This window comes from Papaver somniferum, chromosome 7 (genome assembly GCF_003573695.1).
Source record: "Papaver somniferum cultivar HN1 chromosome 7, ASM357369v1, whole genome shotgun sequence".
In the NCBI taxonomy this organism is placed as follows: Eukaryota; Viridiplantae; Streptophyta; class Magnoliopsida; order Ranunculales; family Papaveraceae; genus Papaver; species Papaver somniferum.
In genome coordinates, this window is record NC_039364.1 from 204324802 (window position 1) to 204396890 (window position 72089).

At 37.3% G+C, this 72089-nt stretch overlaps 2 protein-coding genes across 5 annotated transcripts; both read left to right on the forward strand.

The window, feature by feature from the left end:
- The first annotated feature begins 30790 nt into the window (after nt 1-30790).
- Nucleotides 30791-34351, forward strand: LOC113299414 (chloroplast sensor kinase, chloroplastic-like). The gene is made up of 9 exons (XM_026548436.1): nt 30791-31280; nt 31470-31637; nt 31738-32055; nt 32154-32219; nt 32309-32377; nt 32474-32566; nt 33057-33283; nt 33408-33681; nt 33805-34351. Exons 1-9 carry the CDS (start codon nt 30840-30842, stop codon nt 34054-34056), a joined length of 1908 nt encoding a protein of 635 aa, XP_026404221.1. The 5' UTR covers nt 30791-30839; the 3' UTR covers nt 34057-34351.
- Nucleotides 34352-34553: 202 nt separating this feature from the next.
- LOC113299415 lies at nt 34554-38969 on the forward strand. 4 transcript variants are annotated; one of them, XR_003334877.1, is made up of 17 exons: nt 34554-34932; nt 35015-35132; nt 35351-35476; nt 35590-35698; nt 35825-35935; nt 36039-36143; nt 36299-36382; nt 36459-36574; nt 36672-36773; nt 36862-36975; nt 37070-37126; nt 37236-37302; nt 37402-37455; nt 37533-37607; nt 37716-37751; nt 37903-38270; nt 38421-38969. XR_003334877.1 is itself a non-coding variant. In XM_026548437.1 (16 exons), the coding sequence occupies exons 3-16, from the start codon at nt 35448-35450 to the stop codon at nt 38023-38025; spliced, it is 1182 nt and encodes a 393-aa protein (XP_026404222.1). In that variant the 5' UTR covers nt 34554-34932; nt 35015-35132; nt 35351-35447; the 3' UTR covers nt 38026-38346. The 4 variants fall into 4 exon arrangements, 3 of the variants coding, with proteins under 3 accessions (XP_026404222.1, XP_026404223.1, XP_026404224.1); XM_026548437.1 differs by lacking the exon at nt 38421-38969 and having other exon boundaries at nt 37903-38346; XM_026548438.1 differs by lacking the exon at nt 38421-38969 and having other exon boundaries at nt 35015-35095; nt 37903-38346.
- Nucleotides 38970-72089: the final 33120 nt, after the last annotated feature.

The following is a 72089-nucleotide window of genomic DNA, read 5'->3' on the forward strand; positions in this document are numbered from 1 at the left end:
CACAAAAAATCACTAATTTTATTTCAGAGGGCATCGCAACTTGCATGCCTCCGATTGAGTACTTTCATGCGCATCTTAATCCGGACACTTCGGGAAATTCATGCTACTCAGCTGCGAGCGAACATTAATCGTCATGTCATGTCATGTCAATATCAAGAGTTCAGCTGGGGAACATAGCATAAAATAAATACTCAGCAAGCCATGCATTAGTGAATAATGCATGTGGGAGTTCGAATAAAATTTACAGAATATCTGGGATTTTTGCAACCAATACTATTCTGAATAAATTTCATATATAAGTATACTGAAATGCTCAATGCATATGCAAGTAAAGAGGCATGGGCACTCATCACTTTTAAATGGCTTTATTTCTTTGCAGAACGAAGGCACATTAAATACAGGGTTTTACAATTTTATCCCTGAACTAAAAACTACCATCAACATTAAGTCTCATGCTTAGTACGTAACAGTGGCATTGTTGCGGGGTAAGCACTAGATGGTGACATTCGAAAATTAAATTGAAAAGACGAAGCAGGCAGATATTACCAGGAAAATTCTAATTTTCCTTCAGCAACGGGACTGCGCGGCCAGTGGCATTCGTATTAGCGTGTTGCTAGCTCGGCTATGGGGTATGAGTGCGGTTGGCCCAACCATCTATTCCCGTTCATGGAGCAAGAAGGAATCCTTCTTCCGTTCGAACTCTGGAAACTCCGTTCGTATAAAAAGGATATCGACCCTCTTTTTTTTTTGTTCGTCCGGCTCCGTGCTTTCGACTGCACCAACCGGCTCCTCTTAGTCACTGTTAGCAGCTCCATCACGAGCGTGCCAATCGTCAGCGGCAAGGTAAGTACATATTGTTCTTTCTTCTTCTTTTTGCAAGTATGAACTTTAGTTGTACGTATAACTTCCACAGTTTTGAAATTTCATCCAATCCTGAGTGAACTCCTGGAGATATTTTCGCTGCTAAGCCAGGAGGCATTGATGTTTCCAAATAAATGCCAGATATAGATGATGACTTCTTCGAAGTGTACTATACGACTGTTAGGACTCATCTTAATTATGTGATGATTCTTCTTTCTGGACCAGAGGGTGAGCTGTACCATCGATCTTCTCCAGAATGTGTAATAAGGTCATGTCTCCAGAAAAATGAGTATCTAGCCTCTCTAGTGGATTTAAAAATTTGCCAAACTCCATTGGGATTGATGGATGAGATATATGTTCGGCAATGATCATGTCAGGACTAATCTTGGAGAGTGTACCTGTGTTGTTGATCCTTACGATTGCAAGAGGCCTTGACTTTAAGTTGTTTGGTGTTTGTAGTGCTGAGTCGCAATTAAAATGTTCTTTAAACTCCTGAGCATTGACTGGAACGAGATTGTATTTATTCTGACTCTTTAGCTCATAGGTTTATTCTTGCGCTTCTGATTGCGATGATGATATGCTTGGAATGCTTGTATGGGAAAAATCTCCGGAGTCGTTGGGTGAAGTAGACGAGCTGAGAAGCGTTCCGTTGCCGATGTGCTGCTATCAAGTGTTCAAGGACTTCGTTCAAAGCGACACCCTTTGAACCATCTTCTGAATCTTGGATTGTTGTATGGAGTAGGATGCGATGAGCAGTCCCCAATTACACTTTTGTTTGGTTACTAGAGCTGTATTTTTGAGTCGACTTGGGAATACAATGCGATCTTGTAAGGAGTTGTAGATGCGTACTAGATCTAATGGCGTGGCCGAATATGTGAAGATATCTCTGCGGCGTACTTTTGGAGGGCAAGAAATCCTCATCAAATTTGTGGCGCTCTGGTCTTCTATTTTCTATGAGCTGGAGATATTTTCGACGGTGAGGGGATCTTATGCAAGTCTCCAATCCCCCAAGTATGATTCACGTGACTCTTCGTATGCAGTTGTGCTTCATGCAATTGCCAATGCGAATTTTCTTGTTTGTTGAAGAGCCTCTGAACGTTCACAGGAACTGTAGTTTTGTTTTAGCGGGTCCCTTGATAGTAATTCTGCAGCTGAGGTGCATCGTATTTGGCTTTGCTCAAGGGTGATACGGCCATAAGTATCTCTGGATATTCTTTTGGGGTCTTTGATGCACGTGTACGGCTTCATATTGAGAAATTCCTGCGGCTCGTAAAGCTTTGACAGTGATGATGTTGATATCAGAAATAACCTGGTTGAGGAACGTGAAGGCATCCCTTGCTGGCAGTCCCCATGTGTAATTATCCTGAGCCTATTTTCTCCTGAAAGATGTACTTCCATTGCATTTGTTGGTAAGGCGGTTGACGAATTGACGAAAGCGGCAATCTTTTGGATCCGTCATTTGTTGATCAATGGGCGGGAGTCGCACTTGATAGACATGTATTGTATCCTAACTTCTGGAAGCCCATGCAACCCTTCCATTTGAAATCTAGAAACACCGAATCTGACTTTGTCGACGATGTGGTTGTTGATGTGCAGCTTCGTGCAGGCCTTGGGTAGGCGGTGTTGAGCTCTGAGTAGGTAATGTGGCAGACATGATGCGGTTGGTCTGTGTGGCTTGCTGAGGCGCGACTTTCCTCTTTGATTCTTCATTGATAACAACGCTTATGAATGGCTGAACCAAATACTGCTTGTTGGTCAGGCGCCTTCCAGAAAAGGAGGTGATGATATCCTTACGCTACATCTTTGAAGAGTGGTGAACTTGTCACGGTTATGACTTCTTGGTTGACCGTTTCTTCTGAGTTGAAGAGGTCCTTGACAGTGAAGGGATTCCGTGTTGAGCCTCAGTACCCAAGTGTGGTTTACGTGGTTCTATCTTGTATGGTCGGTGGGTTGACCATGATAAAGATATCACCATCTTGCCTCCGTACTGGTGACTCTATTACTTCCTCCATTAGAACTAAAATATGCAGAAGTTCGGATTACCTATGTCCGCAGTGGTTGTTGCTATGGTGAAGCTCTGGCTAGTATCAACAAACAAGCAACCACGGTTCTTGGCAGCAGCTGTGATTAGAAGAGACTGCATTTTCGTGGAAACAAAACAGGTTGGCCGGAGCTTGGCTGTCTGCGGTCACGATCCTTGACAGGGAGGAGTGGTGGCTACAGACACGGTCCCGGAAGGGAGAGGCATGGTGACTACGAGCACGGACCTGGCATGGAGAGGCGTGGTAGTGATAAGTGCATATTTCACATATATTTGGTGTCAATTCCATGCTACTATTTGTTGGTTTCCTGCAAATTATTGTATATTACGCTTGTTTTCTCTTATTTGTGTTTTGCTAGGTAAATCATCCAAAAGAACTGAATTTGCACTTAATTGTGCAAGGAAAGAAGCTAGCTACAAGTGGAGAAAGGTCAAAGACCAAGTGGGACTCGTTCAAGTGCAAGATTTCTACTTTTCATTTTGTAGAGGACGAGAAGACGAAGGCAATGGCCAAAGAACGGAATCATTCTGAGTCTGTATGAAGAAGTTATGAGCAAAATAAGAACTTGGAAGGCTAAAAGAGCAAAATGGTCATCCTAAAGGGAAGTGCTATTGGCACCCCATTCGAACGTTAAGGGGCATCCAATATGATAAGGGGCTACCATTTTCAAAGGACCTTCTAAAGGGAGTCAGAACTTTTACTTGGGGAAGCCGTAATTCAAAGCATACTAAAGGCACCCGGCCTATTTACTCAGGGCACCTTTTCATCTTCTTCTTTAGACGAACTGAAAGCTTCAGTTCGTGTTGCAGCGGCTGTTCTTGATGCTGATGATCATGATGATCATGATAGTTATCAATGGAGAAAGATCATGATGATGGTGACTGTCATTGGGTTACTGAAGGTGGTACAAAGCATGGGTACTAGCTTGATTTCGATGAATCAGTCATACTCGAGTTTGGCAGTGGATTATTGGTTGTTGCTATTGAACCCGAGCTTGGAGATGATGATGCAGTTCAAGGTGAAGAAAGAATGGGTGTCAAATAGGCTTCAGTCGATGACGGCAGTGAACACGAAGAGGGAATGATGATGCTGGAGGATTGGAATCAAGTAATAACAGGAGAATGAATGCCGAGTTGGTTGCTGCTATTCATGATCGCAGTGATGAAGTTATCATCGGTGATTGATCGGAGATGGTCTGTTTCGATGAACTATGATGGAGAAGACTAGCTCGACAGAGAAGATGATGATGAACAGAGGAGTGGTCGCTCGAGCTGTTGACTGCCGTACTGATTAGATAGAGAGAACGGGGAAGGGTACGGTTCTGCAGTTTAGTTTTGGTTGCTGTCGGGACCCGACAAACACGTGCAGCAAAAGGGAAAGAGGAAGAGGTCGTGTGGTGGGGCCGTTTCGCAGTAGCTTTGACGCGTGGAGAAAAGGTCATGATTCGATGTGTTGCGGATCATCAAAGCTTCACAGGTAGACGGTGCAGATGACAACATATGGGTCTTGCTACGAACCAAGCCAATCGGAAGCTGCGGTTGTGTTTCACTAAAGTACCTCTTACACACTGAATCTGGATTTGGATAACCTCAACCGACTTTCCATCTCTATCTTCTACGATTTTTGTGGATCGGGTAGGGTATTTGAAAGTTATAAATAACGGCCAAAAACTTGATAGAAAATCACTTCTTCTTTTATTACTTTTTTTTGTAGCTAGAAGACAAAAATATTGAGAAATAAAGTTTTTGGTCTGAATTTTCGTGTGAGCTTTTATTTTTAATTTCAATTTTTTTCTTTCTTCTTTATTTAATTTTTATTACTTTTTAGTTATGAGTAGCTAAACTTCTTATTGATTAGGTATGATTTCAAAGTCATGATAATGAAGTCTTAACTTCTAAAATCAAATTTATTTGAAAATTTTATTTATTTGTTAATTATCTTTATTATTTTTAATGTTTAAGAATATTGAGGGGTTATTTAAAGTGATCAATTAAAATAACCAATCAATATTTCTTCTACTAGTTTAGGGTTGTGTGATACGTGTAATTGTCACATCAACTCCTTACACAAGTAGTAAATCGCAAGAGCTGATAGAGGAATTCTGTTAAGCAATTGTGTATAAAGATAACACTAGTAAGCGGGCCAAGCCTATGCGTCTGATGTTAGGATCAACCTGATTCACAGAGTGTAAAACATTCGATTAATCTACACCTTGAGAGCTTATTTTTGGTGGGTTAGTTGAACAGAAACTGGTAATCGAGCGCTTCCGTATCTAGTGACAACAGGAATCCGGGGGATAGCAGAGCTTATTGCTATTTTACGGTTGGTAACAATATAAATTCAACAATAGATAAACTTGTATTCGATTAAGTTTCAGTTCAGTGACGGCGAAGGATTCCCTGGTCATCTTTCTTGTTTACAACAAAGCTTTATTATTTTCTTTAATTAGTTACTTTGATTAAAAATTTTAAAACCCCCTTTCGGTTACTTTTTAACAACTAAAAACTCCCTGCTCTTCGTGGGAACGAACTCTTTGCCATTATATTACCAGTTAATTGCGTGGAAAGAAGTTAATTAATTTGTTGTGTAAAAGAGGCGCATCAGGTAGCTACGGGCACAAACTTGGCAGGGAGAGGTGTCGTGATGGTGATCATGGGCTTTGGTAACCACGACCATGAATCTTGGATGAGCGGGAGAGGTATAAGTAGTGGTAGCTACGTCCACGAGCTTTAGGAGAGCATAGGTGGTGATGCTAGCCATGACCACGAACATTAAAATGCTTTGATCGGACGTTATGGTCCAACGGATGAGTTTCTTCCTTTCATATAACTCACATACGTGAGTTTATTTCTCCTTACATTCTTTCCCCTCTTTTATTTTCGGTGAAGCAGCTGCCCCCTGATTCCCTGCGTGCGGAAGCTGGCCTATTGTTGCTTGCTTGATCGTAAGTGCGACCTTGGTGTATTGACTTACTGAAAATTTCAAATTTGTGTCTTCTTGCCAAAAAGGACGCAAAATCTTCACTCGATGCCAGAATGAAGTGGTGGAACTCTCATTCTTTAGCTAAGAAGAAGATCTAACTTCTTAAAAAAAAAAATCTTGATTCAGAGTTCGTTTGGTGGGTGAAAATGTCCTGACACCGAGAATTCAAACTTTCTCATGAAGAATTCTGTAGATTTTCAGCTGTTAAGTAGTCGAGAGTTTCGGCTGCCATTTATAACTCATTCATCGGATTAACGTACCTTTTAGTATGTTATAGAATACTTCCATACTAATCGTTTGGTATATGGATCACTCTCAGATTCTTCACCAATTAGCGACAGTTTCAATTCCTCCAGAGGGCAGTGTAAAAACGTTTCTGACGGAGTTTTTACAAAACGACCCGTAACCTTTCTAAACTACATGACATGTCCTAAAACACCTTTTAATAATTTTTTAGGTTGCTAATGGACATGTTTTATGAATTTTATGGTTTGTACTTGAATCTCTATGTTTGAACCATTTTTGCTATTTTATGATTTTTCAGCGGGGGTACGACCAAAATAGAGAAAGATATGAGGGAGTCTTGGAGATTACCGTGGGTGACGTTGCTGATGAGGCGTCTCTCTTGGTGAGTTACCTCTTGATGTGTTAGCACCAGTAGTAGACTTGGAAGTCGAGGTCTTCAATTCTGGATCTCTTGACGCGGTCATCGAGATGCCTATTATTTTGCTGGAACATCCTGTCCATGTCTTGAGGGTGATCGGCTCGGTAATGAAGAGATATTTATGGTAGGGAGCGTCACCATATGGAACCAATCAAAAGTGTTGTTCGACGCGTTGTTGTTGTACCCGTTGTAGGCTCTTCTAGTAGGCGATTTGGAGAACTCTTCGAGTCATAACATCTGGTGATACTCGTATTCCTCCTAAGTATTCCAAAGATTGGAGATATATTATTCAGCATTACCCGTTTCCCTAGGCAAAGGAAATATGGGAGACGTGGGTCCTTTTGGTGCAGCAACTTCTCGGATCTCCTCTATGTGAGGTTATCTCGGCTGCAGATTCTTTCCTGACATGATGAAGCGGGCATCATTATCTTCTTGAGGATGCTCTCTTGACGTGTCGGCTCCAGTAGATCTGAAGATGTCCCTGGCTTAATCTTGCTTGGGTTGGCATAATAGGCGAACCCCTTTATGATGATTTAAAAATGTGTCACGCCTCCTTTGTTATTGCAAATGTACGAATTCTCGGAATTACTCCATGGTCTGGATCTAAACGTTTTGCTGATGAAGTGATAGCGGATACTCCTGACCATAAAATGGTAGCAGTGGCGGAATAGAGATAGACCTTTGCTTTCGTGATCTCTGCAGGTGCCTTTCTAGGACTCCACTGGTGTTGAGATTTGTTGTCGACTATCTCCATACTGGAACAACGGCTATGCGAATCTTCCCTTTATCTCTCTGGGTGTGGACCCTGGCGACATTAATATCAGTGATAACTTTGAGGTGTTTCCGACTTGTTCCATATAACACTTACGGTGTTGCAGAAAAGGCGGTTGGTCCAAACGAATATCGAGAGAAGTCATTGTGCCCTTCTAAGTAGTAGTCACGTATTCTTGTGTCTCCACGAGGCTTTTTGGTCCTTTCATCTGGGATGTTTACTGGTGCTCGACTATCCAAGGAATTCCCAGTAGCATTGCTTAAAAAAACATTTTTGTGAAGCTTCTTAACGAACGGAACACCAGAATTGAAATTGGTTGTTGAACCTAAATTGAATTTATTGATTGAATTAGATCTAAGATCCACCCTTTTGAAATTGAGAAAACTGGAATGAAAATTGAGAAGTGATTTTGCAACCGAGATATTAATCTCCCACTGTGGTCGCCAATTTGTAGTAGGGAAAAAATGATTCTGCTGAAAATGGTAAATCGGGTGTGCCACCGAGAAACGAATCTAAACCCTAAAAAAATGTACTGCATAAGAGTACTTTAGATTCGAGAGATCAATCTATACAATTCTGGTCTAAACCAAGAAATGGCCGTTCCAGTCTTGCTTCGGTCACAAGATGAAGGAGAAGGGTTGATCTTAGGGAAGGAAGCGAAGAAGGTGTTAGAGATCAGAATGATGAAGTGTCAGTTTTATGTGTTGTATCAGAATGTGGAACTTGCTTGCGGAATGTAATCTATAAGTTCTTGGTGTTTTCTGCATACTTGTGTTAATAACACTGTTATTTGTTGAAATAGATTGAAAATTATTTATACAAGTCATAGTCGAACACACACTGATCTCATAGGAAGTGGAAGTAGTTGAGTGATGGAGAAGTGGAGATCGTGTATAATGGTAAAAACCACGTCCCTACCATGAGGGGAAGACTGGTTGGTTTTATTTCCACTACTTCTCTACTGCCACTAACTGTCCGCCTTTGCTGACATTTTCTCAAAATGAGGTGTTGCACGCCGCACGCTGTAAACCGCCAGACCAATACCCTGATGAACATCCCCCAGTTTGTGACATGTTTGATGTCTCGAGTATTTTGTAGAAAATATGTAGCAAGTTGCTGAGCGGGTCTTGCTTGCAAAACCTAATTATTTTGACCAATCACGCGCAAGCTAGGCAGCGGGCTGTCATATGTTACAAGTCAAGTTGTGAGACTTGCCGGAAGAAATAACATGTAATGGTCTTAGGTTAAATAATTAAGTTATTTGTGAAATCGATATTTATAAAATGTCGTTTGTAATCGATGCAAGCATCGCTTTTAAGCAAGCAGCTCAAAATAATCGATGCATATGAAGCATCGTTATATAGAGTCTTTCTTGGTTAGTCATGAAACTTAATGTCTTAAAAGGAGCATGACCGGCCATCTTTAGGAAGTTTCCAGGAGCTATCCATGTACATTAAAGATGAGGTGGTTTGTCCCTATAGGAGAATGATGGCTGGTAGCCATTTTGACATCTTATTGGTTGGCTTAAATTAAATCTAAACTGGTCGGATGGCTGAGATGATTTGCAGCAGTTATTGGTTGCCAATAATTTATTTAAGACTCCTATGAATAGCGTGGCCAACTAACTTTGGGCAGCCGTCAGGAGCCGTATGGGTAGGCTGAGGATTGGCCGATCGGTTCTCATGGAAGAGGGGATGCCGGTGATCACGACGGCATCTCATTGGTTCCTCGAAATCATATCTAGGCTGGTCTATTCGGATGGCGAAGTTAGATGGCCAAGATCGCTTTGCGGCATTTATGCGCTGCCGTTGGTCGAACTCGAGGCTTTTAAAGTCGTGCGGCCGGCTTTCATTGGACGATCGGTTTGCGGCATTGCTGGCAAGTTTGAAGCAATGGGATTGGTCGGGGTTGTAACTGAGCCGCCGGTGAACATATCCGTACCTTTCCGGTCACTTAAAATAAAATCTAGGTCGATCAATTCGGCTAGTGAAGTTGGACGACCACGATTGATTTAAAACTGGCATGTGCGGTCTTAATTCGATTGAAACCTTTTTAATCCGCGCGGCTGGCCTATTTTGGCTAGCGGTTATGGTTGTTGCTGGTAGGCTATGAGAATTCCAATTGGTTGGAACAAAAGTGAGCCCGCCGATGAATACCATGGAGCTTGTTTGGTAGCGCTGGAAGAATGTCAAGCTCGTTAAATCGGCCGACCAAATCGTGCGGCCTTGATCGTTTTAAGACTGACATGGACAATCTAGATTCGATTTCCTAAGAAATTAAGTGTGTCGACCGGCTAACTTCCACCTTTAATTAAAAGTGTATGATGCGCATTTAGAGCGATTTGATTGGTCGGTAGGAAAGAGGGGGCCGCAGGCAGCAATATGGGCATGGTCGGTCGATGGTACGGCGACGCAAGCTAGGGCGAACCAGCCGGCGAAGTGGCGCAGCCGCGCCCCTTTTGCTGCTATCTTTATTTTCCGCAATTCTTTTTTATTTCTTGTTTTTCAACTTTTCGTAGGATTTTTCTCCTACTAGTCCATGGTGGATCAATTTCCTAGTTTGTCTAGGTTTAGTCTCGTCCAATAGGGATCGAGATATTGCGCAGGCCGCAAAAACCTAATTTTTGTAAATTGGTAAAATTACGTTAAAAAATTAAATTTTGCGAGCTGACACAAAATTAATCAAATTTGGTGAATTTTGTGCGTTGACACAAAATCACTAATTTTATTTCAGAGGGCATCGCAACTTGCGTGCCTCCGATTGAGTACTTCCATACGCATCTTAATCCTGAAACTTCGAGAAATTCATGCTCCTCGGCTGCGAGCGAACATTAATTGTTGTCATGTCATGTCAATATCAAGAGTTCAGCTGGGGAACATAGCATAGAATAAATACTCAGCAAGCCATGCATTAGTGAATAATGCATGTGGGAGTTCGAATAAAGTTTATAGAATATCTGGGATTTTTGCAACCAGCACTATTCTGAATAGATTTCATACATAAGTATACTAAATTGCTCAATACATATATAAATAAAGAGGCATAGGCACTCATCAATTTTAAATGACTCTATTTCTTTGCAGAACGACGACACATTAAATACAGAGTTTTATAATTTTAGCCCTGAACTAAAAACCACCATCAACATTAAGTCCCCTGCTTAATACGTAACAGTGACATTGTTGCGGGGTAAGCACTAGATAGTGACATTCGAAAATTAAATTGAAAAGACGAAGCATGTAGATATTACCAGAAAAATTCTAATTGGCCTTCAGCAGCGGGACCGCGCGGACAGTGGCCTTCGTATTAGCGTGTTGCTAGCTCGGCTATGGGGTATGAGTGCGGTTGGCTCATCCATCTATTCCCGTTAATGGATCAAGAAGGAATCCTTCTTCCGTTCGAACTATGGAAACTCCGTTCGTATAAAAGGGGTATCGACCCTTTTTTTTTGTTCGTCCGGCTCCGTGCTTTCGTCTGCAGCAACCGGCTCCTCTTCGTCACTGTCAGCATCTCCATCACGAGCATGCCAATCGTCAGCGGCAAGGTAAGTACATCTTGTTCTTTCTTCTTCTTTTTGAAAGTATGAACTTTAGTTGTACATATAACTTCTACGTCTTTGAAATTTCATCCAATCCTGAGTGAACTCCTGGAGATATTTCCTCTGCTAAGCCAGGAGCCATTGATGATTCCAAAGACATGCCAAATATAGATGATGAATTCTTCGAAGTGTCCTATACGACTGTTAGAACTTATCCTAATCACGTGAGGATTCTTCTTTCTGGTCCAAAGGGTGTAGAAGTTGTACCATCGATCTTCTCCAGAATGTGTAATAAGGTCATGTCTCCAGAAAAATGAGTATCTAGCGTCTCTAGTGGATTTCAAAATTTGCCAAACTCCATTGGGATGGATGGATGAGATATATGTTCGGCAATGATCATGTCAGGACTAATCTTGGAGAGTGTAGTTGTGTTGTTGATCCTTACGATTGCAAGAGGCCTTGACTTTAAGTTGTTTGGTGTTTGTACTTCTGAGTCGCAATTAAAATGTTCTTTAAACTCCTGAGCATTGACTGGAACGAAATTGTATTTGTTCTGACTTTTTAGCTCATAGGCTTATTCTTGCCCTTCTGATTGCGAAGATGATATGTTTGGAATGCTTGTATGGGAAAAATCTTCCGGAGCCGTTGGGTGAAGTAGACGAGCTGAGAGGCGTTCTGTTTTTCACGTGCTGCTATCAAGTGTTCAAGGACTTCGTTCCAAGCGACACCCTTTGAACCATCTTCTGAATCTTGGATTGTTGTATGGAATGGGATGCGATGAGCAGTCTCCAATTACACTTTTGTTTGGTTACTAGAGCTGTATTTTTGAGTCGGCTTAGGAATACAATGTGGTCTTGTAAGGAGTTGTAGATGCGTACTAGATCTGATGGCGTGGCCGAATATGTGAAGATATCTCTGCAACGTACTATTGGAGGGCAAAAAATCCTCATTAAATTTGTGGCGCTCTGGTCGTCTATCTTCTATGGGATGGAGATATTTTCGAAGGTGAGGGGATCTTATGCAAGCCTCCAATCCCCCAAGTATGATTCACGTGATTCTTCGTATGCAGTTTTGCTTCATGCAACAGTTAATGCGAATTTTCTTGTTTGTTGAAGAGTCTCGGATCGTTCACAGGAACTGTAGTTCTGTTTTACTATTGATCATCAGGCGGGTCCCTTGATAGTAATTCTACAGCTGAGGTGTGTCGTATTTGGCTTTTCTCAAGGGTGATACAGCCATAAGTATCTCTGGATCTTCTTTTGGGGTCTTTGATGCACGTGTACGGCTTCATGTTGAGAAATTCCTGCGTCTCGTAAAGCTTTGACAGTGATGATGTTGATATCATAAATAACCTGGTTGAGGGACGTGAAGGCATCCCTTGCTGGCAGTCCCCATGTGTAATTATCATGAGCCTATTTTCTCTTGAAAGATATACTTCCATTTCATTTGCTGGCAAGGCGGTTGACGAATTAACGAAAACGGCAATCTTTTGGATCCGTCATTTGTTGATCAATAGGCGGGAGTCGCACTTGATAGACCTGTATTGTATCCAAACTTCTGGCATCCCATGTACCCCTTCCATATGAAATCTGAAAACAACGAATCTGAATTTGTCGGCGATGTGGTTATTGATGCGCAGCTTCGTGCAGGCCTTGGGTAGGCGGTGCTGAGTTCTGAGTAGGTGATGTGGCATACATGATGCGGTTGGTCTATGTGGATTATTGAGGCGCAACTTTCCTCTTTGATTCTTCATTAATAACGACGCTTATGAACGGCTGAACCAAATACTGCTTGTTGGTCAGGCGCCTTCCAGACAGGGAGGTGATGATATCCTTACGCTACATATCTGAAGAGTGGTGAACTTGTCACATTATGACTTCTTGGTTGACCGTTTATTCTGAGTTGAAGAGGTCCTTGACAGTGAAGGGATTCCATGTTGAGCCTCAGTACCCAAGTGTGGTTTACGTGGTTCTATCTTGTATGGTCGGTGGGTTGACCATGATAAAGATATCACCATCTTTCCTTCGTACTGGTGACTCTATTACTTCCTCCATGAAAAACTAAAATATGCAGAAGTTCGGATTACCTCTGTCCATAGTGGTTGTTGTTATGGTGAAACTCTGGCTGGTATAAAAAAACGAGCAACAACGGTTCTTGGCAGCAGTTGTGATCAGAAGAGATTGCATTTTCGTGGAAACAAAATAGGTTGGCTAGAGCTTGGCTGTCTGCGGTCACGATCCTTGACAGGGAGGAGTGGTGGCTACGGACACGGACCCGGAAGGGAGAGGCATGGTAACTACGAGCACGAGCCTGGAAGGGAGAGGCGTGGTAGATTTGGGCACGAACTTGGAAGGGAAAGGCGTGGTGATGGTGGTCATGGGATTTGGTAACCACGACCATGAATCTTGGATGAGCGGGAGAGGTATAAGTAGTGGTAGCTACGTCCACGAGCTTTAGGAGAGCATAGATGGTGATGCTAGCCACGACCAAGAACATTAAAAGGCTTTGATCGTCCGTTATGGCCGAAAGGATGAGTTTTTTCCTTTCATATAACTCACATACGTAAGTTTATTTCTTCTTCCGTTCTTTCCCCTCTTTTATTTTCGGTGAAGCAGCTCCCCCTGATTCCCTACGTGCAGAAGCTGGCTTATTGTTGCTTGCTTGATCGCAAGTACGACCTTGGTGTATTGACTTACTAAAAATTTCAGATTTGTGTCTTCTTTCCAAAACGGCCGCAAAATCTTCACCCAATGTCGGAATGAAGTGGTTGACCTCTCATTCTTTAGCTAAGAGGAAGATCTAACTTCTTAGAAAACAATTTCTTGATTCGGAGTTCGTTTGGTGGGTGAAAAGGTTCTGACACAGAGAATTTGGAATTTCCCATGAAGAATTCTGTAGGTTTTCAGCTGTCACGTAGTCGAGAGTTTCGGCTTCCATTTATAGCTCATTCATCGGATAACGTCCCTTTTAGTATGTTGTAGAAGACTTCCATATGGATCGTTTGGGTATATGGATCACTCCCGGATTCTTCACCAATTAGCGACAGTTTCAGTTCCTCCATAGGGCAGTGTAAAAACGTTTCTGACGGAGTTTTTACAAAACGACCCGTAACCTTTCTAAACTACATGACATGTCCTAAAACAGTTTTTAATAATTGTTTAGGTTGCTAATGGACATGTTTTATGAATTTTATGATTTGTATTTGAATCTCCATTCTTGAACCATTTTTGTTATTTTATGATTTTTCAGCGGGGGTACGACCAAAATGGAGAAAGACATGAGGGAGTCTTGGATATTACCGTGGGTGACATTGCTGATGAGGTGTCTCTCTTGGTGAGTTACCTATTGATGTGTTAGCACCATCAATATACTTGGAAGTCGAGGGATTCAATTCTGGATCTCTTGATGTGGTCATCGAGATGCCTATTATTTTGCTGGAACATCCTTTCCAAGTCTTGAGGGTGATCGGCTCGGGAATGAAGAGATATTTATGGTAGGGAGCGTCACCATATGGAACCGATCGGAAGTGTTGTTCGGCGCGCTGTTGTACACGGTGTAGGATCTTCTGGTAGGCGATTTGGAAAACTCTTGAGTCATAACATCTGATGATACTCGTATTCCTCCTAAGTATTCCAAAGATGGGAGATATGTTCTTCAGCATTACCTGTTTCCCTAGGCAAAGGAAATTTGGGAGACGTAGGTCCTTTTGGTGCAGCAACTTCTCGGATCACCTCTGCGTGAGGTTGTCTTGGATGCAGATTCTTTCCTGGCATGATGAAGCGAGAATCGTTATCTTCTTGAGGTTGCTCTCTTGACGTGCCGGCTCCAGTAGATCTGAAGATGTCCCGGGATTAATCTTTCTTGGGTTGGCATAATAGGCGAACCCATTTATGATGATTTAGAGATGTGTCAAGCCTCCTTTGTTATTGCAGATGTACAAATTCTCGGAATTATGCCATGGTTTGGATCTACACGTTTTGATGATGAAGTGATAGCGGATACTCCTGACCATATAATGGTAGCAGTGGTGGAATAGAGATATACTTTTGCTTTCATGATCTCTGCAGGTGCCTTTCTAGGACTCCACTTGTGTTGAGATTTGTTGTCGACTATCTCCATACTGGAACAACGACTATGCGAATCTTCCCTTTATCTCTCTGGGTGTGGACCCTGGAGACATTAATATCAGTGATAACTTTGAGTCGTTTCCGACTTGTTCCATATAACACTTACGGTGTTGCAGAAAAGGCGATTGGTCCAAACGAATATCGAGAGAAGTCATTGTGCCCTTCTAAGTAGTAGTCACGTATTCTTGTGTCTCCACGAGGCTTTTTGGTCCTTTCATCTGGGATATTTACTGGTGCTCGATTATCCAAGGCATTCCCAGTAGCATTGCTTGAAAAAACATTTTTGTGAAGCTTCTTAGCGAACGGAACACCAGAATTGAAATTGGTTGTTGAATCTAAATTGAGTTTAATGATTGAATTAGATCTAAGATCCACCCTTTTGAAATTGAGAAAACTGAAATGAAAATTGAGAAATTATTTTGCAACCGAGAGATTAATCTCCCACTATGGTCGGCATTTTGTAGTAGGGTAAAAACTAATTCTGCTGAAAATGGTAAATTGAGTGTGCCGCCGAGAAACGAATCTAAACCCTAAATAAATGTACTGCACATGAGTACTTTAAATTCGAGAGATCAATCTGTACAATTCTGGTCTAAACCAAGAAATGGTCGTTCCAGTCTTGCTTCGGTCACAAGATGAAGGAGAAGGGTTGATCTTAGGGAAGAAAGCGAAGAAGGTGCTGAGATCAGAATGATGAACTATGAAGGTGTGGTTGTTTTATGTCTTGTATCAGAATGTGGAACTTGCTTGCGGAATGTAAGCTATGAGTTCTTGGTGTTTTCTGCATACTTGTGTTAATAACACTGTTGTTTGTTGAAATAGATTGAAAATCTATTTATACAACTCATAGTCGAACACACACTGATCTCATAGGAAGTGGAAGTAGTTGAGTGATGGAGAAGTTGAAATCGTGTAGAATGGTAAAAACCACGTCCCTACCATGAGGGGAAGACTGGTTGGTTTTACTCCCACTACTTCTCTATTGCCACTAACTATCCGCCTTTCCTGAAACTTTCTCGTAATGGGCGTGTTGTAGGCTGCACGCTGTAAACCGCCAGACCAATACCCTGATGAACATCCCCCATTTTGTGACATGTTTGATGTCTCGAGTATTTTGTAGAAAATATGTAGCAAGTTGCTGCGTGGGTCTTGCTTGCAAGACCTAATTATTTTGACCAATCACACGCAAGCTGGGCGGCGGGCGGTCATATGTTACAAGTCAAGTTGTGAGACTTGCCGCAAGAAATAACATGTAATGTTCTTAGGTTAAATAATTAAGTTAATGACGAAAATCTTATGTAACCTAAGAGCATTACATGCTATTTCTTAATTATTTAACCTAAGAGTATATATTCAATCATTAAATGTCGTTGTTGACATTTGAATAACAAATGCTTTTACTCCCCCTAAAGGCAAGCTAGGTAAATATTCAATCCGAACATCTTTGTTATTCCCCTTTTGTAGTAAGAGTTACTACACAACAATATGATATGTTTCTCCCCCTTAGTCAATGCATTGCTCTTTCGTTAGACATAACGTTTTAAGCACAATTGTCCTTTCCTAGTGATTAAAAATCACTTGTTTACTCCATATATTTCTCCCCATTTTTGTCACTAAATGACAAAGGTTCGAGCAAATAAAGGACAAACCGAAAGGATCTTACGAATCTAAAAGACTTGTACTACCTATAAGAGTAAAGCACGAAGGTTTCACATACCATTTTAAAACCGAAACGACAAAAGTAATTTAGTTTCAATATTTTATCTAGGAAACAATTTCCCGAAACAATTTTCCCTATAGTCCAACAAATCGACTAAGAAACTTAATTCTATTGTTGAGCCGATTGCGTATGTATAATCGCTTATCTCGATAAGACCAAAATAAAGATCAGAATTAACTTTATTTTTCTCAACAACAACATCATCTTCGTCACAATACTAGCATCACAACACCACCAACCACCACCGCCACCAACATCGCCACAAACTACCACCGCCACAACAACACCTCAACCTCCTCAGCTACCGCCGCAATACCACTAGCACCACTTGCGCCGCCACCACCACCATAGTTATCACACCACATACTCTGTTATTATTAATAATACAATTTAGAAAAAAAATAGGCCTTTAACCTGTTTTGATTTTAGAGATAAAATTTTTAGTAAGATTGAAGGTTGTCTTTCTGCTCCACTACTAGCGCAAGCATCACCTCCACGGCCACCACAACATGCATTATCAAAAACGATTACACGAAATTAATTGAAAATAATCACATAATTAAAATTTTCTTTACTGAATCAATCAAGTTACATAAGTATACAAACAAGGGTTCAATCAAAAATTTAGATCCACATAAATCAAAGGAAAAAGGCCAAAAAAGAAAAGACTTAAAAATGATATTTTTGACGATCATATCAAACTCAAATGAATAGAGATAGTACTTTATTAAAATTAATCTCTGTGTTTATATGAAGTGATGGCTTAGAATTAAAGAATCCTTTGTTAATTGTTGTGAAATTTTACTGATACTTTTATTTTAAATAACCTAAATACATAGTTATCTTCAATCCTTGGAATAGGCAAATTGATTTTTGACCTATTAAAATATTCCCTCCGTCCCATATTAATTGAGTTAATTGGTTTTAGATTTTGTCCCACAAATAGATGAGCTATTTCACTAATCAAGGATATATTTCTAAAACTAACCTTTTAATTGATTATTGTTTCTATAAGAAATATATATAATTTGATAGTCATGTTTACATTCGTTACGTAGGTGTTCATATTAGTTGAGCTAATTGGTTTTAGATTTTGTCCCACAAATATATGAGCTATTTCACTAATCAAGGATATATTTCTAAAACTACCCTTTTAATTGATTATTGTTTCTATAAGAAATATATATAATTTGATAGTCATGTTTACATTCGTTACGTAGGTGTTTTAAAATGCTTTTCAACGATATAAAGTTTATGAAAAACCGTGGTATAATTTAAGAGATAAATCATTTCGAAGTTTTACAAGTTATTACGTATAAGGGCATACTTGTAAAAAATACTTAAACATACTCCCCTTCTTTCCTTGCCTTAATAATTGTGCAAACTACAAATGGCTCAACTAATTTAGAATGGAGGGAGTATTAAACAAATAAAATATAGATATGGAGATGTAGAAGAGAAAGAGAAGAACATGTCTCGGATCGTACTGTCCCGCGCTGCCGCGCAAGAAAGCTACATAAGCTAGCAGTGGATAATCGTTCGATTCTTATTTTACTTTTTAAATTAAAAAGTTTATTTCTCCAAGCCAAGTGTCCAAAAGCAAGTAAGATAAAAATAAAAATAAATTCACGATTATTTCTCAAACAAACTTTGTTCATCTTCATAAATATATATATAGTTCTTCGTTACTGATAGACACATTTATATGTCTAATATATCTCATTTGTATATATTATTAGTGCTCGATTTTGTATTTATTATGGTGTTTTATGCTTTTATAGGTGTTTTTGGATAAATAAGGCTTTGCGGCAAAATTGGCTAAAAATGTGGCCCTTGGATGGCCGTTGATAGTGTACCGGAAATACCCCGGAGGAACCCTAAAAAAGTGCAGAAAACATCCCAGAAGAATTGCTAAAGGCACCCCTAATTTGGATAAGGGGCACCCCATTCAGGGCATGTAATAAAGGGACACCGGAACTGGATAGGGGGAGGTCATCTTCAAAATTCAAAACAGAAATTGGCGGGAAGAATTGGCTGCAGCGACAACAATTTTGGAGTTGAATTCTTAGTGAGTTCTGAGGAGATTAAACGGGTGTATTTGGTACCTACGGACTCTAGAAGACATAACAGGCCTAATGCAATCGTCTAGACCCATCCGATTGGGCTGGATAAGTCGGAATAATTGATCAAAGTCCCAACAGGATACGGCTTCTCTGTTTAGGGTTTGGGATTGGTCAGAGAGATTTATGGGATATTCTTGCGTCGATATATACCAATTCAGTTCATTCCAAGTCAGAGAATAGTTTGGATACGAGAGAATAGCCAACAGAACCACGTGAATCAACAAGAAAGTGATTTTTCTCCAAACTGCTCGAGAAGAATAATGAGATTATTCTCGGATTTGATCGAGTTTCTAGGGAGTTGGATAGCTATAAATAGATGTGTTTTCATCATAGAAGGGTTAGAAAACCTTAGGAGAGAGTTTAGAGTCCAGGAGAGCCGAGGAGAAGCGATTACAGAGAAGACAGTGATGCTGCTCCTGCTGCCATTGAAGAGCTTCAAGAACACGAAGAACAGACTCACATAGTCAGTCGTTCTTCAGCAGTCTTAAATAACAACACCAGCGTCATTCTTTTACAGCAGTAAAGGTTTATCGTTTACACCAGTCTTCAATAGCACTTACCCCTTTGTAACAGTGACGCTGTAACACTTCTACAGCGTTGCTAATACCTGTTTCATCTTATATACATCAATAAAAACACCTATTTTAGCCATGAATTTATCCTGTGAGTATGTTTTTGGGATGAGGAGCTAAACCTATTAGCCGAGGCAACGGAGGAAGCCATTGTCCCAGATTAATTGGTATAATTCTATTTTTATTATTTATTTGCAATATTTTTTGTATGATTATTTGCATGGAATTGAAATAGATAAATTGATTTTTATTGAGTAGTTGTGAATTATTTTGATGAAGCATGTTGGGTTTTTTAAAACTTTTGATGTTTCATACTCTGTGATTACAATTATTACTTCAAAAATTTATTATAGGCAAATATTAGAATCACTTGAAAAGGACAAAATTGCATGAATATTGAATAGAATTTATCATTTAATGGGACAATGGTGGAATCCAGAGTCTTGGTGTTTTTCTCTATAACTTTGAACAACTTTATTTAATTGTCTAGTTTAATTTAAATCTAAAAATTGTTTTCTTCACAAGTTTGAAAAGAACCTTTTTACCACTACAACTACAATCACATTTTGAAAAACCATCAAATTTTTGGCGCCGTCGACGCGGATTTGTTTTTAGGTAGCATTTTTAGATTTTTTTTTTTATTATTTTCATTTGTTCCTCTTTACGTATATTTTTGTCTTTGATTTACAGGTTCGAAGTGGAACACTAAGGACTTGGAAAAAAAAAAAGCTTAAAGCGAAAAGAGAAGAAAAGAAGACAAATTAATTTTTAGGATTTAATTTAATTTTTAATTTTTAGATATTTTTATTATTTTTATAGAATTGTATTAGGAAATATTTGTAATTTTCTTTTTCTTTTGCACTTTGAACTTTGGACTGGACATTTGGACTTTAATTTTTAAACCCTACGGAAGGGTACCCTTAAATACAAACTGTGTGCAGGGAAGGACGACGATTACAATATCTTCTCGGCCCCTCGGGTTCGCACATGACATAGGAGTCGTGGCCGAGTCGACTTCAGCGGTTCATCCCCCGTCTGGTACGGGAGGTAAGTCCAATCGAAACACTCGCGAATCCCCTGCAAGCGAGTTATTGTACTCCTTAAGGTGCTAATTGTTTGAGGACGAACCGGACTGTCTTTATTTTCCTAGTAAATGGCAAGGCCTGGCCTAAACAAGATAAGGGTTCGTATTTCATCACCGCTCCCATCGTGCCCGCTTTAGGAGAACAAAACCTAACGCGAACCCAAGCTTTAAAATCTGATTAGAAAGAGACCTATAGGGTATCGAGCTTGTTAGGAAAAATTTTCGAAGGATATTGGTTATTCTTTTAGCATACTTCGAAGTTCATGACGGTTTCTGTGAGTTGAATGCGTGACTGCGCCGCCTTGTACTGCGGTGAGGCCTTGGGTATCAAAGCTCCACTAAGCTTCCCTCGCCTTGATTCAACTTACTTTGACTCGGATTGATTCCAGAGGGGTTTGCATAAATTGTAACGAATTCCCTTTCGAGATATAGAAGCTAGTCTAGAAACAATCTAAGTGAGCCATCATGCTTGTTGTTTGCTAGAAATCTCTAGGTTTGCTGTGGTAAAGTCGAGTCAGCCTGCTGTGTGATTGCTAGAACCTTCATGTTAGGATTTTTATTTCTTTTTGATTTTTTTAGTGTATGCCCGATTTTGTTAATAGGGCTTGGAAAAGAGATACTCTAGGTCGATTGATTAGCGAAAAACCTAGTAGTTCTTCTGATATAAGCAGGGAGCTCGAAGATTCTTCTTTTGAGAGCCCTGTTTTTGGAAACTTCAGTTTTGAGAATTTATCTCTGAGTGACAAAAGTACCCCTAGTACTCCAGTTGTGCCAACGATGGCAACTTTGAAAGATTACATGTTCCCAACTAGGACCAACCGAGCTTCGTGCATTAAATTGCCAGCCACTACGGCTAATTTTGAGATAAAACCTAGTATTCTTCAGATAATCCCTATATTATTAGGAAAATATGATGAGAACCCTTATTTCCATATTAGGGACTTTGAGGAAATTTGTGGGACAATTAGAATAATAGACCTTACTGATGAAGTCTTGAAACTTAAGATGTTTCTCTTTTCCTTGAGAGATAAAGCCAAGACCTGGCTGAACAACCTACCATCTGAATCCATAGAAACATGGCAGGAACTTATCGCTGCCTTCTATTTGAAGTTCTACCCTAAGCATAAAACTGCAACTGTTAGGCAGAAAATTAGTACTAGTGTGCAACAAGAGGGAGAGTCTCTTTATAGATTTTTTAGAGAGATTCAATGATCTCCTATCTCAGTGTCCTCATCATGGATTTGATAAGATGAAACTAGTACAAATTATTTATGATGGTTTAGACTATTCGACCAAAGCCATGGTTGAGTCTATGTGCGCTGGTGAGCTCACTAGTAAAAATGCTGATGATGTTTTTACCTTCTTAGAAGTTATCGCTGAAAAATCCCAACAGTGGGAATCTTGTGTTGAACCCCCTAAAAGACTCCTGGTCAATAAAAGTAGCACCAATATGGTAGATACGAGTTTTGCATCTGATGCTAAGTTTGTTGCTTTGTCTAGAAGGTTAGAGGCTTTGGAAATGGGTCAGTCTAAAAATAGGTCCCTTGTTGAACCTAATAGAGCCTCTCAAGTTTCTAGTTGTGGAATAGAGCCCGATAATTCATTTTGGGAAGGTCAGGTTAGTGAAGAGAAATCTCATGCTGTCTATAACAATGCTAGGATTGAGAACCGTCAGAAGATTGACCCATACTCAGAGACCTACAATCCTGGTTGGAGAAACCATCCTAATTTTTCTTGGTCTAAGGGTCAGAATCAAGGACAGTCTAGTAATTCTCAGCCTCCCCCAGGATTTGGTTTTAAGAACTTTTCGGCTCAAACTCAGTTTCAGAACACTTCCGAGAAAAAGATCTCTGCCTTAGAGGAAAATCTCATAATGCTATCAAAGAACCACATGAGCTTTCAACAAGAAACTAGGCAAGAATTGAAGGATAATTCTCAAAGTCTTGCCGAATTAAAACTTCAAGTAGGACCCTGTTTACCCTTGATTGACCATCGAGGCAGTTGTATGTTGTATATTAGTTTTTGATTTTCTTCACCCAGGTACTATCTTTCCAACTTATCCTCGTGTTATTTTACTTTTGGTACTGCTCTTTAATTATAAACATTGAGGACAATGTTAGATTTAAGTTTGGGGGTGGGGAAGAAACTTTTTGTTAGCTTTTAGTTGCAATAAATAAATTCCAGAGCCTAGAAATTTATGCGTATTCAGGATGGCACTAACTAATCTAAGTGGATGGAAGCATCTTGGTTGTAGGAGTTGAGGAACCAATCTGAATAGATGGAAACATCTAAAGAGTCTATTCATAAAAGCACAGATCTCAGGTGTTAGAAATAACATGATAGTTTCACCATATCTCGTTGAGTCCTTTTCACTTCTATTATTATTTTATTTTGTTTTTAAACTATGTACTCTAAGTGATTAGGTGGGGCTCACGATTCAAGTTGTTACCAATGCTAGGGTGAATTAGAGTGATTGAGATATAAAAAAAAAAAATTCGAGACCAGACCATTTGACCAAAAGGAATAAATTCAATAAAGTCGACCAATGGTACCCTTGTATATGCCAGTTGTGTTGACCTAGAGTTAGGTTATCGACCACGGGTTCCCTTGTATATGTCAGTGTGTTGATATTAGTCAAACTAGTATCTCAATCCATTAGGATAGGTTCATTTTGGCGGAGGCCTTCAGACAGATATGGGAAATGCCGTTCACTTAGTAAACATCAAAACCATCTATGTTTTTCTATATCCATCTTTTAATCTTTCCATGTGATTAGATTGACTCCGAATATGATGTCCATAGTGCAACTATCTGAGTAGAGCTCTGTCACTTATATATGAATTTTAGTATGCTTGAGTGCAAACTCGTGTACATCAATTGGAATTTCGCATCAGCGTACTTCCTCTTGTAGTCAATAAGTATGCCAACCAAGGAGATTATTTAGTGCCTTCCAAGGTTCGTTGTAGATAGATAGGGTCTGGAGTATAAAGGTTTTGTGGGTACACCTCTGGTAAACCCTCCGGAGACAACACTCCGCCACTAGGGCCACCTAGTGGTTTAACGTCTTGCTGCACGTGCTAAGTGTAGTCTTTTTACTTTCTAGATTAGATTTGCTCGAGGACTAGCAAATAATAAGTTTGGGGGTATTTGATAGACACATTTATATGTCTAATATATCTCATTTGTATATATTATTAGTGCTCGATTTTATACTTATTATGGTCTTTTATGCTTTTGTAGGTGTTTTTGGATAAATAAGGCTTTGCGGCAAAATTGGCTAAAAATGTGGCCCTTGGATGGCCGTTGATAGTGTACCGGAAATACCCAGGAGGAACCCTGAAAAAGTGCAGAAAACATCCCAGAAGAATTGCTAAAGGCACCCCTAATTTGGATAAGGGGCACTCCATTTCAGGGCATGTACTAAAGGGACACCGGAACTGGATAGGGGGAGGTCATCTTCAAAATTCAAAACAGAAATTGGCGGGAAGAATTGGCTGCAGCGACAACAGTTTTGGAGTTGAATTCTTAGCGAGTTCTGAGGAGATTAAACAGGTGTATTTGGTACCTACGGACTCTAGAAGACATAACAGGCCTAATGCAATCGTCTAGACCCATCCAATTGGGCTGGATAAGTCAGAATAATTGATCAAAGTCCCAACAGGATACGGCTTCTCTGTTTAGGGTTTGGGATTGGTCAGAGAGATTTATGGGATATTCTTGCGTCGATATATACCAATTCAGTTCATTCCAAGTCAGAGAATAGTTTGGATACGAGAGAATAGCCAACAGAACCACGTGAATCAACAAGAAAGTGATTTTTCTCCAAACTGCTCGAGAAGAATAATGAGATTATTCTCGGATTTGATCGAGTTTCTAGGGAGTTGGATAGCTATAAATAGATGTGTTTTCATCATAGAAGGGTTAGAAAACCTTAGGAGAGAGTTTAGAGTCCAGGAGAGCCGAGGAGAAGCGATTACAGAGAAGACAGTGATGCTGCTCCTGCTGCCATTGAAGAGCTTCAAGAACACGAAGAACAGACTCACATAGTCAGTCGTTCTTCAGCAGTCTTAAATAACAACACCAGCGTCATTCTTTTACAGCAGTAAAGGCTTATCGTTTACACCAGTCTTCAATAGCACTTACCCCTTTGTAACAGTGACGCTGTAACACTTCTACAGCGTTGCTAATACCTGTTTCATCTTATATACATCAATAAAAACACCTATTTTAGCCATGAATTTATCTTGTGAGTGTGTTTTTGGGATGAGGAGCTAAACCTATTAGCCGAGGCAACGGAGGAAGCCATTGTCCCAGATTAATTGGTATAATTCTATTTTTATTATTTATTTACAATATTTTTGAATGATTATTTGCATGGAATTGAAATAGATAAATTGATTTTTATTGAGTAGTTGTGAATTATTTTGATGAAGCATGCTGGGTTTTTTTAAACTTTTGATGTTTCATACTCTGTGATTACAATTATTACTTCAAAAATTTATTATAGGCAAATATTAGAATCAGCTACCTCCATTGATGAATCATCTAATCTGAACATTTTTTACCGACTCATAGTTCCAGATTGGAGTAATGAATCGTTAATTCTTGATTAAATTAATATTTCAGGAATTAATCTGAAAATTACTATATAACATAAATCGTAATTACATGATAAATTAGAAATTCTTCAAACACCTAATCAAAAAAAATCTGCAATATATCACTCTGCTACCTCCATTAATGGAGGCTCTGCTAAGAACCCATCCTAGAATACTCGGCTAAGAGCAACTGCAATGGAAGATTAAACCTATAATTATGGTCTAGGGACGAGACACAACAGAACGGAGTAAAGATTAAAAGCTGGACCAAAACCAAATTCAGGACCATATTTGATCTGGGACCAAGACCAAAACTATATATAGTTGAGCGAATATATAGTCACCGTTTGTCATCCTGCGTGTATATAAACTACGCCTCATGTGAAACGCATGTAAAGTCACCGCCCCATAAAGAGGCGTGTATATAAGGTACGTCTCATTCAGGCGTTGCTAAAACCTACGCCCGTTCGGACGTTGCTGAAGTTAACGCCTCACAGCAGGCGCTCATATAGTTAACGCGTCAGTGAGACGAAGATTATAGACACTATCCTGCCTACCCTTTAGTCTTGACGTGTTTCTTAATTTCTCAAATAAGGTCAATCTCAAGGTGTAAACATGTAAGAGGCCCGGTCTTTAAGATTATATCTACATCAAAGTGTAAACACGTGCTGTCAAAGTGTGTGAAGATGAGCGAAGACTATAGACACGCCCCATTCATGCGTTGATTTTCCCTTCGCCCCAACAAGCGTGGATTACACCTACGCCCCTTCTTACAGCGTGAATTATACGTATGCTCCACAATCCGCGTAATCTTTACCAACGCCCCAAAACCAGCGTAAACTATATCTACGCCTCAAATGGACGAACTTTATACCTACACTCCACAAGCAAACGTAGATTAAACATCCGCTCGGCTAAATATACTCTCCTGCCTTAGCGTGACACTCCAGACTAAATTCAAATTTGGTCGTTCGTTTTGATCTTTGATCTTTGGTTATGGTCGTACCACTGTGGTTGCTCTAAGAACCCATTTAGAAATTTCAGTTACAATTGCTCATGCGCCACAACGTGCAAGTACATCAACAACACCATACATGTTCAATTGAAGGACTTCAAAATATGTAGAAAAAAAAAGTTGTGTGATGTTATACGGAGATGCCTCTTTTGTACTCGGATTATGTTACTAATTTTACATTAGAAAATTATATTTGGATTTTAGTTGCATAAGAAAAATGAAAAATGTTAATGCAAAAAATCACTGAAGGCAGTCATAAAGAAGAAAGAAGAACAAAAAATAGAATAAGAAAATGTTTTGTTACATCAAAAGAGACTCGTTACATTACTGTTACATAAAGATTGATGTACCACAGTCTAGATCATAAAATTATGTGATCCAACGGCTGATGTGTGCTAGCTTATAGGACTGCAACGCACTGTCGTGCAGGGTAGCATTTGCCACATGCCTCTGCAAAGATTAATCGATAATTCCCGACCCTTATAGAGGTAATTCATATAAAACCCGGTATATGGGTGGTGCTCGAGCATTAGTGACGGGGATACCAAAGAGCGGAGAAGAAAAAGTTTACAAAAAAGAGGAGTCTGGGCGGAGGAAGCTAAGATGAAGGTTGAAATGACTAATATGCCCACAGAGGGTAAGTATATGTGCAGAGAATGGATGAGTTATGTTTCGCCTCTTCTTTTCTTTCCCGACGGCCCAATATTTAACACCCGTATATTTATTTTTTCCATTGAAGAGACAAATGTATGTTCTTGGCGGAAGGAGTAAATTTATAGTTTATAGACCATGATTAATCATATTTTAAGAACTGTTCTTTCGTTTTTTTCCTTTTCCTCAATGGCATGAGAAAAAATAATGTACAATGCGAATGCAGTTTAATAAAGAAAATATCGTTGCTTGATCAGATTTGTATGGTTAAACTATTAGGTTGAGGGGCAGGCGCATAGCACGTGCGGTTTCACTAGTTCTATAATAAAGAAAAGGCTCATTTTTGACGAAGCCTTCTTTTTGGTTGGTCACAAAAAGACAAAATAACTTGGTGTCGTGATATTATTAATATGACCTCAAATATCAATCACCACCATATATATGTATATGTATATGTAATTAAGGTAAAAATGTAGATTAAATCAATGTTTGTATATTCACACTAATACCATTGTCTTAAAAAATAGATTAACAAAATTAAAAGCTTGATATCTTTCAAAATATAATGTGAATTTTTGCAAAATTAGTATATTTGGAAAGTTTTGAATTTTCTACATAATGAGTACAAATAAGAATATTATATTTTTATTTTAAGAATTGTTTTTCATTATTATAAAATTGGTGTTGTTAAAAGAATCAAATTCAAACGCACATCTATTGTTTCACTAGTATTTAATAAGAACGCGCAATTGGGGCATATGAAAACTAATTGGAGATATGATAATAGGACAAAATAGGGATTTAAATAGTAAATCAGAGTTACCTCCTATCCATGTATTTTAACTAATTTCTAATCTACCCCTCATTAATTTTAATCAATTAGAGTACCATTCATCTTCAGATAATTAGCCCATATCTTGTCCGTCAGCTGTTTGGTAGTCTTAGTTTTACTGACATAGTTGCTCCAGAAGAACGCTTAGACGCAAGTGAAGTGGATGTTGGCTTAGTTCGTTCTGTATTCTTGTTTTATTCTGTCCTATAATACGAAACTATTGCATTTGGTTTGTCTTCACCTGGATCTACGTTTAGGAAAAACATGTTTAGTGGTTAATTATAATTAGCTAAGTTAATAAATTAGTTTGATAATGATTAGTTAAATTTTAATCACTTCACTTGGGTGAGAGTAGAAGGAAAGTTTTTGAGGTAATAGAAATTTGGTTAAAAAATGAGTATTCCCAACTTACAAAATACCGACAAAATCAATGCCGACAAATGTTACGAAATGTACGGAAAATTGGTACTCCTAACTTACAATGCCGATATTGTAAGTTATTTATCGGGCACGCCGACACAATTTTTCGGCATGGTCTTCATCACTAATACAATGCCGGCGATGTAAAAAAAATCATTTCCGACATGCTCTTCATCATTTCCGGCATGGTCTTCATCACTAATACAATGCCGGTGATATAAAAAAAACAATTCACTTCCGGCATGGTCTTCATCACTTTCGGGATGATTTTCATCACTAATACAATACCAACAATGTTAAAGAAAATCGTCTTCAAAGTGAGAGCCGACAGAGAAGGAGAAGAGAATTTGAAAAGGAATGAGAAATATTTAGGTTTGACTTTTTTTTTTATTTGTTTCAAAGGGTAGTTTAGTATTTCCGCCCTTAAAAAACAGCCCTTAGCATGAACTATTGTATGGAAATATTAATTCATATCCCCCGATTAGTTTTCATATCCCCAACTGGGCTTTTTTTTTAAGGTTTCTCTTAAATATATCCCATACTTTTATTAACTATAGCCCACATAAAATAAGAACGCGCGATTGGGGGATAGAGGAAAAGGACAAAAACGGGATGCAAATATCAAATCAGGGTCACTCCTTATCTGTGTATTTTACGTAATACCTAATTTACCCCTCACTAATCAGGTTTAGTAATTAATTATAATTAGGAAAAACCTTAAGTATTTGTTAAATGATTAATGTGTATATTTATTTGTATTTGGGTGAGTGAGGTGAGAGTAGAAGGAGGGAAAAAGTATTTGAAATGGAACTTTTTTTGGTGAAAATAGAGGATGATTGTGAAGAGAGAATTTCTGCTAAGAGGTTGAAAATTTGATTTTTTTTCTTTGAATCCGCCATTTTTGCAGCTGAAAAAGCTCGGTGCCGGCATGGACGTGGTATGAATACAATGCCGGAAGCATCCATACCGGCATGGTATTCATACACGTTCATGCCGGCACCGAGCTTATCCCCCATTTTGAAATTCAAGTCGGCATAGTATTCAACCAAAAAACTATGCCGGTACGCTATGTAGGGGGTCCGGGGGGCGTAGCCAGTCTTCCGTTTTGAATTTTTTTTTCTGGTTTTAACCAGTCTTACGGCACAGTTAATTAATTCTCGAGCATGCCGGTACTGCTACCGGCATAGTATGTTGCTTAAATTTCTCTGCCGGCACATGATGTAAAATATCTAGGAAACTTAATTTTTTTTCACTTGACTACCGGTATTGATAGATTTCTATCGAGCATGCCAGCATTTAGTTCCGATATTGAATGTTAGTTACCAAGCATTCGGCACCGTTTTCCGGCATGGTCTTCATCAATTCCGGCATGGTCTTCATCACTTCTGGTGATGTAAAAAAACCCGACATGGTCTTCATCACTACCGGCATGGTCTTCATCACTTCCGACATTTTCTTCATCACTACCAACATGGTCTTCATCACGTCCGACATTGTCTTCATCACTCCGGCATAGTCTTCATCACTTCCGGCATGTCTTCATCACTACCGGCATGGTCTTCATCACTTAGGGCATGGTCTTCATCACCTCTGAATGTAAAAAAAGAAGAAATCGTTTTCAAAGTGAGGAGCCGGCAGAGAAGAAGAAGAGAATTTGAAAGGAGGTGGGGAAAATTTAGAATTTGAAAGGGAATGGGGAATATTTGGGTATCAAAACCCTAACCTCAAAGAGATTAATAAGAAGTGAAGATGGAAATGGGGGATATGATTTTGTTTTTTGATTTTAAGTTTTTAGATTTTTATTTTGAGGGAAGCGTATTTTAGTATTTTCCCCCCAGAAAACACCCCTTAGCAAACACTATTGGTTGGGGGAAGTAATTTATATCCCCCAATTAGTTTCAATATCCCGCAATCGCGTGTTCTAAAATAAGTGATTAATCTAACCAAACAGACTCTTATAAAATTATTAACATAACCCATGAAATTATATACAACCCAAAGTAAATTATCAAATCCCTAAATCAAAATAAAATAAAATAAAGTTAATTATATAATTTTCATAATTCAAGTTATGTAAGATCTATGGCATAATTGATGATTTTCAAGAATACTCTTTAATGTAATCATGATTGGGAAAAAAAAGAACATCATCTTAGAATTTTTTTTTATTGAATAATAGTGCTTATGGAGTTTTAGAAAATTGATTTTTTGGAAAAAAGAATAAATCGTTAGTTGAATTCATTTCGGTTTTCGATTGATATTGTTGTGGAGAATTTTTAAGAGAACAGTTAGAATATATAACCTCAGTTGAAATTACTGTAATTATGATTTAGGAAAAATAACATCATTTTGGTGAAAAGTTGAGTTTATTTTGTTTTTGGGGAAAAGTAAAAATTGAGTTCATAATTGTGCAATTTGTAAGAATAACGAGAGAACAATTAGATACAAATTGAAATATAATTTAGTTTGGATCTAAAAAAGAAGTTAAGGTTTGTATTTTGAATTTGGGAAGAAGTAGGATTATTAGTAAAAGATCGTTCTACGCTAAAACTTTTTGGGCTAAAATTAATAAATGTGTGGGCTACATTTTAGAGAAGCCTTTTTTTAAAAGGTAACTCGTTTGCTTTTGCAAGCCGTTTACTCCCCGGATTAATGAACGGTCCTCATGGTTCCAAAAGGATCGATCTAAACGGAGGCTGTCCTATATCTCTATACGTGTACGATTGTCATTGGTCACTTACTGATAGCTAACAGCAACTCTTAGTAACAGTAAGAAACTAGTTCATCGTTAAGAAAACAAAACAGTTTTCTAATGGTTCCTCTTCGTTAAAGAAGAAGATGATGTTGTTAACAATAAACCCGAAAATCACAGTACAAAACCCGAACAAAGAAAATTTTCAAAATTTGAATGTATTCAAGACTACCCAATCTAACCATTATTCCTGGAGAGGAGGAAATGTTAAACAAATTGTTGTAACTACTAATGCCTCTTCTCCTTCTCCTTCTTTAACAAATGGAACTTCTGAAGACAAAGGGTATGTTCAGAACCCTACAACTCATTATGTTTCTTATGATGATGAAGAAAAGGGTTTGATCACTTCAGCTTCTGCTGTTGCAGAAGCTATTAGAAAAGCTTCAACTTCTCCAGTTGAGTTTGTACAGAGAATTGAGAAAGATGGAAAAAATGCTTTGGCTCTACCAAGCACTGATTTTCAGAGACTATGTGATGAGCAACTGGATTTGTTTCGAAGAATCATCGATTCTGATGCCGTGTTATCAGTAAGCATATAACCCTAATTTAGGTGTTTTTAAATGTCTTTGATTTTGGGGATTGTTTACTTTTATTGGAAATGGTCAGAGCGCGCGGGGACTCGAATTGCTGACTTAAGTATGAGAGTCAGCCTCCGGCCTACTGAGCTATTCCCAGTTGGTTAATTTCCTGGTGTTGTTTACATCTGCACGTTGCAGGTTTATGCACGACCAGCTGGTAGTTATGTAATGGATCAATTGGAACTTCGCAGAGTTGCATATTTTCCTATTAGCGTAGCTGAAAGATCAGACACTGTAATATTAATTGCAAATTTTGGTGTTTCGCCCGGTTTGCGTATGGCTGAAGCTACTCTTTTGAATCAACAAGTATGTATGTTGATGACACGTAGTATGCATATTGATAAACTCGTCTGTTTCTGTTTCTATTTTTATTTTTATTTCTAATTGAGTGCTAATGAAATGGTAGGCAGAAGTTATACCAGAGTGTCAGGCAGTGGTTTTTCCTATGGTGAAGCATCCATTTATTGTGGGGTTTTTGGTTGCTGAACTTCCAAAGATGGAGATGGAAATTTGTGGGAAACCAGAACAGGATAGCCAAAATGTACAACTTGGTCGTCCTTGCGAAGAATCTTACATATTCCCTCCATGCTCAGAAAGGAAACTGTGGGAAATTCAGGCTTGCAAGGAGGATACATTAGAAACGTATCAACAATTCACTGCTGAACAAAGAGCAATTGCTACTCATATATCTCGCTCTTTGGCTACAGCATATGTCATGGATCAGGTAACCAAGTACTCATAATGTCGCTTAAACCATTTCTTTCTCTCTATACTGATTTTGGCCTCTAGTTTAGTTTCTCACTTTTTTACGTTCTCTTACAGAAAGCACTGTTACTTCAAGAGTCATCTTGGCAAAATAATGTCAGAATGAGTGACCTTGTTGAGCAAGTAAGTGATAAGAAATTTTGATTTGGCCACTGGATTGTGTGTAAACATTGATACAATCTCACCTCTTTCACCTTAATTACATTCAACAGATTCGGGGTCCTCTTTCTAGCATCAGGACTTTGAGTAAAATGTTATCGGTTCACATAAAGAGAAGTGAGGTTTGTAACTGTTAATTGATTGATTTAGTCCGACTTTATTGCCAGATGCAAATGTGATTCAGTTTCTATGGAATGGATGTGTCATGACCCCTGCAGATCTCTTACGATATTGTTGATGACATATTGGTGCAAGGTGATCGCGTGAGAGATACTCTTGGGCAACTTCAAGATGCTGTGTACCTCACGAAGGTTCATCCTTTCTTACTATGCTTAATTTGTAGGATTAGCTGTCGTGTGTCCTTATTCAAAGAAAACGTTCTCTACCTTATATGCGAAGATGAGAATGACATGTCTCTGGTAGATGAGTACTGTTTGTAGGTGCGAATATGGAAAGGTCCATTAGTTGGACCAAATCTATAAGCTGTAGCTTTATTTAGGGTCAGGGGCGGATGCAAAGCTTAGCTTCCCCTAGCTTAAGCATCCCCCAAAAGTCCAATAAATCCTTTTCTTTTCATTACCTATTTTTATATAGCCCAAAATTTATGTACTAAATTTAGGCTTAAGCAAGGGTACAAAATTAGTCAAGTTCTCCCCATATAACATTTCTAGTTCCGCCACTGTTTAGGGTGAAAATAGGAACATGGCACGAAATAGCCTCAACTATCTTCTTCCATGGGCTCAGTTAATGGAGAAGGCTTCTGTAGAGCGATTAACTGATTCGTTTCTGGATGTTTTCCAGGCTAATATTGTGCGTTATAATGAGGAGAGTTTGAAGAAAATGCGTAACGCAGAAGATGTCTATCCAATATCAGCAAGGTCTCAATTATTGGAGGACATTTCAAGCAGATCTCGTGGTCATAAGTCAGAGGCACTAGGTCCAGCCATCCCTCTAAGTTCTGCAGGAAACGATTTGGAGATGCCGATGCCTCCACTTACTCTGGCAGCGCTACCAAATTACAGTATCAGGTAGATTCTTGTGTTTAATATTTGTTTTATGTTCACGATTTGAATATCATTCGGCTGTGGTTAAACTGTAGCGGCTTTCAGTCGGAAATTTCTCGGTGCTTATGCTCTTTGTTTTGTCAGGCAGACCGTGCAATGTTTCTCATTTACTGGTTGATTTGGTTGACGCTGCTGGACCGCTAGCTCATAAGCAGAAACGGACATTGGAACTGACTGCACTTTCACTATCTTTACAAGTTGCGGTAGAAGAATCTGCGTTGCGTCAGGCACTGAGCAACTTAGTTGAGGGTGCGCTGTTACGAACGCATGTTGGGGGCAAGGTAGAGATTGTGTCAACTGGAGCTCCATCTGGTGGCACTCTTGTCTTAATTGATGATGATGGGCCTGATATGCACTACATGGTAATGCTTTCATTTTCTTTTTCGGGAGCAATCTACTCTACTACTCATCCAAGTTGGTTACATTGTGTTTGTGGTACACCTTAAAGTTGCTCTTTTGTATTTAATTGGTGCATCTGTCTGCAGACACAAATGCATTCCCTTACTCCGTTTGGATCAGATCTCTACTCGGAAGGCATGGTTGAAGACAATATGACGTGGAATTTTGTTGCTGGACTAACAGTCGCCCGTGAGATCCTTGAGAGTTATGGTTGTGTTGTTCGTGTCATATCTCCCCGTCTCCAAGATGCCTCCTTTGGGGCAGGCGGAACTCGGGTAGAGCTCTGGCTTCCATCCCTTCCTGCAGCATCTGATCCAACCGATTCATCCCTTGCATGATGTGTGAATACGAAAGATGAGGATAACATGGATCGTCAGATTGCAACAGAAACAGAATGTGGTGGTACGAATTTAATGAGGTCTCTAATCTGTATTTAGTGCAATGTAAAATTGAGTATACATATTAGTTCCCTTTGGGTATTGCTATATGATCATGCTCTTCAGAGTTCTGTAAATAGTTTTAGTCGGAATGTTCTACTGTAGTTATCAATAGTTCCGCTCCTAGTACTGTAGTATAACCTTCTGTCTCCTCCTTGAGAATAGATGGTCATAATGAGATGACTATTTTTTATTTTGGGGTGCGTGTGTATGCATATCTACTTGGTATGCAAGTGGGTCTTTACCCTCTTTGCCTAACTCACTTTTCCTGGTAAAGGAGGTAGCTATCATCAGAAACCTACCAAATAACGACATTCTTATGGTGGATACCTTTTCTCTTTGTCAATGAAGCACTCTTGGAAAATTAACCAAAGAGTGATAGCGAAAAGAGATAGGGGCTTGACCCAACTCACTATATGATTTTTCTTTTTAATTAGAAACCTCCTATAACTTATATGCAGTGGTCTAGCGAATTTGCCCCTTCGTTTGCGTATGCATACTAGTCTTCCTTGGTCTAGTATACAAAGAATTTGAAATTCATGGTTCTTCATCTTAAAATGTTGGTTTCTTTAGTTGTAAGCAAGTAGATCTGTTTTATTTTATATTTAAGATTTGTTTCGAGTCAAACAAGACACATGCTTAACTATTGGAGTTAGCAATACATAAAGTATTGTTTTGATATTTTAATCACTGAGTTTTGATTCAAAGAAACTTCTTTCATTAAAACTCAACTTTTTTTGAAAATCTTTTCTTGTACCGGATCAAGAACTTCTTTAGGTGAGCATGTTCAGTTGCTTAATGGCGTTATTACTCTTAGAAAAATATTGAGTGTTGATCCCATTCTTGCTTTCTTTTTTAGGTTCTGAAGTTTTGTTTTTAACCAGAGGAGATTTCTTTTAACAAAGATTGAGCTTTTAAAACAATCCATAAGATATTTCAGGTATTTGGACTCTAAAGATTGAGTTTACAGATATGGGGTAAGTGAGAAATGTGAAAAAATTTCGGATTTTTTTTTTCTTTTTTTCTTAATGGTGAGCTGATTTTTATCAATAAATCTGCCCTTTTTTGAGTTTTTAATATAAAGAAAAAGAAATGTGAAAATGTTTGTTCGATAATGTATAACAGTCTTCTAATGTCGGCAGCTGCAATCTCTTGTTTGATCGTGCATTCACTAACTTGTCTGTCTTTGTTACAGTTTAATTGGACGGTAAAGACTTGCTGAGAAATGTGTAGTAGCTGGTGTTTGTGGAATTGCAGTCCTCATTGTTGTACTCATACAGAGTTGAAAAAACATGGTTACGAATGGAAATAACGGGCGCAGGTTAGTAGAATTTCAATCCCTTACTTCTAAATGTTGAATTTCTTTCCTGTGCTCATTAATCCGTTTTGTAGCAAAGGCGGATAACTACTGACAAGTTATGTGTATTTTGCCAGTGGTGCAAGAAACCCGAATGCTACAATGAGGATTATTGTGACACTTATTACTGGAACTGTGTTTGGTTTTTTCATAGGAGTATCATTTATCATGCTTGCAATGACTAAGGTTCAGACTTCAGAAACTTCGCTTATGTATCATATATGTTTTATATTTCCTGTTCTGTTTCTCATTCTTGTCAGTTCATGTTATCCGTCAATTTGATGATATTTTATCTTTCTTGGGGAAACTCAGCAATTTCCTTCCAGCTTTGCAACCCAAGCGTTGATTCAAGATGCTTGGTCTTCTGTAATGGGTTTAGATACAAGTATAACAAACCAAGTCCAATTGAATGGTACAACAAAGGTATGTATACCGATCTTTAGATGGTATGTATACCGATCTTTAGACTTTTATATTAATTCATTTTAAGTTTCTAAAATCGCTTGAAAATGGCATCCTATCATAGATATGGGCTATAACGAATCCTAGAGGTGCAGAAAGACTACCGCCTGGAATTGTTGCATCCGAATCAGATTTGTATCTCCGCAGATTGGTGGGGAAGCCCAGTGAGGTGTGATTTCAGAACTTTATATATAATATCATAACAAGTTAGGATACTTAAATATGGATTGCAATTTGTTCCAGGACAGCAATGACTGAAATTGAGGTATGGCATGTATGTGTCATTCGTTTGAGCTTTGACGCACCATGTTATATAACTTGCAGGATTTGACTATTAGGCCGAAGTATCTTGTAACCTTTACTGTTGGTATCAAGCAGAAAAGTAATGTCGACGCAGCAGTTAAAAAGGTCAGAATGGATGGAATTCGCAATGTAAAAGTGTCAATCATTTTTTGTTTTCCTGATTTTTCTTCATCTCCTACAGTTTTCAGAAAACTTTACCATATTATTGTTTCACTATGATGGTCGAACTACCGAATGGGATGAGTTCGAGTGGTCAAAACAAGCTATTCATGTCAGTGCTCAGAAACAAACAAAATGGTACGGAACCTCTCTAAAAGGTGGACATTATAGTTATCAAATCTGTTAAAAGTTATCTTCCTATAATCCTATCAACTACGGTTTTCTTTTCTGTAAGGTGGTATGCAAAACGATTTTTACATCCTGATATTGTGGCTCAATATGATTACATATTTATCTGGGATGAAGACCTGGGAGTTGAAAATTTCAATGCCGAAGAGTGAGTTTTCTGGCAAACACCTTTCATTTGCTGAGAATAACTTACAGTTCATGTGAACTAAGATTTTGCAGTTTCTCGCGAATTGTAGATACATAAGACTAGTCAAGAAACATGGTTTGGAAATCTCACAGCCGGCTTTGCAGCAAAATGGTAAATTAATCTGGCAGATGACAAGAAGAAGGGATGACCGAGAAGTACACAAGTGAGTGTAAAAAAGTCTCCCAGTTGCCTTTTTATCTGGATCTTGTGTAAAATATGAACATGTTGGTTAATGTTAGTTACTTCTTTGTTGTCAGGGAAACAGAAGAGAAGGCGGGATACTGCGCAGAACCTCATGTACCACCATGTGCAGCGTATGAGCTTATAGTTGTTGCATACTATTTTCACTGCCTCCTTGAGACGGGGTTTATAATTCATGGGTTGTTTCTAGAGCTTATTCTTTTTATTTGATGTTAAATGTAGATTTCTTGAGATAATGGCACCTGTTTTTTCTCGAAATGCATGGCGATGTGTGTGGTATATGATTCAGGTATTCTTCAATGACCTCAGAATCTTTCTTGGTTACCCCTGGGCCGGTTTACCAACTCCGTGATGTTAAATACTTGAATTACTTATTGTGTGTTTGCAGAATGATTTGGTTCACGGGTGGGGTCTTGATTTTTCCATGAGGAGATGCGTAGAGGTTTGAAAGACGCCTCCTTGTTAATACTTCCAGCTTCTTTGTGCAAAATCTTAATCTCATTTTTTTTTTATCTATAGCCTGCTCATGAGAAAATGGGAGTTGTAGATGCTCAATGGGTTGTTCATCAAAGTGTTCCATCACTTGGGGACCAGGTAAGAAGCCAACCTTGGTTTATGTATATCATACAGAGAGTCTTAAAACTCTTATTCTCATGGATTACCGGAAGATGAGGTTTTGTTTGTCTTGATTTCTTATTTCAGGGAGAAGCACAAAATGGGACGACGGCATGGAGAGCGGTGAGTGATACCATAGTTTCTCGATTCTGTTACAAATATCTGTGAGACTTGAAATGGATATCAAACCCGAACTTCTAAATTTGAAAAATACAAGTGTACACAAAATTTGCTATTAAAGTATGCTGAAGTGGAATTTATGGGTCGTACTCAGGTAAGATTAAGGTGTAGACAAGAATGGACGACATTCCATAATCGATTGAAGTCTGCAGAGAAACGTTACTATAACAGCTTAGGCATGGATCCACCTGTGTCCAAATCTCGTTATTATGGATGATCCTCGCGATGAGGATGACTTCGGCAACTACAGCGTTTTCAGTACCATTTACACGTATTTTCTTCCTTTTTCACATTACATTCATTAATCGATACAAAAATACAACTCTCATAGTCAAATAGCAGTAGCACACTCCCAGGAGCATGAGAGTGTCAGTCTCGGTCTCCTAGAGAACTCTCATAGTCATAGGAAACTCGGCACAAATGTATAACCCACAAAGACAGCAACCAATACATCAAAACCAGGTAAAAAAAATAAATTGCTCTCCGCAAGTTAGAAAACTCTACTTCATAATATTGTAGAGAAGAATTCTTAATCTAATCCAATAAATTTACTATTTTCTTCTTATTATTATTTATTTATTTTAGTTTTGCTTATCCAAACTCTCCATGCAGCGACGAAACCAGAAATTTCTATGTGGGAGGGCTAAAATTTTGTCTATAAAAGTCCCCATCCAGGTGGTTTTAGTGTCACACCGTGGAAATTTCAAATTGACCCTCAACTTATAATCTTAACAGCTACGTAAAGCGAACTTTTATGTGATGGAGTTGTCCATTTTGATCCCACTATCGACAATCAACAAACCCGAGAAATGGATGGCAAACGGATAAATTTATTAGTTTGCCCATTGTGGTCCATCAAGAGTTGTGCGTCTCTTTATTGACCATGCAGTCAAGGATGCCCCATGCGGTCCATAATCAGCCGTCGACGTCCACACATCCATCGCTAGCGGGAAAATATTGAATGTTCACCACAAATTTAGCTATAGTTTACTGGAAATCAACAAAACTTGCTTCCTCCGTTCTTAAATAATAGGCTGATTTCTATAAATGAATGTTTGAAAAAAATAGGCTGGTTTCCTAATTGGGAAAGTCAAATGTTACTATAGTTTTCTGGGACCACTTTTCTCTTAACTTCTTTTGATGACAAGTGTTTATAGACCATTTCACTTTACTTCTTTTGCTGACAAGTGTCATGGGGACCATTTCACTTCACTTCTTTTACTGACAAGTGTTATGAGGACCACTTTGAATGATTGATTCTCTTAATTTCCTTACTTTTCTCTAAAATCAAAATCAGTCTATTAAAAAAGAACGGAGGGAGTATTATTCTATAACTACTTTAATCATTACTCTAATATATCTTATTATTGGTGGGACCGTGTCATTATTTATTAATATTAAAAAGATTGTTGGAGGGACCAAAAATGCAAAATTTGTGCTTGTGCTCGAGTTTTCCAATACACATGGCCGTGGTCATGATTTATAAATTTCCATAGGAACTGCCTTACGGAGTAATAACAAAAAATTTGGAGGGTTAGATAAATAAATAAAATGGCGACTTATAAGGATCGTGACGCTTTTTTTTGTTCTACGCTATTAGGGAAATTTCAGTTTGTTCTATTTAAGGTGGTCCCAAGTTTTTAAATATCTCAAGCACCCTTTTCTCTATCTTATTTTCTCTTTCTTATTCACGTGATATGTAGTTGTACTATCTCCTTTTTTATTTTCTCATCTTTTTTATTTCCCCTTTACTAGTTTCACTCAATTTTTAAGTCCATGAGCTTTGCTCAATTTTTAATATAAAAAAAAACTTAAAAATTAAATATCTCTTGTATTAGTGGTTTAGTGTTGTAGTTCATATTATAGAATGAACTCGTGATAGGTGTTCATATTGTAGAATGAACTCATAATGATAGTTCATATTGTAGAAAGGTTATTAACCATCATCCAAAGTTCATATATTTTTTTTTGTTTATGTTAAAAATTGAGCAAAGCTCATGAGTCACACTGAGTTTCAACCAGCACATGGTTGATATATTTTGGACGAGTACAACCAGATTCATACCTTTTCTGGAAATAGCTTATTTCCATGAGCTTTGCTCAATTTTTAACATAAACAAAAAAAAAAACTTAAAACTTAAATATCTCTTGTATTAATGGTTCATTGTTGTAGTTCATATTGTAGAATGAACTCGTGATAGGTGTTCATATTGTAAAATGAACTCATAATGGTAGTTCATATTGTAGAAAGGTTATTATTTTGTAATATGAATTTGTGATGATGGTTAATTATGGTAGTTCATATTGTAGAATGAACTCGTTATAGGTGTTCATCAAGGCATGTTCCGTCCACTCGAGAACAACGAATTAGGTCCATTGGTGCATGGGAGCATTTCTGGTTTAAGAAAAAAATCGACAAGCTCTTGCCGACTTAGCATAGAGATTTATCGCTTTGTGATTTATTGGTGGACACTCACTCATAGAAGGGTTGTATTTAATACTCCCTCTATTTCTAAAAATTAGGTTTGTTTGGTTCGCATAAAGATTAAAAAAACTAATAATTGTAGCTACTTTTTCATATTTTTTCCTAATTTTCCCTGATCTCATTCATTTGATATTAGAGAAAAAAGAGAGAAAGAAATGGTCCCTTTTTGTGTTAAGAGAGGAAAAAGAGAGAGAAGTGGTCTTCTACGGGCATATTAGTAAACTCACAACATTTGACTTTCCATTTATGGAAACCAACCTATTTCTTTGACATATATCCAAATAAGGAAACCAACCTGAAAAGACGAGGTACCCAAATACACCACAATCTTTTAATTATCCACCTATAAGTCCTTTATCGAATGTGATCGTATATGGACAAAGGAGAGACAATACAACAAATTCGGTTCACACTTCGTGTGATCGTCTATGGATATGAGATCGAGACAATACAACAACAAGATCACTTGTGTGATTGACTATATACAAGATCGAGACGATACGACAACAAAGTGTGCACTTGATAATAAGTATAGTATTAAACCGAAACTCTATAGGATCAATATCAAGTGTTACGGAGTTAACATACGTGTGTAATTTACTTAATTATGGTAACAATTATAATGCGGAAAACAAAGTAAATAATACAACAAAATTTTGTTAACGAGGAAACCGCAAATGCAGAAAAACCTTGAGACCTAATCCAGTTTTGAATACTCTCATAATTAAGTCGTTATACACAATCTAATACCCACTTCGTATATTTGAGACCAAGTAGACTACCCCTAGATACTTAGTTTCCTCAGTATCCCTGCGCCTTCGACTTCTAGAGTCACGCACGTGAATAACAAGTTCTTTGGATCGTATTCCAAACAACAAAGGAATAATCTGTTGGTAATCACTCTAATCAATCTTGCTAGAAGATATTAAAGGCTCTTCTGTTTAATCTAATAAACTCCTTTGTATGGTTAGATCAATCTAAACTTTGATTACAGAAATAATTAAATTCTAGATTCGCAATCAATCAATATAGATCTCAAAGAGAAACTATAAAGTGATGCCGATCTCACACAACTAATCAATCAAGTCTATAAAATATAAACACGATTCTAGTTGGATCCCAACCGATCAAGGTTTGTGCACTAAATCCACAAGATACGAAAATTAATAAGAATTCTTCTTCGTCTTCAAATCTTCCATTGCCTTAAATAACCTGCACAACACAACTTGAATCCTCTTGTGATCAATCACACATTGAACAAGTTATGTTAACAATGGATTATCACAAGATGTCTTTAGATCCGAAGATCGTTCTAAAGATCCCGTCAATACTTTGTTCTAGTTTGAGTGAGCCTTATATCAGAAGAGAAGGTTCTCAAGAATAAACAAACTAGGTGCAATCAAAGTTTCAACAACCGTTAATCAATCAAATCAATAATCGAAACTAACAACACTGCAATTATCTAGTTTCCCACCAACGGTACTCGTAGAGCTTCTTGATCCTGAAAAAGCGGGGGTCTAACAACACCACCCAATATTTCGCTTAGAAATCTGTATGGACTAACTCTGAAACACTTACTAAAGAATCAACTAGACAGTCAGACTCAATCTAGATAAAAGTATCTCAAGGATTTAATATCTCTCTCTTGTTTTGATTCACTCAAGCTAATAGAAATCAGCGAGTCTATAATTAAACACAAGGAATAACTTGGACGGCAAAGACCAATGTCCAAGGATCAATCAATATCAATCAACAACCAAAGGTCGGATTTCCAATTGATTGATTCAAACGCACAACCTGTATTATTTCAATTATATAAACAAATATAATGCGGAAATAGAAATAACACAGACACCAGAATTTTGTTAACGAGGAAACCGCAAATGCAGAAAAACCCCGGGACCTAGTCCAGATTTAATACACACTGTATTAAGACGCTACAGACAATATCCTACTCCAAGCTAACTTCGGACTGGACTATAGTTGAACCCCAATCAGTCTCCCACTGATCCAAGGTACAGTTGTACTCCCTACGCCTCTGATCCCAGTAGGATAATGCGCACTTGATTCCCTTAGATGATCTCACCCACAACTAAGAGTTTCTACGACCCAAAATCGCAGGCTTTAAAAATAAACAAATTTGTCTCACACAGAAAAGTCTATCAAAGGATCAATCTGTCTCCCACAGAAAAACCCTAAAAGTTTTTGTTCCGTCTTTTGATAATAATCAAGGTGAACAGGAACCAATTGATAATACGGTCTTATATTCCCGAAGAACATCCTAGATTAATCAATCACCTCACAAAAAACTTAATCGTATGGTAGCGAAACAAGATGTCGTGGAATCACAAACGATGAGACGAAGGTGTTTGTGATTACTTTTTATATCTTGCCTATCGGAGAACTCTCACGATCTCAAGCCAATCAATATGATTGTACTGTTACGATAGAATATGCAAGATCATATCACATAACTACGATAAAAGTAGTATCGGTCTGGCTTCACAATCCCAATGGAGTCTTTAAGTCGTTAACCTGATTTTAGAAGAAGAAAACCAAAGGTTAAAGGAGAATCGACTCTAGCACGCAAACTAGTATCACACGTAAGGTGTGGGGATTAGTTTTGCACAATACTAGATGTCTCCTTTATATAGCCTTTCAAATCAGGGTTTTGCCTTAGTTACAAAGCAATCAATATTCACCGTTAGATGAAAACCTGATTTAGATTCAAGCTAATATTTCTCAACCGTTAGATCGAAAACTTAGCTTGTCATACACAAATGACTGTACACTTCTAGGTTTGTTAACCGCACCCAAACGTGTACATTGTTGGTTCAACAATAGTCTACCCAAAGAGGTTAACCATATGAGCGTTTCGTACCAACCATGTTCTTCTTCACCATAACTAGTTCAATTGACACTAGTTAAGAGATTTGTTCAATTGCAAGGAAATCTTATGTAACTACACAAGACACAATTGAAACAAAGATGATTCGATTCACTCGAATTGGTTCATGAAATTTAATAGCCACGGTTTGCAAATGCATTCCTTAGTCTTTTAAGATTAAGTTCAGAAATCATCTTTAGATATATAACCTTCTCAAGTTTGCAGACTAGGTTCGCGGACTTAAGACACCAGATAGATTTTACAAACTCCAGCAGAAATTCTCGGGTTCGAGAACTACACCGGTTCGCGGACTGGGTTCGCGGACTTGGCTCACGCAACTCGGGTTTCAGAACTTCGGCAGTTCGCGGACTGAGTTCGCGTACTTGGCACTTGCCATACTTCTGGTTCTCTTGATCAACAAAGTTCGAAAACTTCGGTTCAAGGAATCCATTGGTTATGTAATCTAAACTCTCATTCCAATCTTTGAAACATTCTTAGAGGACATTATATAGTTGTTACCAACACATATTTCGAGATATAGATAGGAGAGGTATACTCGCTCGAAATACCAAATGTGTATGATCTAGTATATATATATAGCATACGAATTTTGTCTCAAAGAGTAGGAGATAGAATAGATAGACTTTTGAGTGACAGATAAGTTCAAGTCTCCACATACCTTTTTTTCGAGAAGTTCCACCGGTTCCTTGAGTATATCTTCTAGTTGTATGATAAATCGCCATGAAGTCCTTGAGCTGAACTATACTTACTATCCTGTCCGAGACTTAACTATAAGAGACTAGAAATCAAGACTTATAGTTTTGATCACTAACATTGATAAACATGCTTGAGATAGCAACGCATGCGAGTTTGACTAAGCAGTGCTCTAACAATCTCCCCCTTTGTCAATTTTAGTGACAAAACTGTCAATACATATGGAATACAAAAAAGATAATGAAACTTTAGTAGCTCCTATTCCACATGTCTAATCTTCAACATTCCTCGAAATCTTCGTCACTTCCAAGTACTCCAATGATCCCAAAGGTTGTAAGTTTAGCATCACCGTTATTGAAGATTCATAGCTATAACAATGAGAAAGCATCGGTCTCGATCATTGTTATACAGTGTCATAGTATTATTATACAGTGTCAAAGTCCAATTGTATCACAACTTCAACAATAATACTGTGGTGATATGTATCACTCCCCCTTAGTCAATACTCCATCTCACATGAAAACCACTCCCCCTTACACAATGATCCGAAAACCATATGTATTTGTAGTGTGAACTACATATCAATTTTCCCCCTTTTTTGTCAATAAAATTGGCAAAGGTACACGAACGGGATCATAATGAAATTTCCGTAAGAGACATTTCATGACTGAGAGAAAGAAACACACATCATATTATTTAGATGGAATCATATAGCCGAAGCTAACAACATTTATCAAGGAGTTTAAAGATACAAGATAACCCCTCTAAAATTCCACAGCCGCACACTCCTCAAGATATGGCCATTAAGCACAAGTTCAAAAGAACTCTCCCCCATTTGATGTCATTCCCAAGGGAACAACAACGAGCGACCTTAATTTCAAGAGAAAAGAAGGATTTTATTGGACACCAAAACCATGAGAATGATTTTTATATCCAACACTCAATCAAATTATTCATAAGTAAACCCATGAATAATCTAATCGGAATACATAATCAAATTAACCACAAAAGTGATCAATTTAATTCATTGTGCTCAACATAAGTAAACTTACGGAGCAACGACTAAGTTAATCATACAAGAGAGTGATTGGCTTAATCGTTCATGTACTCAACACAAAAGAACTTGTGGAGTAATAACTAAATAACCAAGAAGATGATTAATTTAGTTCTAAATGCTCAACATAACGTACCTTACGGAACAACCAACCAAGGTAATAAAAAATAATCAACTTAGTTGTATCGTGCTCAACATAAGACACATCACGGAGCCTTACGGTAATACAAAAATATGTATCAATGAAGATCTATACCGTGGAATGCACAAGGATTCATTCTTTTGCGCAAGCATATACAATAGCAATAATCCTTGGATACAAAAGATTTTAACCTATCTTCCGTCAAGGGTTGACAATATAGGATTAAGTTTTGTATATGTCAAAAGTCTATTCATTCTTAAACCAATACATGAATACCGATCGTGAACGACTTTACTTCTAACAATAATATGGGACAACAAAGTTCACGGACGTAAACACAAATATCCCATAACAAGTTGCAATATAACAAAATCAAAAATATTGCAAAACATCATCCTCCAAATAGTTTTAGAATTTTAAACCAAAACACCTAAAAACAGGAAGATGAAAATAATAGCTACGTGCAGTCACAATCATCGCTATTCAAAGCACTAGTTATTATTCCAACTAAGACAAAAAGAAGACATACTAAGCAACAATGTCTTTGAGAAATTCTTTATCATTCCCGAACTCCTTGTCGTCAACAGTCATTGGTACATAAGGTTCGTGAAGATAGGAGTTAATATCAACAAACCGTCTTGGCTGCTGATGTCGAACCAGGGCTTTCTGAATTTCAAAAGATCTTAAAACACAAGCTTTTATATCACAAATATCCTTTCTTACCTCCTTCAACTCATCAAGAACATCGGAAAATTTCTGAGAGTTAGAAGGAACAGCCCTTGGCTTTCTTGTATTCCTCCTTTTTCTTTTCAATGACGGAATTACTAGAGATTTTTCTTTTTCCTTGATTGATGGCTTAACAATCATGTTGACATCCTTTCCATCCAAAGACATGATGCTTATGAGAACAACTATAACCAACTGATTTTTGTGATTGGAATTCACAATCTCAACAAGCAGTCTTGGAATATAAAGAATATCAAAGAGGAAAAAGGAATGTAGGTTTCGAAACCTTTAAACAGGTTCGTGGACGTCCAACTCTAAACCCTATAAAGAGTAGAATTGTCGAAAGTAACCTTTCCTTTTATTTGATAGACAAAAAAGAATAAACCTAAGAAAACTTTTTCTAAAGCCTGTGCGTTCACAACCTTGTCTCTTTTGAACAGGCACATGAGACAAGATTTACCAAACAACACAATTAATTTGTGTTGTGGTGAACAATGATTTGCCCACCATTTTCCTCATGAGAGGAATCCTCTGACTTCTGTCTATCAAAGCGATTTGACCATACTTTCTTCTCAAATGGTCTTGTTTTGTCTTTGGAAACTAACTTCTTAGACGAAGATAAAATCCTACATACCTCAGCGGTCTTCTGAGCAAGTTTAATCTTCCTTGCTAACTGATTTGCTCTTCGTTGAAGTTTGTTGGAGTGCCTCAGTTGATGTTTATACTTGTAACATCTTGATAGTTCATGACCCTTCTGAGAACAAAACGAGCACGTCAATGTTGGATAATAATCAGGCATCTGTGGTGCAACAGCAGCTAAACACACGGTAGATCCTGAAACATTAAAGACAGGGTTTCCAAAGGTTGGGTCAATTGATTCTTCCAGCATGATTGGCTTCTTATCTTCACCGAAACCATCAAGATTGATATATGTATTGCTACAGTTATCAAAATCAATGTTTTCACATAGAAGACCGACACTTGATTTCCTATCTTCATCAAAATCATAGATCTCAGACATCTCATCAAGTGTTACAGCAAGACCTTTGTTCCCAGTGTATTTTCTACGATTTGGGAACTCGTTTGCAAAATGACCAAAACCTTTACACATAAAACACTGTGGAATATCCTCGTCATCAGCCTCGTCAGCATCCCTGTTTTTAGGAGGAACACGATTGTGAGGTTTATCCGATGACCTAGGTTTGTCTCTTGAAAACCGTTTACTTCTCTTCAATAGAAGATCCCTAAAATGTCTTGTGATCAAGGAGACTGATTTGTCAAGATATTCATCTGAAAAATCACCCTCAGACTGATCATCCTCAGAGACATAAACACTTTTACTCTTATCAGGTAATTTAGTGTTCTTCTGTGCTTTAAAGGCAACATCCTTTCCGATTTTGGATGTATGCTCATGTTCAAAGATCTTTAGCTTTCCAACCAATGTATTTCTGGAAAGATTATCAAGGTTATTTCCCTCAACGATGGCATGCTTCTTAGACTCGTATCTAGATGGCAACGATCTGAGAATTTTCATCACAATGTCCTTTTCATGAATAGTCTTACCCAACGCAAAAGATGCATTAACAATTTCAGACACTTTGTGATTAAACTCATCAAATGTATCTTCATCTTCCATACGAAGGTTCTCCCAATCGGAATTAAGGTTTTGAAGCCTGGCTTCCTTTTCACTGGAGTTACCTTCAAATACGGTTTTTAAGATATCCCAAGCATCTTTAGACCTAGTACAATTAGACATATGGTGATGAAGATTTTGGGTAATGGCATGTATGATGGCATTCAAACCGTCAGAGTTTTGCTTTGCAGCAAGTATCTCGACAGGGCTGTATTCACCAATATTCTTGGGAACGTTTACGTCTCCAACTGCCACAACGGGAACATCATAGCCATTAACAACATATACCCATGATTGAAAATCACGTGCTTGAAGAAAAGCTCGCATAGTAATTTTTCACCATTAGTAACTAGAGCCATCGAAGACTGGTGGTACGTTAATAGAGATAGAACCTCTGTCCATAGAGTCAGATCGCTACAAACACAGACTTGTAAGGTCTTGAACGTGTTTGCCTGCTCTGATACCAATTGAAAAAGCGGGGGTCTAACAACACCACCCAATATTTCTCTTAGCAATCTGTATGGACTAACTCCAAAATACTTACTAGAGAATCAACTAGATAGTCAGACTCAATCTAGATAGAAGTATCTAAAGGAGTTAATATCTCTCTCTTGTTTTGATTTACTCAAGCTAATAGAAATCAGCGAGTCTATAATCAAACACAAGGAATAACTTGGACGGTACCAAAGACCAATGTCCAAGGATCAATCAATATCAATCAACAACCAAAGGTCGTATTTCAAATTGATTGATTCAAATGCACAACATGTATTATTTCAATTATATAAACAAATATAATGCGGAAATAAAAATAACACAGACACCAGAATTTTGTTAACGAGGAAACCGCAAATGCAGGAAAAACCCGAGACCTAGTCCTGATTGAATACACACTGTATTAACCCACTACATACACTAGCCTACTCCAAGCTAACTTCGTACTGGACTATAGTTGAACCCCAATCAGTCTCCCACTGATCCAAGGTACAGTTGTACTCCCTACGCCTCTGATCCCAGCAGGATACTGCGCATTTGATTCCTTAGCTGAGCTCACCCACAACTAAGAGTTGTTACGACCCAAAATCGCAGGCTTTAACAATAAACAAATCTGTCTCACACAGACAAGTCTATCAAAGGATCAATGTGTCTCCCACAGAAAAACCCTAAAAGTTTTTGTTCCGTCTTTTGATAATAATCAAGGTGAACAGGAACCAATTGATAATCCGGTCTTATATTCCCGAAGAACAGCCTAGATTAATCAATCACCTCACAACAATATTAAGCGTATGGTAGCGAAACAAGATGTCGTGGAATCACAAACGATGAGACGAAGGTGATTGTGATTAATTTTTATATCTTGCCTATCGGAGAACTCTCACGATCTCAAGCCAATCAATATGATTGTACTGTTACGAAAGAAGATGCAAGATCAAATCACACAACTACGATAAAAGTAGTATCGGCCTGGCTTCACAATCCCAATGAAGTCTTTAAGTCGTTAACCTGGTTTTAGAAGAAGAAAACCAAAGGTTAAAGGAGAATCGACTCTAGCACGCAAACTAGTATCACACGTAAGGTGTGGGGATTAGTTTTGCACAATACTAGATGTCTCCTTTATATAGCCTTTCAAATTAGGGTTTTGCCTTAGTTACAAAGAAATCAATATTCACCGTTAGATGAAAACCTGATTTAGATTCAAGATAATATTTCCCAACCGTTAGATCGAAAACTTAGCTTTTCATACACAAATGACTGTACGCTTCTAGGTTTGTTAACTTCACCCAAACGTGTACATTGTTGGTTCAACAATAGTCTACCCAAAGAGGTTAATCATATGAGTGTTTCGTACCAACCATGTTCTTCTTCACCATAACTAGTTCAATTGACACTAGTTAAGAGAGTTGTTCAATTGCAAGGAAATCTTATGTAACTACACAAGACCCAATTGAAGAAAAGATGATTTGATTCACTCGAATCGGTTCATGAACTTTAATAGCCACGTTTTGCAAATGCATTCCTTAGTCTTTTAAGATTAAGTTCAGAAATCATCTTTAGATATATAACATTTTGAAGTTCGCATACTAGGTTCGCGGACTTAAGACACCGGATAGAGTTTACAAACTCCAGCAGAAATTCTCGGGTTCGAGAACTATGCCGGTTCGCGGACTGGGTTCGCGAACTTGGCTCACGCAAGTAGTTTGTCAACTCCAGCAGAAATTCTCGGGTTTGAGAACTTCGGCAGTTCGCGGACTGAGTTCGCGGACTTGGCACTTGCCATACTTCCGGTTCTCTTGATCAACAAAGTTTGAAAACTTAGGTTCAAGGAATCCATTGGTTATGTAATCTAAACTCTCATTCCAATCTTTATAACATTCTTAGAGGACGTTATATAGTTGTTACACTATTTCTCGTCAAAGCAATTTTCAAAGTGATTGAAACATTCATGACTTTCGTCACTAGGTAAAGATAAATTTGGTCGAAGCGAAAATCTTACCAACACATATTTCGAGATATAGATAGGCGAGGTATACTCGGCTCGAAATACCAAATGTGTATGATCTAGTCTATATATATAGCATACGACTTTTGTCTCAAAGAGTAGGAGATAGAATAGATAGACTTTTGAGTGACAGATAAGTTCAAGTCTCCATATACCTTTTTCTCGAGAAATTCCACCGGTTCCTTGAGTAGATCTTCTACTTGTATGATGAATCGCCATGAAGTCCTTGAGCTCAACTACACTTACTATCCTAGTACGAGACTTAGCTATAAGAGACTAGAAATCAAGACTTATAGTTTTGATCACTAACATTGACAAACATGCTTGAGATAGCAACACATGCGAGTTTGACCGAGCAGTGCTCTAACAGATCCCAGGGAAGTCTTTAAACGACCGGTCGTAAGAGATTTCGCCTAATTAGGGTACTTGAATCTCCGGATAGACGGCTCCACCAGAAACAACACGAATGAAGTTTGCCTGGATTTAGGATAGTTTGCAAGAAATGCAAACTCAATTATTTATACACCAAGGTTGTTTGGACAACAAGGAAATTCCAAAACCGAAAATATTCTCAAGATACGCATTATAGTACCTAATTTCAGTTTTCCTATTTTCAATTAATGTTAACCAATATTTCCAGAAAACTCTCATAGAAAACTTCTATTATTAGTCTAGCACATTAACTAATAACATTTTCCAGGGGATATACTTTAATTGCTGGTAATTAAAACATATATGATGAAAATCATAAATAAATGCTTTTCAATATTTCGGACCAGTATCACCTTGAGCGTCAATGAATATCTTTGAACAATTAATGATAAGAGTTATGTACATGTTCAAATAATATCGACGTCTAGAAGCTTCCCATCTTAACAAACCCAAAACCCTAATTCACACACATCATGAAGAAATATGTGAACCATGGATACTTGGTTTTTCTCATGGAACCGATTAAACCATCACTTCAAAATATGTTGTGACCGTTTATAACATGATTCCCAAGATAGGTTGTAATCGGTTACACCTTTCTCCACAAAGTAGGTTGTGACTGGTTACACCTTGCTTCCCGAAGTAACTTGTGACCGGTTACACCTTGCTTACCAAAGGTAGCATGTGACCTATTACAACTAACTTCCCAATTCATCTTGTGACCGTTTATACCTTAAATTCCAAAGTAACTTGTGAACAGTTACAACTTGCATTCCAATATAGCTTGTGATCGGTTACACCTTGAATTCCAAAGTAACTTGTGACCGATTATAACTAGCTATATGTCATAGGCTATGACCGGTTATATCTCAAGTCTCAACATGGGTTAAGATAGGTTCTAAAATTGTCATCTTACATTGGTCATCCAAAAGATATTCAATAAAGAACAAGACCAATCATGATTTCCCTTTCGATTATGAAAACAAGTTCATACATCTACTTCCTTAAACTAATGTAATAATACATAGTTTTCTAGGATAAAATCACACCTATATAATGCACACATAATCAAGTAACTAAATATAATAGATTATGTCGATGTCGTATTTACGAAGTTCCAAAAGATAGGTGTTTATACTTCGTAATATGTTTCCTTGATACTTTGATCATACTATTATGGCCAAGCCTCATTACTAGAGTATTATATACAAATATATACAACTTCACATGTTATGTTTTCAATATAGCACAATTTGAAAGATACATTAGGAATGAAAACAAGATCAATTCAATGTTACTAACCTTAAGTGGAAGGATGATGACTTCGTTGTAGTCGTTACTTCTTCACATTATTCGGGTCTTCAGAGTAATCACTTGTACGTCTCAATATTCCTAAACTTTCTAGTCTAACCTAAACGAAGTTGACTCTACTATTTAATCTAGAGACTCTATATGAGTTTTGCTACTAAAATATGATAACCAAACTTGATATACCAACGCTTGGTGGCTTCAACTGAGCTATGCTCTAACACATCCTATTTCTAAAAACGGAGGGAGTATAATACAGAGTTTTAGGCGCATGGTTTGTTTATGGATACCATGATTCTGCGAATTAGGATTGTTTTGGTACGTTAGTTTACGATATTACCGTATAGTACAATAATAAAATCATTGAATTAATATTAACGACAGTCGTATCTCGACAGCACTAAAATCTTTATCGATAAAAAATGATTTAATAGTTCCTTTTTGTTTTTTTCATTTTGTGTGGCCATTTACATACGTGTGACGTATCCATAACACATTTATAGTTTTCAGATTGGAATGGCAGGCGCAACGCGCATGTGTCTTTGCTAGGAGCAATAATGGTAACTTCATAAAATTGTAAAGGTACTTGAGGTCAGAAACATAGCCAAATATTTTATCTCAGTGACGAAAAATTCAGTGGTGAATAATACTATTCTTTACGGGCCGTAGGTCGCTACAGTTTTTTGGGATTTTAGTTTATTTTCCTTGACCCAAATAATATAATCACGCTTGAACTCACGGTACTTTTTTATATCTATATTTATAATAGAGTTAAATGGAATAATATATTTTCTAGTATTATTCTCATATTATAGCTAAATTGACTAGTATATCTAAGATTAATTCAATAATTTTCAAAATGAAAAGAAGACAATCTAAAACATTATAATTTCCAAAGGCTAAATTTATCATTTTAAAATTTAATGTATCAACTGATAGTCTCAAACTTTAATCGTGGGAATTTACAAGGGGTTAAAGTTACTTTTGATGAGTTCTGGGATGGGATTAAAATTTTCGTGGTGGGCATTTTCAATAGGCTAAAATCACTTTAGGTGAGTTTTGGTGTAGGCTACATCACACTCGACCACCCCTTGTCTTCGTCGCTATCTGTGAAACTTCATTTTATTTGTTATTATATTTGTAGTTTGCTTTGACGGAATATTTTATCTATTTTATGTTACCTTTCCAATAAAAAAAAATCTAATTTGTATCACCTCCTTAATTATCGCTCATATATGAAATGCTGGGTGAATCTGTTAACTTTTTACATTTTACTGTTCGTACAAGAAGACAAAGAGTAAATGAAAGAACTTAGGACGTCGAATGGGTGGAGTTTGAATTGGCGGGGAAGACCTTGTGATCATCTAATGATTCATTAAACAGATGCTTTTAAATTTGTTCCAAATCTGATTATGCGCTATCTGTAAAGAGAATAAGTCATTCTGCTGAAATACCACAACCAATTATTACCAAGAAGCTGGTATCTGAATACAAGCGAATGGGGATTAGTTTGGATGCTATTGACATCCTGCTTTCAGCAGAGTAAAATTAATCTGCTACAAATAGGACCTATAATGTTTCTGAATGATTCTAAAAAAAAAGATGATAAATTTAACGAGGGCTCCAATTATCATTTTACAAGAAACAAAAATGATGCATTGTACTCTTTTGGCATCAAGCAGATATGTGGTCATTTAAATATTGGTAGGCATTGTATTTCTTTTGACCCCAAGCAGATATGTGGTTATTCAATTATTGGTTGGACTTTCCAACAATATGTTGGTCGCTCAGGTAGTATGTTAACTTCGTGGGATAAAGATTTTGTGGAGGTCTCTGACTCCCTTGTTGGTGAATAGAATTCATAATTTATTTATCCACTTCTTATATCAACAAATATGATAACATTGAATGAGTGTTCACTAATGTCTATGGACCAAATAATCTAGTGGATAGAGTTAAATTTTGGATTAAGTTAGATAATATTTGTGATATTGAGATTTACCATGGTGTATTCGAAGTGATTTCAATACTATTAAAAAGTATAATGAGAAAAAGGATTACAACAATCATCATGAAGCATTTTGGAGGTGACTTACTACTCAAGGGTGTTAGATACACTTGGTCAAATGGTCAATCTAATCTTGTAATGAAAATTCGGCAGATTTCTCATTTCCCATACCTTTGAAGCTCATTTCTGTTTTGTCTCCCAATTAGCCAAAGACAAACCCACCGATGATCACATTCCTGTAATCCTTAAAATTTCAGATGCTTCCTAGGGCCCCATTCCATTTAGGGTTAAAGTTATGTGGTTTTTGGAGAATGGTTTCCTTCTATTGTTGGAGGAGTGGTGACAATACTTATGGTATGCAGGTACACCTAGCACTATCTAAATTTGAAAGATCTGAAGGAGAAGAATAATGTATGGACTATGGAATGACGAAGTTTTTGGACATATTAATTCCAAGTTGAACAAGCTCTCGTAACACAAGATACCAACCCAAACAAATAGAGGCACGCCTAAATTAGGGTTTAGGTGCAATACAAGCCTAAATTCAGAATTTATATGGGACAAAGATACTGTGACTTCATAGAGGAGTGTCTATCTTCTCTCATGGCCTTCCACCAACCTCACGGCCAACCAGAAATCGTTCAAAGGCTTTTCTTCCGTAAATACTCGCCTGCACAAAGTTTTAAGCTCAAGGTTGCATAAAGAGAGGAAATTAGGATTTTGGTCAAGTAAATCCTAATTTGCAAATCATGTCTCTCAAGATGGTAATTTCATCTCATCGATGAAATTTCAGATGACTATGACGCTACTTACGACTATGACGCTTCATGGCGCAAAACTTCAGATGGATCCCATGTTCAGAGTCAGAACAAGCAAATATTAAACATCAATTCGCATAATCGGGAAGTCTAAAGAAAATAGATGATTGTAATTTTGCATTCGTTGTATGTAGGAGTGATTCAGCACCATCTATATACTAATCATAGAACAATCAAAGTTCTACTCTGAGTAGGGCACTCGCAATTCTCGAAGAGGGGATTCAATCATGGTAATGCAGAATCAGTCGAAACTGAATTATTCTCTAAGATTCTATTTGTTATTTCGCGTGTTTAGTTTGGCTACTGTTGTCTTCACTGATTGACTAAATCTGATGAGATGCAAGAACCAGCCGAGAGTTTCACATTGTCAGAGATATCACAAAGCTGGGATCAGTTCAATATTCGACTTCGTCAAACTCACAGGTGGCACATTATTATACTTCTAGATTCCCTTTTTTCTAATTTCTCGACTTTTATTCAGAACTGTGTTACATTTTAGCCAAGAACTGATAATTGCCAACAATGAAATTTGTAATGAAAACAAATTCAGAGAGATAAATCTTTATTGCATGCGACTGATGAACTCACTAGAAATTTTCTTTGATGTTGCAGGTTGTCATATAGACAGAGGAGTTGAACATAAGATTGATGTCATATAGTCAGAGGAGTTGAACTGAATATGGACAAATGAGAGTTTCTATTATACTTTGTGTATATGTTATAACTTATAATGTTTGACAATAACTTAATATTATATAACCTAAGTATCACTGAAAAATATGATAAACATAGTTTAGAACAATGTTTGCTTCCTTTTCTTTTGTGTAATTACTTTAATGGTTAAAAGATAGAATGTTTGTAGAATGAGTTTAATTGAATGAAATAATTCCAGGAAAATAGGATTATCAGGGGGGTTGCAGGGAAATTGCGGGGGAGTTTGAAATGGGATTTAAACCAATTTTGGCTAGGTCAACAAACACCGGCTTCATTTTTTTTTGTTGCAAAAATTTGGCAACACCTGCACGCTGTTACTAAACTTGTTACTGAAAAATGAAAGTAGGTCAACATTGACCTAGTAAATTTTTTTGTAACTCAGTAAACAATTAGTAAAGGCGTGGTTTCTCTTACCAATTTTTTACCAGAAAAGGGCATTCTGTCAACGCTGACTAAGTCAAGATATTAACAACACGTGTAAAAATTTAGAGACGGCTGAGATACAGTTACTAATTCAAAATTAGTAACAGTTTTCGGGTGGCCGTTACTAATGCCGCTACAACCAGGATTAGTAACGGTGACATGCTCGTTACTAAAATTTGTTACACCTCCTTTTGTAACGGCCGAAACCTGTTACAACCCCGATTTGAAACGTCTATTTCTGTTGCTAATCCCCAAATTTGGTGTAGCGCGAACAAACCGATTTTAGAACTTTAACCACTCAAGTATGCAAACGGGTACGTATACTTAAAGTAGCCGGTCTAAGTTTGGGTTCGCCAGTATGCAAACGGGTACGCATACTTCCAAACACAACAGAAATTTCCGGACCCAAACCTTTCGCCAATACGCGTACGGGTATGTGTACTTAGGTACTCGGAATTTCACAACTAACAGGTACGCATACGGGTATGCATACTATAGTTCCGGTCATGGATCACATACATGCAAGAATGCATACTATGTTTATAATCCAATGATGGTTAAGTGTTCTAAACTCTATTTCAATCATTGAAACTTTCTTAGAGGATGACAATAGCTGTTTTCACAAACTATTAGCATCAAAGCAATTTTCAAGTTATTGAAATAATCATAACGAAACATTCTAAGTCTACACCAAATGATTGTATCACACAAATCATGTAAGATGTTACTGGGCGATTTTCACATGATCATCTTTTAACTTTCGTCAAGAATATAAGATGAACTTGGTTGAAGCGAAAGCTTACCAACACATATTTCGAGAAATATGTAAGCGAGTTAAACTCAGCTCGAAATCTCAAATGTGCATAATCGAATACTATATAGTAATACGACTTTTGTCTCAATATAGGAGATAGAGTAGAAATAGACTTTCCTAGTGATAGATGAGTTTTAGTCTCCACATACCTTTTTTTGATAAAATTCCACAAGCTCTCCTTAGTAGTTCTTCATCTTCAATTGATGAACGCCGGGAAGTATAATGCTCAACTATACAATTTATCCTAGTCCGAGACATCATTATAAGTATACTAGAAATCAAGACTTATAGTTTTGATCACTAACATTCACAAACAAGATTGAGATAGAAACGCTTGCAAGTTCGTCCAAGCAGTGCTCTAACAGACTGTACCTTGATCAGTGTGAGATTGGTTAGGGCTCAACTACATTCCGGTCCGAAGTTAACTTGGATTCGTCTAGTTCTGTAGCGGATTAATAAAGTGTGGTGTTCAAATCTGGACTAGGTCCCGGGGTTTTTCTGCATTTGCGGTTTTCTCGTTAACAAAAATTTTGGTGTCTGTGTTATTTCTTTTCTGCATTATATTTTCTATATAATTGAAATATCACAGGTTGTGCGTAAGTTCAATCAATTGTGAATCCAACCTTTGGTTGTTGATTAAATTGATTGACACTTGGATATTGGTTTTTGATACCGTCCAAGTTATTTCTTATATTCAATTGGGCTCGCAAATTCCTATTTGTTTGATTGCAGATTGAATTGAGAAATAGAGATACAACTCTTGGATATAATTCCATTGATTGAGTCTGACTGTCTAGTTGATTCTCTTGGAATTATATTGGAGTTTGTCCATACAGATTGGTAAGCGAAATACTGGGTGTGGTTGTTAGACCCCCGCTTTTTCAATTGGTATCAGAGCAGGCAAACACGTTTAAGACATTATAAGTCTGTGTTTGTAGTGATCTGACTCTATGAACAAAAGTTTTATCTCTATAAACGTACCACCAGTCTTCGCTGGCTCGAATTACTTACGGTGGAAAATTGCTATGCGTGCCTTTCTTCAAGCGCGTGATTTTCATTCATGGGTTTATATTGTTAATGGCTATTTTTCTCCGGGTGTTACAGTAGGCGATGTAACTGTTCCAAAGGATATCGGTGATTATGATGCTGTCGAGATTCTTTCTGCAAAGTAAAATTCTGACGGATTGAATGCAATCATCCATGCCATTACCCCAGATCTTCAGCACCATGTGACTACGTGCACTCGGTGTAAAGATGCGTGGGATATCTTAGAAACCGTAATTGAAGGGAATACCTGTGAAAAAGAAGTTAGGCTTCAAAACCTAAATTCTGATTGGGAAAATCTTCGTATGGCAGATGAAGATTCATTTGATGAGTTTAACCACAAAGTGTATGAAATTGTTAATGCATCTTTTGCGTTGGGTAAGACTATTCCTGAAAAGGACATTGTGATGAAAATTCTCAGATCATTGCCATCTAGATACTATTCTATGAAACATGCCATCGTTGAAGGAAATAACCTTGATTCTATTTCTAAAAATACTCTTTTTAGAAAGTTAAAAATACTTGATCTTGATCATAATACAGTCAGAACATATGCGTTCAATGCTGTGACCAACACAAGCGCATCTTCTAACTTGTCTTGGGCTGATGAATGTTGTTCCAATCATGTTGATATTAATAAATCACTGATTATACAAAAGATCAAGGATATCGTAAAAAGAAGCAAAAGATGTGAGAAACGTCTCTCCTTGGTTAATGCTTCAGATGATTCAATACAAGAAAAATCATCCCAGGTTGTCACCATCTTGCATACTTCCAATCTGTGCAATGAATTTTCGGCTCTCGCAGAAGAAACTTCTTCCTACTCAAATTCTGATTCAGAGCTTGAGTATGACACTGAGATTTTTGATTTCTTGGATATAGTGTGGAGAAATTCACCAAGAAAACCTCCAACTAAAGGCTTCGTTGGAGAAACTTGAATCATCACTTCAGGTGAAAAATCTTGAGATACATTGTCTTAATGATAAATTCACCAGAACCCTATCTATGAAGGAAAAAGAAATTAATACTCTTAAGTGTGACCTGCAAAGGTTGTCTGGAAGTTCTGGAAAAATCTCGGCAATGTTATTTGGTCAGAAGCCTTTTGGAAACACAAATGATTTAGGGTTCAAAAGCAAAATTGTGAGCACAATCAACTCTTTTGTTCCAGATGGTTTTGGAGCAATTGTTGATGAATGTGGTAATAAACATGAGGCAAATAAGCAAGACAATAAATCTTCCTTGATTTTTTTGTTTTGTGGAAATGCAAATCATGTTCAGAGTAAGTGTTGGAAATTCAAGAGGAACAACAAAAGGATTGCCATACTTCAAAATGACATGCAAAGAATGAATCTGGCCTTGGGTAATCAACAGGGTACTCCTGAAGACAGGAAGAAATCCAAAAGAACCAGATTCAGACGAGGTAAGAAGTTTGTTTATACAACAAACCTTGATAAGTCACTATGTGATAAAACATGTGCGCATTCGGATCACTCCGTCACTATCTAATACTAGTGATGTCTGCATCCTCATCTTTAACTTGAGAAAATGAGGATTGCATCAAGGTTGCTCAAGTTTTGTATAATTGTTACTTTCTTATTTTATTTATGTTAAGAAAATATCTTCTTGTTAAAATAGATAATGGATCATGAACCGTAAAAGACTTGTTTGTTCAAAGTTTTTCTAAGGTTTGGCTGTCCATAGGTCTATTTATATTTGTTAGAGTATTGCTCGGTCGAACTTGCAAGCGTTGCTATCTCAAGCTTGTTTGTCAAGTTTAGTTGCCAAAACTATAAGTCTTGATTTCTAGTCTACTTATAGCTAAGTCTCGGATAAGGATAGTAAGTGTAGTTGAGCTTTAGACTTCACGAAGTTCATCGAATGAAGACGAAGAAATACTCAAGGGAACTTGTGGAACTTCATCAACAAAAGGTATGTGGATAATTGAACTTATCTATCACTCAAAAGTCTATCTATTATATCTCCTATTTGAGACAAAAGTCGTATTGCTATATAGAGTTCGATTATACACATTTACTATTTCGAGCCGAGTTTATCTCGCTTATCTATTTCTCGAAATATGTGTTGGTAAGTTTCCGCTTTAGCCAAGATCAACTTTACTCGTGACGAAAGTCATGTTGATTATTTCAATAACTTGAAAATCGCTTTGATGCTAATAGTTTGTGGATAACAACTATTTAACATCCTCTAAGAAAGTTTCAATGATTGAAATGAGAGTTTAGAACAAGTAACCATGTTTGGATATAAACATAGTGTGTTCTCACATTTGTGTAAAAGTCCAAAACCGGGAACCTAAAGTATGCGTACCCGTACGCGTACTGGCGGTTGTTGGAAATCTGGGTAAGTATGCGTACTTGTACGCATACTGGCGGAAGTTTCACGTCCGTAAATTTCTGCTGAAGTTTGGAAGTAAAAAACAAACTCAATCCGGCTACTTAATTATGCATACCCGTTTGCATACTTAAGCAGGTTACTTTCTAAAATCGGTTTGTTCATGAACTAAAACATTTATATAATAAGGAATGCAATCTTTGCAAACCGTGGTTGTAATGTTCCTGAATTGATTTGAGTGAATCAAAATCGATTTTGCTTCGATTATGTCTTGTATACTTCTATGAGATATAAGAATTTGAACAACTCTCTAACTAGTTTCATTTGAGTCATTTGAACTAGTTATGGTAAAGATGAATAAGGTTGATATGAAAGTTCTCATATGGCTAACCATTGGTTAACTATTGTTGAACCGACTAAGTGTATACGTTTAGGTACGGTTACTCAAACATAAATAAAGGTACATTTCATTTGTGTATAACAAGCTAAGTTCGATCTAACGGTTGAAAGATATTAGCTTCAATCTAATCAGGTTTTCATCTAACGCTGAATATTGAATGCTTTGTTACCAAGGTAACCTAGATTTCAAACCCTCATTTGAAATATATATATATAGGAGAACTCTAGCAACTGGGAAACCCAATTCCCACACCTCCTGTGTGATACTAGTTGTATAAGCTAGAGTCAATTCTCCTTTAAACTTTTTCACGAAATCCTGTAGGTTAACGACTTAAAGACTTCATTTGGATTGTGAAGCCAGACCCAACCATTTTCTCTGTAGTTGCGTGATCTGATCTTGCTGTTTTCTATCGTGCTTGAGTACAATCGTAAGATTGGATTGAGATTTATATCTCCGATAGGAAAGATTGAAAAGTAGTCACAAACACCTTCGTCTCATCGTTTGTGATTCCACAATATCTTGTTTCAATAATCGATTAAGATTATTGTGAGGTGATTGATAATACTAGGATGTTCTTCGGGAATATAAGTCCGGGTTATCAATTGGTTCCTGTTCACCTTGATTTATCAAAAGATGGAACAAAAACTCGTAGGTATATATGTGGGAGACAGATTTATCTATTCAATAGACTTTTCTGTGTGATACAGATTTTTTTATCAAGTCTTCGACTTTGGGTCGTAGCAACTCTTAGTTGTGGGTGAGATCAGCTAAGGGAATCAAGCGCGCAGAATCCGGTGTGGTTCAAGAGACGTAAGGAATGCGACTGTACCTTGATCCGTGTGAGATTGATTAGGGCTCAACTACATTCCAGACCGAAGTTAGCTTTGTATTAGGCTAGTATCTGTAGCGGCTTAATACAATGTGGTGTTCAAATCTGGACTAGGTCCCGAGGGTTTTCTGCATTTGCGGTTTCCTCGTTAACAAAACTTCTGGTGTCTGTGTTATTTCTTTTCCATATTATATTTTTCTATATAATTGAAATATCATAGGTTGTGCGTTGAATCGATCAATTGGTAAATCCAACCGTTGGTTGTTAATTGAAATTGATCGATCCTTGAACATTGGTCTTTGGTACCGTTCAAGTTATTTCTCTTATATTCAATCAGGTTCGCAAATTCTTTTTTGTTTGATTGCGGATTGAATTGAGAGATTGAGATATAACTCTTTGATATACTTTTCTTAAGATTGAGTCTAACTGTCTAGTTGATTCTCTTGAAAGTATATTGGAGTTATTCCATACATATTCCTAAGCGAAATATTGGGTGAGGTTGTTAAACCCCCGCTTTTTCAATTGGTATCAGAGCAGGCAAACACGTTCAAGACCTCATAAGTCTGTGTTTGTAGCGATTTGACTCTATGGACGGCGGTACTATCTCTGATAAGCACGTCACCAGAAATAAATGTTTTGTTTCTATAATGTCTATTAAAGAGAAAGATTTGTCAATCTCAAATATAGTCGAACCTAGTGTTCAAATGAAACAGACTGACACTGACATGTGTTACCCCGATTACCCTTCAAATGAGTCTAAATCTGTTCATAAATGGGAAACAACTGAAGAGAGTAAACTGATTCTAAATCTTGTTAGAATCCAGGCTGATAGAATCAATCGGTTGAAAAACAATGTCAATGTTCTTCTCGGTATAGTGAGAGATTGTGACTCTAAAGAAAAAATCTCCTTGCAAGGAAAACATTGAAGTTCGGTCATCACGTATCTTACTCGAGGCGAACCTCAAAAAGGATGATTTGTGAATTGAACATCTCTTGAGTAAACTCTCTATTCAAAGATGTTCCAAAAAGTCTACTATCCCATCTGCTTCTGTCAAAACTGAAAGAGTTCCAGTTCCAGAAGTAAAATTAGAATCCCTTCCCACTGGAAAAGATGTGATCATAGCCTCCTCTAGTCAAGGAAGTTCCACATTACATGGAAGGAAGAAATCTCCAAACGATGATGTTAAGTCTGTTCTCTATAACCACTCTTGTGATCAGAAAGTGTGTGTCTTTTGTGATTCAAAATGGCATGTTAAGCAAAAGAGAAACTCTAGGTTGAATAACAATTCCATTGTTCGACTTCAACACACCTTAGATTTAATCCTCAAAGGTGTAAACGACATTCGTATGTCTAAACCAATTGGTTTCAGTACTCACTTTGTGTATTCTACCAGGAAAGTCAGTCCGATGTGTTCCTTAAATGCTCAAAAGCATAACAGACTTCTTAGCAAAAATCGTCCAAGAAGAGCTCAAGAATTCTCTTCTTTCAAAATGGGAGATAATGTAGCTTTTGGTGTGGATAAAGTATCAGGAGAAGGGAGCAAAAATGATGATATGAAAAACAACCTAAACGTGATAATTGAAGGATATAAAGATATCGTCAATAGGCTGTCAATTCCCTCTAGTCAAAATTCTTCTGGTAAGAACTCAAACTATGTCTCGTATTTTGATGACAGTAAGTTTTATGATAATTTTTCACATCAAAAGGGATTCTTTCCTAGAATTGAAAGGAAAAAGAGACTCAACCGTAAACACATCTCATCTAATGAGCTTATGGCTCATACTTGTGCTAATTAATCACAAGGGTTGAGAGCTTACTCATAAAAATCCTGTTGAGTAAGATGTGTTAATAATCAGGTATACTTTTGGCAAAATTGTTTCCTGTTTAGTTGAGCCATTTTCTTATCGTCCATAGCTAAACTATTTGTCCGCATATAACTTTGCACAAGTATTGGCCGTGTCTCAAGAAGTTCTTCGTTTTTCTTTTTGTTTTAATTTCGAAGAAGCTTTCATTGCAACTAAGTTTCCTGCTACTCTTGTGCTCTAAATTGTTTCTCTATGAATATATAAAATTTATTGAGCCAAAAATTTGTGAAAATCTTCACGTAGCAAAAGTTATGTCGTGTCGTAAAAGTACGACCTTTTGTGTGTGATTTTTTTTTTTTTGGGGGTCAAGTTGTGTTCGTACGGGTACCCGTGTTACTGTCACGAATCAATTTTGGAAACCCTAAAAGTTACCTTCCATTAGAAACCATTTAAATACCAAACCTTTTGAGTTACGTACGCATACTTTGGGTTATTTTGTGTTTTGTCAAGAATGTCTTCATCTTCTCGCTCTGGTGATTTTGTAAGAGTTTTTCTTGATAAAGGTATTGGTTTCGAGTCCAAAGGGAGGAAGAAAAGAACCCTAGTAGAAGATGATTGTCCTAATGCCTCATGTTACTATGTCTATTCACATCAGGATATTGAGAATGAGGATATGGTTTCTGCTGAAGTGGTTCATGATTTTCTTCAATACTTTGAGGAAGAAAAACTGCAACTCATTGACACTATGGAGAGTCTTGATGTGTTAAGAACTGAGTTGAAAAAGGTTAATTTTTCTCATGAAGACACATGTTAAAGAACTTCTCAATGAGGATATCTTCTCTGAAGAAGCAGTGGATGTTGTCAATCACAAGCTCAAAGATCTCAAGGCTCGTGAGGATTCCGAAAAGGATATTTGATTTTAGTTCATGTTCGGTTTTTGTGGTTTAAGAGTCTTTCTTTGTTTCTTAGCTTGTCGATTTATTTTTGTCTAGGAAACTTCTAATGAGAATTATTCTTATGTTTTAAGAAGGATAACTAGGGTTTGGAATAACAATTATTGTGAGTACACATAGCTATTTCCAACGATTTGCATTTTGCAATGTTTTTAGATTTATTTATTTAAACTTTAAAGTTTATTTGGAAGATGATTTTTCAGTATTAATCTTTATGGTTTTATATATTGCAACTTGTTATGGGATATGTGTGTTTGCGTTCGTGCTTTGATTGTCCCATACATGGTCAAAAGTTAAGTCTTTCACATGTCAGTATGCAAGTATTGATAAAAGATTGAATGAACTTTTGACAAACAAGAGTTAAGCCTATTATGTCATTATGCAAATATTGATGGAAGATATGATGAACTTTTTTTTACAAAGATTAAAGTCTATTATATGTCATTGTGCAAATACTGAAGAAAAATAGAATGAATCTTTGTTTATTCCGCAGTATTAATCTTCCCTGATCCATATCTTTATGTAAATATTGTGCGGCTCCGTAAGTTCTCTTATGTGAGCATTCCCGATTAAATTAATCATGGGTTCTCTTGTGGTTAATTTAATTGAGATTTTTGGATACAAATTCATGTTTCATGTGATTTGTTAATGTCCAAAGAAATCCTCATTTTCTTGTAAAAGTAAGGTCGCTCTTGTTGTTCTTTCGGGAATGACATTTTATGGGGGAGAGTTCTTAATTGAAATTGTGTTTAATTTCCAAATCTTTGTGGGGAGTGCGGCTGTGGAATATTATAAGTGTTATCTTGTATCTTTATAAACTCCTTGATGAATGCATTTAGTTTCGGCTATATGATTGCATCTAAAAAAGTTGATATGTGCTTTTCTTTTGGTCAAGAAGTATCTCTATAGAGATTTCATTAGGATCCCACTAAATTTCGTACCTTTACCAATTTTATTGACAAAAAGGGGGAGAATTAATGTGTAGTTCACACTACAAATACATATGGTTTTCGGATCATTATGTAAGGGGGAGTGGTTTTCATGTGAGATGAAGTATTGACTAAGGGGGAGTGATACATATCACCATAGTATTATTTTCGAAGTTGTGATGCAATTGAACTTTGATGATGTGTAATCATACTATGACATTGTATAACAATGATTGAGAGATATTGTTTTATCATTATTATAACTACGGATCTTCAACAACGATGATGCTGAGTTGAACACATTTAGAACCATTGGAGTACTTGGAAGTGACGAAGATTTCGAGTAATGTTGAAGAACCAAGGAGATCAAGCATTTGGATGAGAAGCTACAAAGTTTATTTATTTTGTATTCCATATGTATTGATAGTTTTGTCACTAAAATTGACAAAGGGAGAGATTGATAGAGCATTGCTTGGTCGACCTCGCAAGCGTTGCTATCTCAATCTTGTTTGTCAAGTTTAGTTGCCAAAACTATAAGTCTTGATTTCTAGTCTACTTATAGCTAAGTCTCGGATTAGGACAGTAAGTGTAGTTGAGCTTTAGACTACACGGTGTTCATCGGATGAAGACGAAGAACTACTCAAGGGAACTTGTGGAACTTCATCAACAAAATGTATGTGGATACTTGAACTTATGTATCACTCAAAAGTCTATCTACTCTATCTCCTATTTGAGACAAAAGTCGTATTACTATATAGAGTTCAATTATACACATTTGCTATTTTGAGCCGAGTTTATCTCGCTTATCTATTTCTCGAAATATGTGTTGGTAAGTTTGCTTTAGCCAAGTTCATCTTTACTCGTGATGAAAGTCATGTTCATTATTTCAATAACTTGAAAATCGCTTTGATGCTAATAGTTTGTGGATAAAAACTATTTTAACATCCTCTAAGAAAGTTTAAATGATTGAAATGAGAGTTTAGAACAAGTAACCATGTTTGGATATAAACATAGTATCTCACATTTGTGTAAAAGTCCAGAACCGGGAACCTAAAGTATGCGTACCCGTACGCGTACTGGAGGTTGTTGGAAATCCGGGTAAGTATGCGTACCCGTACGCATACTGACGGAAGTTTCACGTCCGTGAATTTCTGCTGGAGTTTGGAAGTAAGGAACAAACTCAATCCGGCTACTTAATTATGCATACCCGTTTGCATACTTAATCAGGTTACTTTTTGAAATCGGTTTGTTCATGAACTAAAACATTTATATAATAAGGGATGCAATCTTTGCAAACTGTGGCTGTAATGTTCATGAATTGTCGAGTGAATCAAAATCTGTTAGAGCATAGCTCGGTCGACCTCGCATGCGTTGCTATATCAAGCATGTTTGTCAATGTTAGTGATCAAAACTATGAGTCTTGATTTCTAGTCTATTATAGCTAAGTCTCGGACTAGAAAGAAAAGTGTAGTTAAGCTCGAGGACTTCATGGCGATTCATCATAGAACGACGAAGATCTACTCAAGGAACCGTGGAACTTCATCAACAAAAAGGTTTGTGGAGACTTGAACTTATCTATCTCTCAAAAGTCTATCTATTCTATCTCCTACTTATTATGAGACAAAAAGTCGTATGCTATATAGACTGGATCATACACATTTGACATTTCGAGCTGAGTATTCACTACTTATCTTTTTCTCGAAATCGTGTGTTGGTAAAGCGTTTCGCTTTGATCAAGTTTATCTTCACCTAGTGACGAAAGTCATGAAAAGTTTCAATTACTTTGAAAATTGCTCTGACGTGAAACGGTCTGTGAATAACGGATATATAACGACCTATGAGAATGTCTCAATGATTGGAATGAGAGTTTAGATTACATAACCATGTATTACTTAATCCGAAGTTTTCGAACTTTGTTGATTGAGAGAAACCGGAGGAATTGGATTTACCAAGTCCGCGAACTCAGTTTGCGAACTCAGTCCGCGAACTGATGGAAGTTCTCTTGCCGAGAATTTCTGCTGGGATTTTCCAAAAACTCGTTTTCGTGTTTAGTCCGCAAACTCAGTCCGCAAATTAGCGGAAGTCTCTTTGCCGAGATTTTTTGCTGAGTTTGGAAAACTCTGCCGGTTTCCTTAAGTCCGCGAACTTGTTTGTGAGCTTAAGTGGTTATGATCTAAAGATGTGCTCTAAACATGAAACTTAAATTACTAAGGAATGCTTTATGCAAACCGTGGCTATAAAGTTCATGAGTTGATTCATCGAATCGAATTATCTTTGTTTCAATTGTGTCTTGTGTAGTTACATAAGATCTCATAGCAATTGAACAACTCTCTAACTAGTTCATTTGAGTCAATTGTACTAGTGATGGTGAAGAAGAACTAGGTTAATATGAATTGTTCATATGGTTAACCTTTTGGGTTACTATGTTGAACCAACATACACGTTTGGGCACGGTTTTCACAAACCCAGTAAACGTCTACCCAAGTGTGTGTGACAATCTAATTTTTCGATCTAACAGTTGGGAAATATTAGCTTGAATTTAAATCAGGTTTTCATCTAACGGTGAATATGGATTACTTTGTAACTAAGGAAAAACCCCGATTTGAAGGCTATATAAAGGAGACATCTAGCATTGTGCAAAACTAATCCCCACACGTCTGTGTGATACTAGTTGAAAAAGCGTGGGTCTAACAACACCACCCAATATTTCGCTTAGCAATCTGTATGAACTAACTCCGAAATACTTTGCTAGAGAATAAACTAGACAGTCAGATTCAATCTAGATAAAAGTATCTCAAGGAGTTAATATCTCTCTCTTGATTTGATTTTTTCTCAAGCTAAAATCAATAGAGAGTCTTTATCAAATACAAGGAATAACTTGGACGGTTCCAATTGATGATCACGAACGCACAACCTGTATTATTTCAATTATATAAAATATAATGCGGAAAAGAAATAACACAGACACCAGAAATTTTGTTAACGAAGAAACCGCAAATGCAGAAAACCCCGGGACCTAGTCCAGATTGAATACACACTGTATTAAGACCCTACATACACTAGCCTACTCCAAGCTAACTTCGGACTGGACTATAGTTGAACCCCAATCAACCTCCCACCGATCAAAGGTACAGTTGTACTCTTACGCTTATGATCCCAGCAGGATACTGCGCACTTGTTCCCTTAGCTGATCTCACCCACAACCAAGAGTTGCTTCAACCCAAAATCGTAGACTTGATAATAAACAAATTTGTCTCACACAGAAAAGTCTATCAAAGGATAAATCTGTCTCCCACAGATAAACCCTAAGTTTTGTTCCGTCTTAAGATATGAAATCAAGGTGAATAGGAACCAATTGATAATCCGGTCTTATATTCCCGAAGAACAGCCTAGATTAATCAATCACCTCTCTACAATCCTTCCTGACCATACATGAGGTTTGTCGAGGAATCACAAGTATGTGAGACGAAGATGTTTGTGACTTCTTTGTCTTGCCTATCGGAGAACTCTCACGATCTCAAGCCAATCAAAGATTGTACTCGTACGATAGAAGATGCAAGATCAGATCACACAACTACGATAAAAGTAGTATCGGTCTGGCTTCACAATCCCAATGAAGTTTTTAAGTCGTTAACCTGGTTTTAGAGAAGAAAACCAAAGGTTAAAGGAGAATCGACTCTAGCGAGCGCACTAGTATCACACAGACGTGTGGGGATTAGTTTTGCACAATGCTAGATGTCTCCTTTATATAGCCTTCAAATCAGGGTTTTGCCTTAGTTCCAAAGCAATCCATATTCACCGTTAGATGAAAACTGATTTAGATTCAAGCTAATATTTCTCAACCGGTAGATCGAAAACTTAGCTTGTCACACACACTTGGGTAGACGTTTACTGGGTTTGTGAAAACCATGCCCAAACGTGTACGTGTATGTTGGTTCAACATAGTAACCCAAAAGGTTAACCATATGAGCATTTCATACTAACCTTGTTCTTCTTCACCATAACTAGTTCTATTGACTCAAATGAACTAGTAAGAGAGTTTTTCAATTGCTATGAGATCTTATGTAACTACACAAGACACAATTGAAACAAAGAAGATTCGATTCGATTGAATCGGCTCATGAACTTTATAGCCACGGTTTGCATAAAGCATTCCTTAGTAATTTAAGTTTCATGTTCAGAGCACATCTTTAGATCATAACCTCTTAAGCTCACAAACAAGTTCGTGGACTTAAGACAACCGGTGGAGTTTTCCAAACTCAGCAGAAAATCTCGGCAAAGAGACTTTCGCCAGTTCGCGGACTTACACGCAAACGAGTTTTTGGAAAATCCCAGCAGAAATTCTCGGTACGAGAACTTCTGTCAGTTCGCGGACTGAGTTCGCGGACTTGGGAAAGCCAATTCCTCCGGTTTCTCTCAATCAACAAAGTTCGAAAACTTTGGATTAAGGAATACATGGTTATGTAATCTAAACTCTCATTCCAATCATTGAGACATTCTCAGAGGACGTTATATAGCTGTTATTCACAGACCATTTTGCGTCAGAGAAATTCTCAAAGTAATTGAAACTTTTCATGAATTTCGTCACTAGGTGAAGATAAACTTGATCAAAGCGAAACGATTTATCAACACATGATTTCGAGATATGGATAGGCGAGATATACTCGACTCGAAATATCAAATGTGTATGATCCAGTCTATATAGCATACGACTTTTGTCTCATAAGAAGTAGGAGATAGAATAGATAGACTTTTGAGTGATAGATAAGTTCAAGTCCCCACATACCTTTTTGTTGATGAAGTTCCACGGTTCCTGAGTAGATCTTCGTCGTTTGTATGATGAATCGCCATGAAGTCCTTGAGTTCAACTACACTTTTCTATCCTAGTCCGAGACTTAGATATGTAGGCTAGAATCAAGACTCATATTTTTGATCACTAACATTGACAAACATGCTTGAGATAGCAAAGCATGCGAGTTCGACCGAGCTATACTCTAACAATCTCCCCCTTTGTCAATTTTAGTGACAAAACTATTAATACATATGGAATACAAAAAAGATAAACTTTAGTGGCTCCTATTCCATAGTCTAATCTTCATCGTTCCCTGAAATCTTCGTCCTTCCAAGTACTCCAATGATCCCAAAGATTGTAAGTTTAGCATCACCGTTGTTGAAGATCTGTAGCTATAACAATGAGAGAAATCGAGATTCTCGATCATTATTATACAGTGTCATAATATTATTATGTAACATCAAAGTCCAATTGTATCACGACTTTAACAATAATACTATGGTGATATGTATCACTCCCCCTTAGTCAATAATCCATCTCGATCATGGAAACCACTCCCCTTTACACAATGATCCAAAAACCATATGTGTTTGTAGTGTGAACTACAATATTTCTCCCCCTTTTTGTCAATAAAATTGGCAAAGGTACAAGAACGGGATCATAATGAAATTTCCACAAGAGACATTTCATAGAATAAAAGAAAAAATACATACCAACTTAATTTAGATGCAATCATAAAGCCGAAGCTAAATGCATTCATCAAGGAGTTTTAAGATACAAGATAACCCCTATAAAATTCCACATCCACACACCCCACAAGATATTACCATTAAGCACAAGTTCAAAACAACTCTCCCCCATTTGATGTCATTCCCGAAAGAACAACAAGAGCGACCTTAATTTCGAAAGAAAAGAAGGATTTTTAAATTGGACACCAAAAACCATAGAAATGATTTTCTATATCCAAAACTCAAACCAAATTAATCACAAGAAAACCCATGATTAATTTAATTGGAATACGCAACTAAATCAAACCACAAAAGTGATCAATTTAATTGAAGGTGCTCAATATAAGAAAACTCACGGAGCTACGACTAAGATAATCACACGGAGATGACTGACTTAATCGTTCAAATACTCAACATAATGAAAAACCTTACGGAATATACGACTACATTAACCAATAGAACATGATTTGTATAGATGTTCATATACTCAACACAAGAACTTGTGGAATATATGAAAACTCAACTAGACTAACAAGAGAACTTATAATTAATCTAATTGGAGTACAAACAACCAAACTAATCACAAAAGTAATCAATTTAATTGTCAAAAGATTTGCTCGACAAAAGAAGACTTTCGGAGCAAATAACTAAATAACCAACCAAGATGATTAATTTAGTTCATAATGCTCAACATATAGCATCTTATGGAACAACCAACAAAGCCAATAAGAAAAATCGACTTAGTTGTATCGTGCTCAACATAAAACACACAATGGAGCCTTCACGGTAAAACATCACAAAATGGATCAATGAAGATCAATACCGTGGATAACATACAAGGATCTATTCTATTTTCCATCATAACGACATAATAGACTTTATCCTTGTCAAACAAAAGATTTTATCCTATTTTCCATCAAATACATGACTGCATAGGCATAACTTTTGTAATTGTCAAAAGTCCATTCGTCCTTTCATCAATACGAATATCAATTTATGAACGACTTTACTTTTGACAGAATATGGGACCTTCAAGTTCACAGACGCAAACAATACATATCCCATAATCAAATTGCAATATCACAAAATCATAAATATTAATACTACAATAACATCATCCTCCAAATATTTTTAGAATTTAAAAACCAATAAACCTAAAAAATAACATAAGAAGATGAAAACAAAAATAGCTATGTGTAGTCACAATCATCGCTATTCAAAGCACTAGTTATTCTTCCAACTAATCCAAAAAGAAGACATACTAGGCAACAATAAAGACAAGCTAGAAAGAGTCAGACTCCATTGTTTCCCTGACAACAAATAAGGATGTGGGCAGTACAGGATCCTCTCATGACCTGCAGTCTTCGAGCTTGTGAACGACATCCTTCTATGCATCCTCAGAGAGATGATTCTCTTTATGAAGATCATTGATTTGAGATTTATGAGACCAAGGTCAGACACAACCTTTTCCAACTCAGTTTTCACCATATCAGGACCTTTGAGAGTATCAACAAGCTGTTGTTTTGCTTCCCCAAAGTACTTAAGAAAGTCATGAACAACTTCAGCAAAAATCATATCATCCTTTTCAGCATCTTCATGAGTATAGGCAAAGAAGCATGATGCATTGGGATGATCTTAATCTACAAGTGTTCTCTTCCTCTTGGAATCAACCTCAACACCTTTGTCAAGAAATCCTTTTGCGAAACCACCATAGCAAGACGAGGAGGAAGACATTCTTTGAAAATCCAAAAAACACCAGAGGTACACGTACGTGACTTGTAACCCTAAGAGGT

Bases quoted from the DNA above. Each gene is read 5' to 3' on its own strand.
- LOC113299414 (XM_026548436.1), top strand. From the start codon at position 30,840: ATGATGTTGTTAACAATAAACCCGAAAATCACAGTACAAAACCCGAAC. The intron at 31,638-31,737 runs GTATGTATGTTG...ATGAAATGGTAG, and splicing joins CTACTCTTTTGAATCAACAA to GCAGAAGTTATACCAGAGTG. The intron at 32,567-33,056 runs GTTCATCCTTTC...GATGTTTTCCAG, and splicing joins ATGCTGTGTACCTCACGAAG to GCTAATATTGTGCGTTATAA.
- LOC113299415 (XM_026548437.1), top strand. From the start codon at position 35,448: ATGGTTACGAATGGAAATAACGGGCGCAG. The intron at 37,127-37,235 runs GTATGAGCTTAT...TGTTAAATGTAG, and splicing joins CATGTACCACCATGTGCAGC to ATTTCTTGAGATAATGGCAC. The intron at 37,456-37,532 runs GTTTGAAAGACG...TTTTATCTATAG, and splicing joins CCATGAGGAGATGCGTAGAG to CCTGCTCATGAGAAAATGGG.